This window comes from Mixophyes fleayi, chromosome 5 (assembly GCF_038048845.1).
Source record: "Mixophyes fleayi isolate aMixFle1 chromosome 5, aMixFle1.hap1, whole genome shotgun sequence".
Classification (NCBI taxonomy): domain Eukaryota; kingdom Metazoa; phylum Chordata; class Amphibia; order Anura; family Limnodynastidae; genus Mixophyes; species Mixophyes fleayi.
Genome location: NC_134406.1, coordinates 141034040 through 141098217, shown reverse-complemented (window position 1 = coordinate 141098217; position 64178 = coordinate 141034040). Strand labels below are relative to the sequence as shown.

Genomic DNA, 64178 nt, shown 5'->3' with positions numbered 1-64178 from the left:
GGAGTTGGGCTTCTTCAATGGGGCTCCAAGAGCAGCCCCAGCATGGTAAATAGCAGTGATACTGCATTATGTATTGCTGCAAATCGCAGCAATACATAATGAATGGTATCGCTGATTAATAATAAAACAGAACTAACTTTTATCTCCCACCTGGTGCTGTTGATACAGGAATAATACTCCTGTTCATTTATTTCTCCTCTAATATATCACACCTAGAATTATGATGTAACCCCTAACTAAGTAAAGGGGGAGGAAGTGTGTTTTACTATTGCACTAATCTTTTGGTCATTATCAGAGTTACGAGGCACAAATCCTGAAATGTGTATACTCGCTGTAATCATGCTGCACAGCCTACCCAGATGCCAGACAAAGACTGAAGATAAATGGTGGCACTGGCGGTTTCTTGAGGGCTGTTTTGTTTATAGATGTGACTTGAACAGAGGTTGCACACTTTAATCTTCAAAAAAGTATTTTGGTTTAGTAATGTTTTACTTTGATTTGAGCCTATGTTTATATAGACAGGTGTGTGCAACAGTTCATATAGAGGTCTATTGTTAAACCAGAAGGTGCATGTTTTTGTGTTTATGGTGTTAAGTAAGTTAGGAGGTATAAGGTTCCCTTTGTCCCTGCTCTGTTAGTTGTTTTTAAGCGTTCCATTCCCTTTGCAAATATTCAAACAAGAACTTTGAAGGCCAAAGTGGAGAAGGGTTCCATGTGAACAGCAGTTGAACATGGGTCAGTCTGTCCTAAGGTTTCTACAATCTGTTTTCAATGTCCCTATAATGATATTTAACAGCACACATTGGCTTTTAAAGTTTACTAGAATTTTCATAAATATTCATGGTAATTTTTTGCAAGATAAAGATTACTAAAGCAGTGTAACTGCTTAATCTGCAAGATAGTATACAGAAGCACAGAACATAAAAATATGAATGTCTATGAGAAAGAAAAGTTGTTATCATTACCAGTGGAAACATCTTGTACTTTGTGGGTAAGGCTTTTTGGCTTGGTCCCTCAATAGAACAATGGATAAAATACAAAGATAAAACCATACCCTCTTTCATACAGCATCTGGTACAGTAAAACATTTATCAATTGTGTTCTTACTGCTATTGAAATGCATTGAATGAAAGCGTTAATAATTCCAATACTTTAGTCATCTACTATGAATGGTGACTAGTCAGGAACAAATACGAGATACATACGTGAATCTAATTAGACTAATACTGTCTCCTTGAGGGCAGAGGACATGCAGTTTCACCTTAGCAGTGAATGTGTTAATATGTTAACCCTTAAATGACGTCACATTATAAATCCTGGAATGGTCCCGGTTGTGCCAGGCTCAGTCATACGAATACTTTTATTCTACATACAGACAGAGCACATATAAATATAATATACAGTATATATAGAGAATATATGGTACAAGATACATACTACAGACAGATGTACTGACACAAGTGACTCTCTCCATTTTAAATCTTCCTGGTTACTGGGGCCCTTCGCTATACCCACCCCGTGCATTCCTGCATAGGTTCCCCACTAAAACACCAGGTGACCTTGACCCTTTTTCTGGTTGCACTGCTACGTTCAGTGTTGTTGCCGTGGTAACGCCCTGGAGGCATGTTCACCTAGAGTAGCGCGTTTATTGCAAGTTGCAGGCAGCTGTAAACTTGAGCTGAGTGCTCCTGCTAACATACTTACAAACAGCTGAGGGCATGCCCTCTTAAAAAGAGACCAACAGTGTCTAAAACTAAAGCGTTCTTGTACACAAGGCAATATTTTTTCTTTTTAAAAAGTGTTTTGATAGCGATGAACCTGAACTTGACAGACGTTTTTGCAAAGCCCACAACCCGCAACCAGCGGAAAAAACCCCGAAATTTAAAAAGAAAAACGAGCCCAATTACGCTTGTTATAAGCGGAATTGGCAACTATGACTGCAAGTCCCGCCCCGTGCAGAAGAGAACAGGGAGTGTCACCAGACATGGGTGGATGTAGAGCCAGACTCCTGGAAGTGCTGTCTGGGCGAGAAGAAGTCAGGTCCCAATACACTGCTCTCTCTTCCTCACTCAACAGCAAGGAGCAGTGCTGCAGAGCGTCCCCGGGGGTCGCAAATAAAAGTAAGTAACATGTTATATGGAATGAAAGCTATAGGTCGGTGGCTGTAATAGAGCTATGTGGACGGGAATGTAATGACCGCTTTAGGGAGAGTTCTGTAATAAAAGCTACAGGGAGTGGTCTGTAATGAGTTATATTGAGGGGGCTGTAAAAACTGTGGGGCTGTAATGGGAGAGGTATGGACATTGCTAGAATGGAGGGGCAGTAATTGAGATATGGACAGGGCAATGATAGAGCTATGAGATTAACGGTCTCTTCTTTTTCATCACTTTTGTAGACTACAATGCCCCCCCCAAAGCCTTAATCCAGCTCTGGGTGGATACTTACATTCAAAGGGAGCAGAGGACTATTAAGCTCATGCAGTGCTGGAAATAAAAACAGTTGTTGTAAGCAGAAAAATTTTAACTAAGAAAGTAAAATGGTTTATGCTTTTTGCTTTTATAATCACCTAGTCCACTACATTCAAGTCAGTGACCTTCGTCTCTCCTCATCACCACCCTACACGTCTACCTTCAGAACATTGGCTGTTCTGCTCCCCACCTTTGGAATTTCCTGCCCACACAATCTGACTTGCCTCGAATTTTTCAAACACTCCCTAAAAACTCACATTTTCACACTTACCTACCTGACCTCATCCTAAGACCAAACCTGCCCCTTTCACTCCACCTCTATTGTCTTAGTTTACTACCCTAATCCTCTTAATGTTAACGCTCACAAGGATGGCTCTCTACCTCCTCATACTCTTTGTTCTAGTTGTGTCTTCTAATGTAGCTGATTTTCTATAGTATCTTGTATTGATGTCTACTGATTCTATTGACACGTTTATTTTTTTTTTGTTGACTGCGGCTCTGAAGAGTTTGTAACTCAAATACGAACCTCAATGGGTTGTGCTTACCTTGACTTGCATGTGAACACCACTGATCCGCCTCTCAAAGGGCTAGAGTCCAAGATATCTTTAACTCTAAATAGAGGCAATTTTGCACCAACATGCATCTTTACTTTGAGTAAATGCACTTACATGAATCACTAAGGTATATAAAAGAAAAAAAAAACCCCATAGAGTCCATTTTGCTAACACACTTGCTTGAACACCTTTTTCTCAAATTATGCCTCGATTGGTGATTTCTAGATATCCATTGCTTTATGGTCAGATACTAACCCTGTATTTACAGTACTTAATGCTCTTCATCTTTGCTTTCACACTAATCACTTCACTAGTTTTGGCACATTCACTATAACAGAAGTCAACTTAAACACTTTGGAAAAAGACTAATCTCCATACTTTAGGTGGTTCACATAAGTGGACTGCTTTTAACCAATTTGTTAAAACCTTGCCATTAACAGATCCTAATGTCATCGGGAAACAATCGGAGTACATTAGCGTGGTGAGACAATGAACGCATGCAGTTACGGTCCAAATACAGTTGTCCATTTTGAAACCTGATGAGAAGCTAGAGATGGCTGGTCTTTTGTGTCCACTTACTTGATGTTAGCTGGAATCAGGCACATATACAGGGGCATGCTCAAACTCTTTGTGCTTTTAAGCATTTTGCTTTACACTTTAATAAAAACATTTGAAGAGCACAATGCATTTTGTTTTAAATTGTTTGAATGCAAGACTTGCCATCAGGTTCTCTATGGCAATTACTGGATATATTTTTCAGTTAGATTATTTATTTTGTTATCCATTTATTTGGTATAATACATAATCTGACATATTTAGGTCTTCCACAATGTGATTCATATATAAAAAAAAAAGCACTGTAGTAAGAAATGTAAACTCATTTTTATAAGACTTTAACAGCAAGAAAATATAGACAATGAAATAGTTTAAAAAGTTGAATAAAAATGCAAAGAAACTAGATCTTTGGGGTTTAATGAATATGGCTGTTCAAAGGGACAAACACTCAATATGACATGAATGTAAAATGAAAATAAAATTCCTAATCACACAGTTAGAAGCTAAAGTTCATAAATAATGGTCCTTTTCCATTAGGAGGTAGGTTCTGAGGACTGCAGAGTTTGTTACAAATTCAGTGATTTGTCACATAGGGAAGATGTCCGTGTCAGCAAAGTTTCTTCATACTGCTTCTGGGAAAGAAGACCCTCTGTCACAGTTTTGCTCTCTTCAAATTTTGGAAGCACAACTGCAATGTAACCTTCTGTGGATGGCTGGCATATTAAGCAAAAAAAGAAAAAGAAAAACACATCCTTTACTGATACAACAGTCATTGGTAATGCATTATATCCAACTCCATCATACAAATCCTGCATTGCTTTTATATTGAATCAAAAACTAGTTCCTGTTTTAGGCTTTTCATCATGAGTGCAGAGCTGTTGGGGGCAAAAATCATGCAAGCAGACAGCACCACAACAAAGGAAGAAGGGAGTGCTACACTCAGGAGGACTCCACACCTGCCACTACTAGGCTGCTGCAGGACATATACACCAAGCCAGTGTCCTTATAGGGCAGTGAAGCATAATTGTGGGGTGGGAGGGAATTTGGCACACAGTGACTACATAACTGCAGAGTTGTGTGTCTGTGTAAGCAGCACTTGTGTTAGACAGAGATTTGATGTTTGTTTAAACTGTTCTCAGTTGTTAACAGGAGTAAAAGTTGTTACAGTTGTCTCAAACTGCTCAGGTTCTACATTTCTGTTAGCATGGGGGAGGGAGATGAAAGGTAAAACTTACAGTTTAGGTAAAGTTAGTCTTTAATATTACTCTGAATGCATTTTGCAATTTAAGTGACAGTTTGGGCTAAAGAGACTGTGGCCGGCAATTTATAATTATTAGAAAAACAATATACCGAGAGCAGCATTACATATTGAAAAACAAAGGGCAATTGGCACTGGAACTTTGTGGTTCACTGTATTAAACAATTCCAGCAAGTAAAACGACTACACATTGTGGATTACAAACAATTTAAGAAGCAAACAAACACACACTCGTTTCAGTTTTTATAGCAAGAGCCTCTGCAATGGGGCTGGGTGGAGTCCCTCCGAAACAGTGCACTCTCTTTCCTCTCCATGCAATAAATCACTCTCAGAGACTTTTGATCGTAAACCTGGTTAGTGCTGGTTTGGCTTTTGCACTGTTTTTTAGACTTCTCAAGATGAAAGGACTTACACAAAGCACCACATTAATTGCATCTGGTAAAGTGGTGTGCCAAAATAAATACAACATTTACACATTGTGGACCCTTAGTTTTTCCTGTAGAAAGTTTTTCATAAAATGTCAACTTCATGTAAAAGGCATCCAGTACTTCTCTCTGCCTCATCTGTGCAAATACATCCAATATATTAAATGTATAGCGTTGTATAACACTTGCCTAATACTACAGCAGTAAATGTCGTGGTGTAAAATCAGGGAAATTGGGCCATTGATAAGGGCATAATAAAGGAAGAAAGTCTGATTAATTTAATAAACTTCACTTCTGACCAAACATATTCAGTGTAAAATTGATCTGATCTGGGCAGCATGGTGGCGTAGTGGTTAGCACTTCTGCCTTACAGCACTGGGGTCATGAGTTCAATTCCCGACCATGGGCCTGATTTATTAAGGATCTTAACTTAAGAAACTTTTTATTTAAGTCTCCTGGACAAAACCATGTTACAATGCATAGGGTGCAAATTAGTATTCTGTTTTGCACATAAGTTAAATACTAACTGTTTTTTCATGTAGCACACATACTTGATAGCTTATTTGTACACTGAAATATAAAGTTGATATTTGTAACATGGTTTTGTCCAGGAGACTTAAATAAAAAGTTTCTTAAGTTAAGATCCATAATGAATGAGGGCCCCATGTCCTTATCTGTGAGGAGTTTGTATGTTCTCTCCATGTTTGCGTGGGTTTCCTCCGGGTGCTCTGGTTTCCTCCCACACTCCAAAAACATATTAGTAGGTTAATTGGCTGCTATCACATTGACCCTAGTCTCTGTCTGTCTGTCTGTGTGTGTGTGTGTGTTAGGAAATTTAATAAACTTCACTTCAATGGGACAGGGACTGATGTGAGTTCTCTGTACAGCGCTGCGGAATTAGTGGCGCTATATAAATAAATGGTGATGATGATGATCTGATAAAACCTAACAGAGCTGTTTCCATTAGAAAAAATAGTGCTGGCAGACAGCAGACCCAATATCTGTATTCCCTGCATTGCCCGCTGCTTGGGGATACTATAGTGAACGCACAGGACTCCATTCAGATGTACCAGTGTTTAGAGGTCATACAGGGCAGTAGGAGTAAACATACTTTTGCATCAACTTCACACGTATATTAAATATAAAAAAAATATTTTAACCGGAGAACAAAAAACCCAAATTCATTTTTTATGTTTAGTAAGTGCAGCCTCACAAATACAGTATAATAAAAGAATTATAAATATAGGTATAGAAAATGTGTTCTCTATTATGTGCTACATTATAAATCTCTAAAGTTTATTACATGTAAACTGTAATGTGTTTATTTATTTACCTTATTTCTCTCACATGTCCTTATGAGCATTAAATAAGCTCAGGTGTCAGTCACACAGCAGATTATGTTCGATCATGTTGACATAAGCATTAACAGACTGGTCACTATCGCAGGATATCTGGGCATAATTATTTTCACTCAACAGATTTTGACTGGGTCTAATTAGATCCAGTGGCTTTCACTAGTAAGACATGGTATCAGCAGCAGATTCGATGATAGTACCAAAAACTGTTATTCTTTATACCAACAATCTAAAAAGACATTAATCGCTTACATCCAATGGATAGGAACCAGGTGCTGTCACTGCAGGTTGTGATCAGAGTGAACAGGACAGACATACACAGAAGCTTATAACAACAAAGTGCAGAGAGGTCACCCAGTCAATAATTAGCTTTCATCTGTCCAGTACTGTAGGCAATGATTTCTGATTGGTTGCCATGACCTGCTGCACATGCGTCCACGTTAATATATCGCCTACATTGTACATATAAAGCTTTACAAGATACACCAACACAATTCATAAATAAAGCGAGTTGTGCTACAGTTGGTGGTCAGAATGGGAATACAGACAAAATACTTCCTGTTAAGGAATGTGAAACATGACATAATTCAGTGATCAGTGGTGCGAAATTACCTTTTCTTTCAACAGTTGAGGATTGTGGAGAATATTTTCATTCACTTCTAGCAGCCGACCTCGAATACAACTGGAGAAAAAAAAAACAAAAAAAAACACAAAGCAAAGTTTATGCCCAAGTTAATTATATAAAGACAAAGACAACTTAATGCTACAAAATGTCAGGTTAAACCATGTCTGAGCAAAAACTAATTCAACCTGCGCTAAAATATGGTCTGACAATTTTCTGGAACTTCATAAACTACTGGTTCTTGTATACATTTATTGATTTATTTATTTCATGTTGATAGCTGCAGCACAGCAATCTTTGCATGGTGATCTTAAGGCTGAATGTACTACTATATGAAACATTTAGATGTTCCTGTGCTTTTTTATTCTATTCATATTGATGTTCCTATGCTTGTGTCTACATGCTGATAATGCTGTGTACTGTGATTTATACCTCAATAAAAAAAAAAAAAAAAAAAAAAGAAGAGCTAAACTCTTAATACACATAATATATTGGCTCGGGAGAAACATTTTACAACTTCATTGCATTAACGATACTAGAAAAGTATGTACCTGTAAATTGTATACTCCTCACCATCACAGCAGGTTATTCTACATAAAGGTGCAAACTCTGTTAGGAATTGAGCTCCCTGAATTGGGGAAAAGAAAAAAAATTAAATGAATCAATTAGAAACATTTGATACTGAATCTGTAGCCAGTAAAATTCAATATCAAATTCCAGCTTGCAATGAGAAATACATTGAATTATTTTCTTTGTTACAGGTAGCTAAACATAAAATAAGAGACTGCTAGGGGAAATCGCTACTCCACCAAGAAGCAACAAAAAAAGATTAACAAAAAAACCAAAAAGAAATATTCATTTTCTAAGGTGGTATGTTGATGTATAAATCTATACACAAATAAAATAAATGTGTAGAACATGCAACAATTTGTATTGAAAAATAAAATTCCATATGATCTTACAATGTATACAGTCATGGCCAAAAGTTTTGAGAATGACACAAATATTATTTTTCACAAAGTCTGCTGGCTCAGTTTTTATGATAGCAAATTGCATATACTCCAGAATGTCATGAAGAGCGATCAGATGAATTGCAATTAATTTCAAAATCCCTCTTTGCCATGACAATGACCTTTATCCCAAAAACATTTCCACTGCATTTCAGCCCTGCCACAAAAGGACCAACTGACATTAGGTCAGTGATTCTCATTAACACAGATGAGTGTTGACAAGGACAAGGCTGGAGATTACTCTGTTATGCTGACTGAGTTAGAATAAAAGACTGGAAGCTTTAAAAGGAGGGTGGTAACTGAAATCATTGTTCTTCCTCTGCTAACCATGGTTACCTACAAGGAAACATGTGCAGTCATCATTGCTTTGCCCAAAAAGGGCTTCACTGGCAAGGATGTTGCTGCTAGTAAGATTGCACCTAAATCAACCATTTATCTGATCATCAAGAACTTCAAGGAGAAAGGTTCAATAGTTGTGATAAGGCTTCAGGGTGCCCAAGAACGTTCAGGATCGTCTCCTAAAGTTGTTTCAGCTGCAGGATTGGGGCACCACCAGTGCAAAGCTTGCTCAGGAATGGCAGCAGGCAGGTGTTAATGCATCTGCACACACAGTGAGGCGAAGAATTTTGAAGGATGGCATGGTGTCAAGAAAGCCAGCAAAGAAGCCACTTGTCTCCTGTAAAAACATCAGAGACAGACTGATATTCTGCAAAAGGTACACAAATTGGACTGCTGAGGACCTGGGTAAATTAATTTTCTCCGATTAATCCCCCATCAGATTTTTTGGGGCATCTGGAAGATGTTTGTCAGAAGAAGAAAAAGGTGAGTGCTACAATCAGTCCTATGTCATGCCAACAGTAAAGCATCCTGAGACAATTCATGTGTGGGGTTGCTTCTCAGCCAAGGGAGTGGGCTCACTCACAATTTTGCCTAAGAACACAGCCATGAATAAAGAATGGTACCAAAACATCCTCCAAGAGCAACTTCCCCCAACCATCCAAGAACAGTTTGGTGATGAACAATGCCTTTTCCAGCATGATGGAGCACCTTGCCATAAGGCAAAAGTGATAACTAAGTGGCTCGGGGATCAAAACATAAAAATTTTGGGTCCATGGCCAGGAAATTCCCCAGACCTTAATCCCATTGAGAATTTGTGGCCAATTCTCAAGAGGCGAGTGGATAAACAAAAATCCACAAATTCTGACAAACTCCAAGCATTGATTAGGCAAGAAAGGCCGGCCATTCGTATGTGGCCCAGATGTTGATTGACAGCATGCCAGGGCGAATTGCAGGGGTCTTCAAAAAGAAGGGTTAACACTGCAAATATTGACTCTTTGCATAAACTTAATGTAATTGTCAGTAAAAGCCTTTGAAACTTATGAAATGCTTCTAATTTTACTTCAGTATACCATAGCAACATCTGACAAAAAAAATCTAAAAACACTGAAGCTGCAGACTTTGTGATAACCAATACTTGTGTCATTCTCAAAATTTTTGGCCACGACTGTAGATTTCACTGTAAAGAAAAATATGCAATATAGAATTCTCTCTCAAAGCAAAAGTTTAGAGAAAGAGGATTTTATACGCATGTTAAATCCATTTTCCTGAGTCCATCTGGGGGACACTGCTTACCATGGCCGTTGTTTGAGGGAACATGGAGTAGGCACTCAAATTAGTTAAGTTCCTGCTGACAGGTTATATTCCCTCTGCAATCCCATGCAAACCTCGGTGTGCAATACAAAAGCCCGAAAGAAGGGAACTCAAACACCCAAAGAATAACAGCAGATGATAGGGAACGGGAATGCAGTATCCCCAGATAGACTCAGAGAAATGGATTTAACCTACACCTGGGGGACCCTGCTTACCATGGGGACATTCTAAAGCAGTCCCCTAAGGGAGGGACCACTGACAGTCCAGCCTGCAATACCGTGCGGCCAATCATCAGTGTGTGTGTGTGTGTGTGTGTGTGTGTGTGTGTGTGTGTGTGTGTGTGTGTGTGTGTGTGTGTGTGTGTGTGTCCAACTCCCAACCTCCTCCCTGTTTAAAAGAACACCTGGTAAGTAATGTAACTACTGCTATATGTAGTGTAGAGTGATGCAGATAGATGTTGGGTGTTCTTAACACAAACATACAGTTAAGTCTCCTCTTGAAGAAGAGCAAGAATTATTATGGTTGTTAAACGAGACATTTTATATTAAAAATAATAACGGGAGGGCCAATTTTTATATAGTTCTATTTCATAATTTATATACAACCACTAGAGGATTAGGACACTTCCACAGATTGAAATGTGCATCATCGCTAAAAGAGCATTGAGCTTAGGAAACAACCAGCATATGAAGTTATTTCATACAACTAAAACACATTTAGCATCTAGGTGTGACTTGGCACATATAAGGTATAAAGCGTTTGGATAACCTTTCATGATTTTATCATCTCTTTCCCTATACAAATGCATTTTAGCAGTTCACTTCTAAACTATTATAAGTATTTCTATTGCCCCCAGCTGGAAATGAGGCTAGATCATTATTACTTCTGTTTATCTGCCTCGATTCTCATTCTACTGACTTCTTCACTTCCCTGTGAATCGGCTACCATATCTTAGTTGTAGAGACAATAATGATCCTTGATTGATGCACAATTTTTATCACCCACAATAATTGGGCCATAAAGCATGGGTGGATTCCCTACATGAGGGATGGTAGGCCTGGAGATGCTTTTCTTAAAGTTTATTTTTCTCCTCTCCTGCTTACTCACTCGAATCATTTCTGGAGTTAAATGGGGAGGGAAAGGGATTATAAATTTGCATAATAGTACTCAATATCCCATGCTCACAAACGAGGGTACAAGCTGGTAGTGGGTTGTAAGAAGATAACAGTGAAACGCAAGCAGGGCGAGGGCAACTATACAATACTGATCTTGATTTGAGAGACCATGGCATCACAAAATGTCTCTCACATTATTGCAGTGTATATATTACTACAATTGGCCATAAAGAATTACTGCTAGCGATAGGCAACTTATTACTACTAGCAACCTTTCAAGACATCACTGCTATTGCTGTGGATCATCACTGTCATAGAGGAGTGTTACTACTACTTAGATTCTGCGCTCTATTGAAGAAATAAATACTATAAATTTACTAGATGATGCATCTACCTGTTCTATTAAAATGTGTACTTCTGATTCTTTTGTTTACCAAATCTGTTATTCAGTTTGCATGGAGAAGAAACGTGTAATCAAGCAAGTTCTACTTTATTTATACAATTCATTAATGGTTTATTAATTATGACACTGTCCACACTTGGGGAAGAGCTTAAAGGGCTTAAGTCTGTGCATAGTGGCTCAGTGGAGTTTAAAAAAGTTGAGTAAATCTGATTGTAATGAGGCATATAACCTTGTAGGGTAGAAAATATATAAATCACAATGCAGTTTAGAGGAGATGTAGATTTAAGATATTCGTAGAAAGAGGCAGAATATGAGTGGGTCTTCTGTGAGGGAACTAGTCTCTTGAGGATCAATGTGTTTTGCTTTAGGAAACTGTCCAGTCATGCATAAACACAAAATATTGTATGGATGCACGCTCCCCTGAGGAAATTCGCTCCGGCGAATGAAACGCGTTGGGGCACACCCCATTTATGTGACGTCATACCGGAAGGAAGTGTTGTGCGTTCCACTGTGGAACGCATACGGTTTGCCTGTCATTCTCCATATGGAACACTCGTGGTTTATTGCTCGGAGCGTTGTGAGTAGAGATGGTCACTGACCCCCGTGTTTTGGTTTTGGATTCGGTTTTGGATCTGGATTACCGTCGTGTTTTGGTTTTGGTTTTGCAAAACCGCCATTGCGTGTTTTGGTTTTGGTTTTGTTTGGTTTTGTTTTGCTTTGCTATTTTTTGGGAAAATCCATGTTTTTGGGCCTAAATTAACCCAATTTAGTGCTCCAACTGTTTTAGAGACAAGTAATCTAATTGTTGAGGTAATAAATCATCCAAAAAAACAGTTTAATTCTTCGTTGGTAGGCCTATTCTACACACAAAACAGATTGTCTTCCTCTCCATCTATGCATATTGGCAATGCAGCCATCGTCTTTGAATGTATATTACACCCTACACTTATAGTTAAATATGTAAAGAAATGGAAAAAGCCAGTTTGGTTTCTGTCTCTCAAGGCCCCCCTCCACTTGTATAAAATACCAAAAAATTCAGCCATTATAGACTGTACAATATTAATTGACATGGAGAAAGCCAGTTTGGTTTCTGTCTCTCAAGGTCCCCCTCCACTTGTATAAAATACCAAAAAATTCAGCCATTATAGACTGTACAATATTAATTGACATGGAGAAAGCCAGTTTGGTTTCTGTCTCTCAAGGCCCCCCTCCACTTGTATAAAATACCAAAAAATTCAGCCATTATAGACTGTACAATATTATGAAAAATGGACAAAGCCAGTTTAGGGTCACTCTGTCTAGGACACCCTACCCTTAAGGATAAATTGCCCTAACAGCAGCCTTTCAAGATGGTATGTGATATGGAAATGCCACAAGTCCCTTTCCTCTTTGGGGGTAGATTGCACCCTACACTTACATAGAAAGTTTTAAAAAGATGTTATCGGCATCATCTTCAGCTTAATCCTCACCCTCATCAGTGTGTACGTCATCATCACAGACTATCAATTCATCGCCGCTTGAATCCGCCATTAGAGAACAGTCAGTGCTTGGATGTCTTGGATGGTGAAGGCCTTCCTCGTGGAAGATGTAGTTCATTTTTATAAACATCATTTTCTCCACATTTTTGGGAAGTAACCTTCTACGGCGATCACTGACTAAGTTCCCTGCTGTGCTGAACACTCGTTCAGAGTACACACTGGAGGGTGGGCAGCTTAGGTATTGCAAAGCAAGTTTGTACATGGGTTTCCAAATGGCCTGCTTTTCTTCCCAGTAAGGAAAGGGACTGTCTGACATTTCCATATCAACTACCTCTTGAAAGTAATCCTCCACCATCCTTTGCATGTTTATACTCATATTGGATGGAGTTATGGGCAAAGTGACACATTTTTTTGAAAAATCCTTCAAACCAGCCCAGATGTTAAATTGTTCTCGTCTGCCCCCTGTGTCTTCCCTGCTTCTTTTTTGGAAATTTAATTTTTTACGAGCAACAGCTTGAGAAAGTGAAGGAGGACACGTCGTCAAGCCGAGGCCCAGTTCAGTCCAACTTGCTGAGCAATAGCTCCTTGCAAAAGTTCACATCTCGCTCATTTACAAGTAAAGACTCAATGTAGGTTTTAAACCTTGGATCAAGCACAGTGGCCAAAACGTACTGATCCGAGTTCAAGATCTTAATAACTCGAGGATCATTGTGAAGCGAATTAAGTACTTGATCGACAAGGCCAACATACTTTGCTGAATTGCTTGCTTTCAGCTCCTCCTTCATTTTCTCAAGCTGCTTTTCCAATAGTCTAATTAAAGGAATGACTTGGCTCAAACTAGCAGAGTCAGCACTGACCTCACATGTCACAACTTCAAATGGTTTCAGCACCTTGCACAGCACTGAAAGGATTCCCCACTGTGCAAGAGTGAAATACATCCCCCCTCCTTTCCCAATGTAATGACTTGTGCAATATGCTTGGATGGCTTTGCGCTGTTCCTCCATCCTCTGAAGCATGTACAGGGTAAAATTCCACCGAGTTACCACCTCTTGCTTAAGTTGGTGGCAGGGCAAGTTAAACTGCTCTTGGAGCTGCTGTAATCTCCTACATGCTGTGGCTGAATGCCTGAAATGGCCTGAAATTTTACGGGCCACCGAAAGCATCTCCTGCACCTCACGGTTATTTCGTAGGAAGCTCTGCACCACCAAGTTGATGGTGTGAGCAAAACAGGGAATATGTTGGAAATCACCCAGCTGTAATGCTCGCACTATATTGTTGGCGTTATCTGAAATGACATACCCTGGGGAGAGTCCGAGTGGTATAAGCCATGCATCAATCACATCTCTCAGTTTGCGTAACAAATTGTCAGCCGTATGCCTGTTAGTGAAGCCGGTGATACAAAGAGTGGCCTGCCTGTGACAAATGTTACGTAGTGGTGTACATGCTGCTGCTGTTCCTGCTGGTGAAGGTGAATGACCAACCCAGTGGGCTGTCACAGTCATATAGTCTTTGGTTTGGCCACTTCCACTTGTCCACATATCTGTGGTTAAGTGAACAGTGGGCAGAATGGCATTTTTCAGCGCAATCTCTACATTTTTACACACTTTTTGGTATAGTTGTGGAATAGCTTTACGGGAGAAATGGTGTCGCGATGGAATTCTGTAACGCGGACACAAAACCTCAATTAACTGTGAAAAACCAGCTGCGTTTATTGTGGAGATTGGACGCAGATCTAACACTAACATTGCAGCCATGGCGTCTGTGATTCGCTTGGCGACTGGGTGACTGCTGTCATATTTGCTTCCCCTCGCAAATGATTGTTTCACAGTTAATTGCTGAAATGTAGGACTGCTCATTTTATTCACCTGCCTCTGGGATGACGATTCACCCCCAGCAGCAGCAACAGCAGCAGCAGGACTAACGCTTTCTTCAGAGGAATCAATAATAGTGCCGGAGTCATCCAGCCTTAAGTGGGATGCCGGGCTAACTCCGAGCGCTACTGAGGATATTGATGAGGATGGTGTGGTGGGTGTATTTTGTAGCCGTCGGTATGTCGGTGAGCGGAGGGTCTTAGCTGATGAGGGAGTGCTTGTATTCTTTTGGGAAGAACTTTCAGCTTTTCCCAACACTTTGCCATGAACTCTCGTTAAATGGCGTAACATAGACGAGGTTCCAAGATGGTTAAGGTCCCTCCCTCGACTGACTGTGGCTTCACATACACTACAAATGGCTATACAATTGTTGTCTGGATTTGGGTAGAAATAATTCCACACATAAGAAGTGGATTTTTTTGTTTTATGCCCAGGCATGACAATGGCCTTTTTCTTGTCACGTGCCAGAACTGCTGCCACTGGTGCAGGACTTACACAAACAACCTCATCCTCATCAACATCCTCATTAGCGCCCTCGTCGCCTACACAAATCTTCCCCTCATCCTCTTCTAATTCCAAAGTGGCATCCTCAATTTGGGTATCACCGGCTACACTCGGGCTATTAAGGCACACATCAGCAGAATGCTCACGATTAGACATCCCACTGTTGGATGGACTCTCCACAGGGATTGTTGTCATTTGTGAATCAGAGCAAATATTCTCCTGTAATGCCTCACTGTTATCTTGCAGCTCGGCTTTGACGCGTAACAGTAGTTGTGCACCAATTGTAGGCTGGGTAACTTTTTGGGATCTGCCACTAATAGCCAAAGGTGAAGGCCTCATTCTCTCTTTGCCACTGCGTGTGTAGAATGGCATGCTTGCAATTTTTTTTTTTATCGTCACTTAACTTTTGCTCAGTTACACTTCTTTTTCGCTTCAATACAGTAAAATTTTTTTTGTTTTTTGTTTTTTGCACTAATTTGAAAACACTGTTGTTTGACATCGCCTTGGCCAGATGACGTACTGGGAACACTAACATCAGGACTGGTGACAGAACCTGGTTGCTCATTTAGATCATATGTGGACTGCTTTGAATCCATTCTGAGCGCAAACCACTGGGGAGTGCTAAAAATTATTTAGTAGAGTCTGCTGACAGTTATGACTTTTGACAGCCAGAAATATTAATGCACAATTAGGGAGGACACCCCAAAAGCACTGAGGAGTGCTAAAAATTATTTAGTAGATTCTGCTGACAGTTATGACTTTTGACAGCCAGAAATATTAATGCACAATTAGGGAGGACACCCCAAAAGCACTGAGGAGTGCTAAAAATTATTTAGTAGATACTGCTGACAGATATGACTTTTGACAGCCAGAAATATTAATGCACAATTAGGGAGGACACCCCAAAAACACTGAGGAGTGCTAAAAATTATTTAGTAGATACTGCTGACAGATATGACTTTTGACAGCCAGAAATATTAATGCACAATTAGGGAGGACACCCCAAAAACACTGAGGAGTGCTAAAAATTATTTAGTAGATACTGCTGACAGATATGACTTTTGACAGCCAGAAATATTAATGCACAATTAGGGAGGACACCCCAAAAACACTGAGTGCTAAAAATTATTTAGTAGATACTGCTGACAGATATGACTTTTGACAGCCAGAAATATTAATGCACAATTATGGGGGACACCCCAAAAGCGCTGGGGAGTGCCAAATATGAAGAAAAAATAATAAACCTCTATCCTCCTCTCTGCACTAGCGATTTTGGTTAGAGCAATTGCAAGAACAATATTGTATTCTCTGTCCCTGCTCTAATTAGCCTATGACTACACCCTGCTCTCTCCCTCTGTCAAATGGCGATGGATTGCTGTGGAGGCGTGTATTTATAAAGTTGAAGTATCGCGAGAACCGAGTCCCGAGATCCGACAACGTCACAATGATGTTCGGCCTCGATTTGGATTCGGAATGGGCGGGAGAGTACCGAGCTGCTCAGCTCGGTACTCGGATACCCAAAGTTCGGGTGGGTTCGGTTCTCGGAGAACCGGACCCGCCCATCTCTAGTTGTGAGCGCATTACTGCTTGACGGACATCTGGCACATCTTTTTTCACCAAACACTTACCGAACAATACCCTTGTGGCTGTACATACTTCATCAGTTCAAAACATCAAGGTTGGTTACAAAAGACTTTCAAGATATTGGATCGATGGATTTACTTTTTGTTTACCACAGAGTTTTTTCTCTCTTGGACATTTTATAGATTGTTTCTATTTTTAGCATCATGTGGACTTGGTTGTTTAAATTTAATTGATTATATAGTCAATTATTGTTTAGTAATACAATTGTCCTATTTTTTTATTGTGTCTATTTGCAGCTGCAAAGATTGTAATGTAATCCTTGATGTTTTTTTAGATATTAAAACGTGACATTTTAATTGTTATTATACCATCACTCACTATTGGGTCCTAAATCAGTCCCATTGCTTTGCAAGCATATTACCATCATTACTCTATCTTTGATAGTACTAAATATTTGCATTATACCAGAGCATTACACTACATCTAGGTTATTCTAATTCAATAGTGGCAATTGCGTGCTTACTATACGATTTTACTGTATGGATGTACAGACTGCATGATCACTCGAATGTGCCAGATATGTCTCTGCTTGTCACTTTGTTGACTTCGATTCAAAACAATCTTTATAGCTGTGTCCAGTCTCATTCAAGTAGAAGTAGAGTATTGTTTGTCTTTTTCTGTTCCAACAATTTTATGCTGTAGGACTAGAAACCTAAGTATCTCATCATTGAAAGGTACTAACATTTGCTATTTAAGTGGATAAACCAATGTTAAGAGTCCTGGGAGAGAGAAAATGTGACTTTCAAACAGGCTCAACCTTGAATCAGTGAGGGGAAAACTTGGCACAACCCACCTACTCACATGGGAACCCTTTATAAGGAATATGCAACTACAATACATCACTTCAGTTGTCAGTGACCCCCTGGATGAGATCTATTTTAATGTTCTCTATAATTGTTAATGTGAAAGCCCTCATCCCTTCCTCCACAATAAGCCACTGTTGATTCTACACAAGTTTCAGTATATTCAATATTCTCTAAGAAAAAAATCCAATATATGTCATTTTAAATCCACCTTCAGTTTCATAAGCACCTAACATTTATAAACACATTTAATACATATATACAGTAGACAAGAAAAAAAAAATCATATCCAATACACTCACCCGTTTAGACTTGCCTGACACTTTGTTCTGAAGTCTGCTGCAATTGTTACTTATTTGGTAACTAATACTAGAAATATTTTTTCCATGTTCAAGAACTGGGTGACACTCCGCCAGTGTAATAACACAGATTCTAAAAAGATTAAAAATCAACTAGCATCAAGCAAGTGACAATACATGATAAATCACACACAAAGATATTTTAATGCACACACTTATCTCTCCTACCCATTTCTGTTCTAAATTAATGATAGTATAATTTATCTTAATCCTCCATTCCAGATTAAATTCCAGTCTGCCATATATTATTCATATTTATATAACTATTATATGAATATTTTTATATGTCATTCTTATATAAAAGGTTTCATATAATCCCTATAGCATTATATAATTTATACAAGATGTATATTTTATATAAAACAACCAAATATTCTGCAGATCTCTCGGCTCAGATAAGATCAAAGGTCACAATTTCACCATCAGAAAGACACTGGGCAAAAATGAGTAGCAAACTGAACACCGCTGTTCACTAAACCGTTTAGGTATTTGTCCAGTCAGGTCCCTTTTATATAGTATAATATTTGGTTAAACATCTGATAAAATTCATTGTGAAAAATATGCAGAAAGGCAGTTAAACAGGGATCTCAATGTAGGCGAAGATATTTTCACATGGACTTTTCCCTCTGAATATTGAACACAAATTGTATACTAGCCCTTACCGGTTTGAATGCTGCAATATACAGAAGTCTTCATGCAACTTTCCCTTTACATCTGAAAGACAAACAATGCACTAATACAAAACAATCCTGCTTGTGGTACTGTAATTTAATGATCAAAGAAAATAAAGGAAAATTATTTCTCTCTGCTTTTCGACCACTCTTTCTGTAGTAGTTTTAAACACAGATTTACAAAACAATTAAATAATGATGCCCATGTAGAACATGAAAGTAATTTTGTTTTCCACATTGCGAGAGTGTACAAATTATACAATGCCTATAAATGTGTGCTTGTGTTGAAATTCACACCAAACTGCAAATATCCAAACTTAATTGGGCAACAGAGATCTATATATTCTGCCCCACTCCCTTCCTAATGTACCCAAAATAATTAAACATAAACAACAAAGAAAACCTCTTATTTGGAAAAGGCACTTCTACATTTATTTGAGGAAGGGCAAAATTAAGAGTTCGGTCATGGATGACTCTTAATTCTAGCAATAATTACATTTCTAAGTATTTACATTTTGCCTCCAGACAACAGTGCACACATAAGAATACAAGGATAATTGTGAGTCTCTATTAATGCCATAAGCACCTTAGGTCCAAATACCAAACTGCATGAGCATTCAATCTAGCATTTAGTGAACGTATGGATGAAAGACTAATGTTATATTTTTGTAACTAAGGCATAGATTTCCTTGACCTTGAAGTTTACAGCAGTTGCTAAATTAATTAGATTTTGCTAAGCAACCACCACAACCAATAGTTGCCATATGAGGTCGCACTCCAGATTCTTACGCCTGATCTTATCCTGATGTGGCGGAATCGCTTTTGAAAAGGATAGTTTAGTTTTACTGAGTCTTCATGCAGACAGAATGTGGAAGGAAGGCGCGGGGGAGCGTAGCCCAAGTACAGTAAAGGTGTCCCCTGTGCCTTATGTAGGAGGCTTATCTGTTTCTACTGCTTCCCCTCTGATGCAAGATACCGTATATACTCGAGTATAAGTCGACCCGAATATAAGCCGAGGCACCTAATTTTACCTCAAAAAACTGGGAAAACTTATTGACTCGAGTATAAGCCTAGGGTGGGAAATGCAGCAGCTACTGGTAATTTTTGTAGATTTATTCATTATTATGTTTTTTATTTACATCTGTATATGCATTTTTATTTTACACATTTTTATATCATGTGCAGAAAGCAGGCATTAAAACAACCAGCTTCGGGAGCATATCTAGAAAAAGCAAGACTGATTTTGAACGTGGTCTTGTAGGTGTGACACCCAGCATCAATTTTAAAATAAAATACACAGTTTGTTTGCCATTTTTTCACAACTGCTCCATAAATATGGCTTTATGGTCCTGATATAAGCTTGCCATTTTAGTGAAGCCCTGACACATTTCAAAATGGGGTGCAGGGGGACACTGTCAATAAATATCTTTATATATGTGTGCATTAATATTTCCACACCCCCTGATTTGTTACTCTACTTTATTGATTTAATTTGAAAAAACTGTTTTATAAATGAATCATGTAAATTAGAACCATCAATGTACGGTATCCTGAATAATAATGTATTATGAGACCCAGCAAATGCCATATCTGAAATTCACCCCCAATTTCACCCCCAAAGAATAGGGAAATCACGTTATGTTAATATTGGAGGGAGAGAGAGGGAGGGAGCGAGTGAGGGAGAGAGAACAAACTTACCTGGTCTCCGTTTCCTCAGCTCTTCAGTTCCGCAGTGGAACGCATGTGCGTTCCAATGACAGGAAGTTCGGCATTTGTGCCGAACTTCCTGTCGGTGGAACGCACATGCGTTCCACTGCGGAACTGAAGAGCTGAGGAAACGGAGACCAGGTAAGTTCACCCGTGTATAAGCCGAGGGGGGCTTTTTCAGCATAAAAAAATGTGCTGAAAAACTCGGCTTATACACGAGTATATACGGTATATGCGGATGATGATTTATTGCGTCCAACATCATCAGGCTTAGTGTGGCAACTCAAATAATAGAATACTGTGGCACAATCCCTACATAGATTAACTCAGATCAGCTGATTTTACTCATCCTCTCAGTTAACTTTTCTTTGCTATTGAAAAAATAACACGCTGTACAAGGGAACAAAAACAACAAAAAAAACCAAAAACTTAGATTGCTGTCAAATGAAAAAACAAAGGTTATATGTTATGAACTTACCCCGTTAGGCTACCTGAGAGATGTCCCTCAGAGTGTCAGAAACATATTAGTATGCTGAAAACTGTAATTGTTGCACAAAATGATTCACAGACAAATATATACAAACTCAGAAGATGACACTGGTAAATTTAAATTTGCATTATCCTATTATGGTTAGTCTTCATTGCCAATTTAAACAAAAAGGACAAGTTAGTTTTATTACATAAGTGATTTAATCTGTTATATCCTCAAACAAACTTTCATGTGAATTTTGTTCAAGTATAATACAACCCGAAACGACAAGTATAGTTGTGAGTGGAGTTCTATGAGATATATAAAAAAAAACTAATTCCTAATTATCTTCCATGCTCCATTTGCTGGATCTACTAGGTTACGCAGTGAGTATAATGGTACCATCCCACTCTCCACTGTCCCCTTCCCACAACCCTCATATGAATGGAAAAGTTTACAGGATAAGGTCATTAACACTCGCTTAAGTTGTGTCATATAGGGCAAGGAGGTGGGGAGGAGTGAGTACAACATGTGACCTTTACTTCGCATTTTGGCCTTTTGACTAAATCAGGTGTAGGTACCCATGTATACAGTAGGGCTTAAAGGTGTCCCTGTAGGCAATGGGCTGTCACCTGGTGCTTATGATCATTAGGCCAGTTGTTAGAAGCCTGTGGTGCAGCGTGCCTCTGGATGGGATCACCTTTGCAATAGTAAGGTGCTGTGCAAAGTGCCTTTCTTTGCAACAACCTCATTTCTTTATCTTGACTTTATGGCTGGGCAAGAAAAAAATATATACATTCTGACTGCAAGGCTAAGGCTTTGTGGCACCTTTTTATTGATTTAAATTTACTGACAATAGCATTTCTTTTGCACTATTTTGTCTATGTTTATGTATGTGTGTCACGTCTTTTCTGATGCTCTCCCCAAGTTTTCAGAGACTCCCCCCTTATGAAAGATGAAAATTTAGTTCCCCTGGGTAAAACATCAGCCTACCTAGGGGAGAAAGGGGCCTGTCTGAGCTTTGTTGTGGAGGTGGGCCTGAAGACCCTTGCCTCCTAAGAGCCCTTTTTGGCTACGGAGGTTGGGGATGTCAAGGGGCCCTCCCTAACTTTGGAGTAGGGAGGCCTGAAGACCCTTGTCCCACTCTAGGGCCTTTTGGCTTCTGGAGGATGTGGAGAAATGGGTCCCTTTCCCACTAGGAAAGGGTCTTAAGTCCCAAGCACTGGTTGATTTGGAGCACACACCTCTGGTTTCAATGAAAATTGGAACCATTACCCCCAAAGCTAGGAAGGAGGAAGGTAAGAAAGCCATTGTTTTTTTATTTGAGCTCATCAAACTCCGCCCAAAACAAAATTTTGTTTTCGGTGGCGTTATACTATAAATATAAATCTGTTAAAGACTTCACACAACAATGCTCCAGTATTATCAGGAATACCAAAATATCCAGGAAAAAAAAATTTGAAAAACACTAAAAATTCTGTAACAGTCCATATTTTCTAATGCTACCTCTTTAACCAGTAAAGATTTGTCCCACATTACCTGCTTTGTACCATCGTGTAAAATAACGTTCAACAACAGACGGAAACTCTCTAGATCCTTCAGCCATGTAAAGATAAATGACCACACAGATTCAATTCCACTCTGTGCCTAAAATAAAGAACAATACACTCTATGCATATGTATACACCATGACAAGTGTTTGAAACAAATCATAACATGTAAGAGTGCATACATCAAAGCAAATAAACAGACCATCTCAAAGGCAAGCCTTATAGTAATCAATATATAGCAAAATAAAGAGGCGCATAAAGAGACATTTGTCACAAAGTATGTTTCAGATCAGAACAGGGTCAGACTGGCCCGCCTGGGAGCCGATGCCTGATGGCTCTCCTCTTCGTTGGTGGGGAGAGCGGGAACTTTAAAAAATCCTTACGTGATCGCGGCACCAGCGCCCTTCCTCCCTCCTCCGTTCGCACTGACTGTCGGGCGTGAGGAGCGACGCAGAGAGGAACAAGCAAGAAAGACGACAAGAATAAAAGAGAAGAAAGGAGCCAATAAGAAGGTATGAAAAGTAACAGAGGCATGGGGAGGAAAGCAAGATGGCACAGAGTGATGAAGGGGGCGAGCAAGACAGCACATAGTTATGAAAGGGGGGGGGGGGGGAGAAGCAGCATGGCACAGAGTGAAGCGGGTGCAGGATGGTACAGGGCGATGAAGGGGGTGGGCCAGGAGAAGGGGGGAGCAAGAGCAACATGGCATAGGGTGATGAGGGGGGGGGGGGGGCCAGGAGACGGTGGAAGCAAAAGCAGCATGGCACATTCCAGGATCCAGACAAGCCGCAACTAAAGAAACCAGCAGCGACAGGTGGTGAAAGTGACAAGAACAGGTAGGAGAGAGCAAGATAGTCTGTCAAATGGTCTGATTCTAGTGGGACAATCCCGATATTTGGTGACTGTTCTGCCCAATCTAAGGGGCAGGTCAAGACTGTGTATTCTTTATATACTACACTATGGTGCTAGCTGTCCTTCGTGGGCTTACCACACCCCGGTTTGGTTACGCCTCTCTAGTGACTGGCCACACCCCTTTGGTGGGTCCCTACCATTGTATTCCCCTTGTGGGCCCTTCATGCACCAATCTGACACTGGATCCGTACAGCATGGGCCCACAAACCAGAAACATATTGTGTAAATGATGATAATAAGCTTTTACTAAAAAAGCCTGTGCCTCTTTATTTTTATCTATAATGAAGCTATACGCTAGCATTAACGAGCACACCATCACCCCTCTGCCAAAAGAGAGGTTTTCAAACAAACCACTTATTTTTACATTAACACAAACCAGGTAGGCAACATATAGTCCCACAACAGCTGGAAAGTCATAATTCCAAGCATGCGCTGCCAGACTCTGGGATTTGTAGTTCCATAACAGCTGGAGAGCCAAGGCAAAATTTTGTAAGGGCCCTCATCCAATGGTGAAAAACTCATTTATACACATGGGGCTTTGACGGGGAAGGCAGACTCCCATAGCAGCTGCACCCTCTACACCTATGGTAGTTACAACCTTGCAGCTGCTGTTGTAGAAGTCCTTCCAACTACTGAGTGATCACAGCTCAAATTGTACAGCATTGTCTCCAATTGCAAAAAATAACTAAGTGTAACCACACGGTCACCAATTATCTCCAGTACCCAACTCATTCTCCCCATCTCATGGCCAGTAAGAACAAAATGCACTGCTCCAAACTCACTCTACCGCTGCTGGTCAGTGACTTACATGTGGTGAAAGATGCATGCATGGAAAGGGGCAATAAATGTGAGGAATGAAAATGACAAGCACTTAGTAATTGCAGGCAGGGGTGAGACAGTAGCAAATGAGCAATCATCACTCAAGAAATCTTATATGCATGCACATGACTCATTTGCTCAATAATAGTTGACACTACAATGTTTACAATATACCGGTTCTCAAGATCCTTGCTTTTCAGTAAAGTTTTTCTTGTTTTTAAGGTGTACAACACATCTCTAGGAATGCAAAAGTGTAATGTAGGGTGTGACAGGATGGGCCGCCTATGCCACTCTGTCTGTTCTTGCTGGGAACCGCCTGGGCTTCCTTTTTCACCGGTCACTTTCGTTATCTTGCCGCAGTAAAAGGGGGCTTACAAAGGCTGCCACCAGTGAGCTCCTATACCGGCATCTAGAACCAGGTTTCTTGTGGGTAACTGATGCTGCTAGCATATCTCGTTGCTGGTGACCTGGGGTGGTACTCCTGACTTCTTACTATGGATCAGGGAAGCTATGGACGGATCCCCCTTTGCCTATCACACTGACCAGGGCTGCATGGGTAGCAGGCAGATCGGTGGTACCGGAAAGCTTGGGTAAAAACCTCAGACAGCCGGAGAATGGATTAGATTTAGGGTCTAATCTGCAGGTCACAGGAATACAACAATACTGAAAATGTTTTCAAGCAGGTCTTTGAAGCAAGTGATATTTATTTGCTCTCACACTGGTTGGAGGTACCAGTGATCAGGTAAGATGAAAATCAGAAGAACAAGTTTCCAATACAAGCTAGTGCCTTTTATACAGTTAGACACAGGCTAGTTTTAGCATCATATATAACCTGTTTACACAAACATGGATTTACACGCATTGCAAATCCAATATTTACACTTAACTATGAAATTCTTAAAAACCTTGCTGTGATATCCTGCATCTTATTTCAGAAGCAGGATACATACTAGCAATTCAAAAGGTCTAGTCGACATGAATACCTTCTTCAGACAGTCGCCCCACAGAACAACACAAATAAGCAAATTCCCCGCATCACAATTCACCAAAGGCTTTGTAAAGAAAGGCTCATTGTATCAGATATATACATCAGACATAATGCATTTCCTCTAGAAAGGTTAAACAGAAAAAACTAATTTTCTACCCTGGTCTCAAAAATAACGATTTCCTATCTCAACATATACACAATATCAAACATAAGTGCTTGTGCAATTATATAAATAAGCGCCCTGCGCTATTTCCTTTAAATAAATGTATACCAGAAGTTATTTACAAGTGATCCAGTCACATAGGGTACCCATTAAAACAAGTACTATAGCTAATGATCAAAACATTTATTGTTATTCTGGGGCACAAGGTTATTAGTTAAGCCCTTTAAACAATGCAAATGTTACAAACTACTAAAATAAACCACTAAGTAACTTGATTAGCACCAGCAATGCAAAATACAGTTACTTTTTTATTAAATGCACATACCCCATTTCAAAGCACAGTAGATATTTTGGGACACAAAGTTGTAAATAACTACAAAGCGCCACTTTTACGCACCTTAAAAAACCCTTATTAGAGTCATTACAGAAGATTTATCCAGGAGCATCTCAAATTATGCGTAAGAGAACACATACTGGTGTGTGAGCACTTTTCTTTAGGTTCCACACAGAATGAACACATCTTAAGCACAGCAATGAAGTGTATTTGAAGGGCAGAACACACTTTAAACTAACTGCTAAAAAGTCAGTGTGCACATAGATAGATTTGTGTGTGCAAAGTAACCTTTTCATGTAAAATGTTTTTTTTTCTCTACAAACTGTGCAAATAAGCAGTAATCTAAACTTGTACCCAGTACCCAATGTGTATCTATTATTGTACCGCTCCTTTACGTCATATAAATCTGTTTACAAATCCAGTTCTTTGCATACTTAAACTAAATAAAATGAATTATGTAGTAGCAAAATGTTGGAGAGTAAGTATAAAAAAAAAAAAAGAAAAACTTTACCGAAAAGCAAGGGTCTTGAGAATAGGTATATTGTAAACTTTTACATGAGAATGATTAAATCAACCAAGTTTGACAATTAGTGGATCTCCTTACATTATTCGTAAACTCCAGACAAATAATTGCTAATTAGCCTCGTGTCATGTTTGCAACACACACAGAAATTACAAGTAAAGCAAAACTGCATTCCATATCAAGTTCTCCTGAAGAAACGTTTTATCAGCAATATTTGACAAACGGTTTTCGCATTAGGCTACAAAGCAACGTTTGATCTCCAGTTGTTATTAAACTACAAGTCCCAGTATACCTTCCTAGACATTCATGGCAAGGTGTTTCTTAACCTTGTAGTTCCACCAGCTAGTGCGCAACATTATGCGTCTGACAAAGAAGACACAAACCTAACAGGATGTACAGGCGACGTCTCGTACAGTAAGGCACACGCTGGTCCTTCCGTACACACCACGTGCTCAGCACTGTGACTGCTTCTCCTATGGTAGAGGCAAACCGTTTCCGGAATGTAGTTTCGTCACAGACAATAACTGCCTCCCTAGCTGCATGTTGGTGCTTGCTGATTTAACACAGGTTAAGACATGCTTTCCACAGATCGCCAGTGATGCTCTGAATATACTATCTGTTATAAAGTCAACTGAATGAAATCTGTCATACATATTCAATTAGTTTATTCGGACACTATATTTTTTTATTATATATTTTTATAGATTTCTGCAGAATGTAGTTGATCTTGTATGTGTTAAAATTATCTATATAATGTATATATAATCAAGTGTAGGATTGTAGTGAAAAAAAGGTACAATATTCTGTTCAGAGGCACTCTGGATCCAACTATTGTTAATTATAGCATTATTTTATTTATTAAAACATTCATATATGTAGCGGCCTAAAGATGCATATAGAGTCAATTAAAACATTTTGTTTATTAAACGATCTCCGGAGCCAAAAAGCAAATTATTAAAAACCTTTTGTGAATTGTGCAATGTGATGACAAGTAAAGATAAACTTTTAGAACTTAAAAGCAAGTATAAGTGGGTCTAATGGGAAATGGTTGATTCTAATATCCCATCAGCATCTTTGACTAAAAAATAAGAATATGCTGAAGGTGTGCACATTTCAGGTAATATATCATTTACAAAGACAGGTTATTGTTCTTAGAATCACTATTCGGTCTAATTTTATACTTAAGACTATAACCTTATCTGATCTACATAGTTGCCTACTCTCCCGGAGTGTCTGGGAAACTCACAAATTTCTGGGAGTCCCGGACTCACGGGAGAGTAGTGCAACCTCCCGGTTCCTGGCCCGTTCAGTTAGTTGACTGGTGGGGATGGGTCTTAGCAGTGGCGGATCCAGGGGGGGGGCGATCAGGGCAATCGTTCCCCCTAGCAGGGACCTGTTGCCGACGGTTGCACAGTATGTTCAGGTCCGTTCGGCAGTGACAGTGTGCTACCAGGCTGCTCTGATTGTGTTTTAAACACAATCAGAGCAGCTGGGCAGCACACTGTCACTGCCGAGCGGACCTGCACATAGTGTGCAGCCGCCAGCAGCTTTTGATGGCAGAAAGGGGGCGGGACCTAAATCGCCCCGGGTATAGCAATTTTCTAGATCTGCCCTTGGGTCTTAGTGATGCGGTTAACATGTCATTACAGCCCCGCCCCCTGCTCTAATAGGCCAAACTGACTGGAGATCTCAAAAGTTGTCATGTATGATTTAGATTGTATCTAGTAATTAAAGGAGATTTGTTCCCCAGGAATCTTTTATTTATTAGGTTTGTTTACAAATAACTATGTTATTTCTAATTGAGGAAGAAAACAAAACCGAAGTAGTAAATAAATACACTAGCGTTATCTTTATACTTGATCCCAAATTGCTTTAACTTTGTAAGAAGGTAAGCCACTATTTCTCAAGTATAGGAAGTGCTATCACTTTACACTTGTAGTTACAGATTCTATAGGGCAAATACGATTTCTTCCATTATAGTATAAGACGCAGTGCATTACAGATATATATTAAAAAATACATTTTTTATTCATTAAAAAAATGTACTTTACGCTCATTACTGTGCAGAAACATTCCCTAAGAACAGCTAAATAAAATCAGATATAGAAAAGATGTGCTCAAGGAAAATAGTGTATTAAAATTTGATTGTTCCTGTATCTTTACAACTGTTTCTTACAATTTTAAATCTATTCAGTAGTGATTAATTTCAATATCCATCCTGTTTCTCCTGTCATATTGATCAGTTTCTGATTTCCTTAACACTCCTTTCACCCTATGGGATCATCACCTTATTAGCTACTAGCTCACCCCAAGTTCTTTAACCTCCTTGCTGTCAACATCTTCCAAGCCTCCTCATACCTGCAGGAATATTAACTCTATTGATTTTCAACAGTGTTTCACCTCTCTTCAACACCTTCTCTCCCCAATTTTTACATTCTCCTCCCCTGATAGGGCAGTACCTCATTTTCACCATACCCTAGCAACTACCCTTGATAATGTACCTTCAGCAACTCTTCATATTCCGAGTCGACTTTGTTGTCAACTGTGGCACACTAAAGTGACACGAAATCTACAAAAACTTTCTCGTAATGCAGAACATCACTGGCATAAATCTTGTACCTCTAATGATTTCATCACATATACTTCTATCTACCACATCTATCGAAATGCTCTGGACACTGCAAAACAAACATATTCCAATCTCTCATCTATGCTCAGGCTTCTAACCGCAAATGCCTTTCTAACACATTTAAATCTCTTCTAAACCCTCCCACCCCAAAACCACCGACTACCATTAGTGCCCAGGATCTTGCTTCCTATTTCAAGGACAAGATTGATAAGATCCGAATTGAAATGATATCACTTCCCTCAACAAGCAGTCAGCTCAATTCCTTTGTAACACCCTTTGACACCCTCTCTTCGTTTGATACCACAAATGAACAGGAAGTTTCTACTCTCTTCTTATCTTTCTACTTTACCTCCTGTCCTCTTGATCCCATATCCTCCCAGATTGGTAGTTCCTAGTCTCCTGTGCTCATTCCACCTCTAACTAAAATCTGTAATCTCTCTTTAGCTACTTGTATCTTTCCATCACTATTCATGCACGCAGTCATTACTCTTATTCTGAAAAAATAAAATTATGACCCAAACTCTCTCTCAAATTACTGTCCTATCTCTCAGCTCTCGTGCCCCTCCAAGCTTCTCGAGAGAGATTTGCCACACACTTTCTTACAGCAAACAAACAACTGGATTCTCTTCACTCAGGCTTTCACTCTCAACACTCCAGAGACTGCACTGACCAAGGTTGTCAATGATTCGATCACAGTAAAGACTAAAGGCCATTACTCTCTTCTAATTCTCCTGGATCTCTCTGCTGCATTTGACACTGTTGACCACTGTCTCCTCATACAAATGCTACAATCCCAAGTCTTGAAGGCACTGTCTTATACTGGTTCTCATCCTACCTATCTAATAGCTCTTTCAGTGTTAATTTATCTGGATCCACCTCTGTTGCCGCTTCCTTTATCAGTTGGAGTACCAAAACTATCCTTTGTTGCTCACATCAACTCTATATCTAAATCATGTTACATACATCTAAAAAACATTTCCAGAATACGCACATATCTCACGCAAGACACTGCAAAAATCTTAATTAATGCACTCATCATCTCCCACATTGACTATTGCAATTCTCTCCTTATTGATCTTCCCAAAATCAGACTCAAACCCCTACAAACTATTTTGCACGCAGCGGCTAGATTGATTTTCCTTGCAAACTGTTCTTTCTCTGCTGAGCCACTCTGTCAGTCTCTAAATTGGTTGCCTGTTTTTCAACAAATCCAATATAAAATTCTTCTACTAACATACAAGGCACTCAACAAAATTGCACCGACATACATCTCCTCACTTTTCTCAAAATATCTCCCATCTCGACACCTCCGTTCTGCACAAGATCTGCGTCTTTCCTCCACTCTCATCACATCCTTCCATTCCCGGTTGCAAGACTTTTTTCAGGCTGCATTCTCTTTGTGGAATTCCCTCCCTCTAACAGATTTTCCTCTAGTCATCAAACTTTCAAGCGTTCTCTGAAAAACCACCTCTTCAGACAAGTTTATAATATTCCTCAACTACCATCTTAATCTACCTAGGTTACTCTGTTACCAGTCTTTGCACACCTAACACAAGACAATAACCCTCTGACCAATATAGTTGTGTGACTGATCATACAGCCCACTTAATACTTTTTACCTTTGCATTCTAGCTGAACCAATATGCGACATGATGTAGCACTTACCCTTGTGTATCAAACTCCTATTGTCCCATAGATTGTAAGCTTGCAACCAGGGCCCTCTTACCTCTCTGTTTGTCTGTATTACCCAGTATTGTTTTATTACTGTTTGTTCCCAATTGTAAAGTGCTACGGAGTTGCTGGCGCTATATAAATAAATGTTGATGATGATGATATTTACATGTTTTTGAATATTTCCCAAAGATTGAATTCAAATTTTGTTATATAATATACACCTCTTCATATAGCCACCTATTGGGAAACTTACCAGGGAAACAATAAGGACCAGGGGCTAAATCTACTAAACGGTTTTCTGAAACTGCCAGTTTTCAACAGTTTTTCTGTCTGTATTAAATTCACCAGATTTACTAAGTGCCAAACTGCTAGTTAAAGGGCTGAAAACCACAGTTCTACAACCCACCACTTTACAAATCGCCATACCGATTTTTAACATAATCAAAATACAAACATCCAGATTAACTAAACTGTTGTTTGATACACTGCCGTGAAAAAACACCACAAAAACAGCCAGAAAATAGAGGTGGCTGTGAGAGTCGAGATTGCTCACCTTCATGTTATTTGAGCTATCTTGCCATCCAGAACATAAGAGGAAGCACCATTGACATATAAATTATGGGGGCAATTACTATTTATTAATTAACTTATGAGGGCAAATTTTATTTTTCATTATATTAAGGGGACACTATTATTGTATTATATTATGAAGAAAATATGAATATATAATTATATATACTGGGCAATACCATCTGATTGCTGATGGGGGCAATCATTATTTATGAGGCATACATGTGGCTCTACATAGTGCCCCCATTATATAATCAAACCCTTATATTGTCCACTTAATATAATGAAAAATATTATATAACCATTTAACAAAAGGCATCCATATTTGACCACATACATATACACTGGTTACAACATGTATTATCTATTATTGTCCTATAAGTATGTCTGCAATATATATGACTGCTACATTATTATTTTTTTACATTATATATACATATACATTTTATATATGTGTGTATATATATATATATATATATATATATATATATATATATACATATATATATATATATATATATATATATATATATATATATATATATATATATATATGCTGCATAGCCATCCATGAATGATATAGTGAGATGCTTAAGAAATTTCTACACTCTGTTCAAATAGCGAAGACTCTATAAATGCACATATTTCAACTATATGATTTAACTATGATTGAATGCTATATATGATTTGACTATGTTTGAAATATATTAAGAATTTGACAAAAGATATCATTTTGAAAATAAATGTGTGTTTGCGTGTGAGGTTCAGCACGCAGCTGTACACCCCAAACAACTCTTTATATTGTAATCTATTCTATTTATCAATACTTGTCAATTTTGAAAGGATCCTTCAGTGAAATCTAGATTAAAAAAGGGTGTTTGTGTGTGAGGGTCAACATGCAGCTGCACACCCCAAAAAACACTATCTATATATAAATAGCATAAGTATGACTTTTGAGTGACTTATACCCCATTCATACTGCACCAAAATCCCGGGGTTTTGCCAGGGCGAGCTCAAACTACCCGGGTCTTGGTGCAGTATGAATGGTACAAGTCCAAAATCCCGGGTCTAAAAACCCGGGTCTTCAACCCGGGATTTATCGAGGGGTAATTCCCGAGTCGGACCTGGGTTGCCTGCACTATGAATGGTGCAACCCGGGTTTTTCACCCCGGGTTGCACAGAAAACATGCTGATTGGCTGTCTGCCTGTCTCTGGAGGATGATGTCATCGTTGGAAGCCCGTGGAAGATTGTAGAAGCTTTTTAGGAGAGATGGTGGATGGTGTACTCAACATCAAGCTGAAGCAGAAAAATTTTTTTAGGGAGAAAATTGCTTTTATTAGTTCACAAAAACAGTGTTTATTTACAGCAATAATGACACACTGGATGGAGGAAGAGGTGCGTGAGCTGCTGAATGTCAGAGGGGAAGAAGAAATTAGAAGGCAAGTGACTGGGACTGTGAAGGATGCCACAGTGTACTACAACATCGCCAAAATACTCACACAACGTGGCATAAAGAGGACACAGCAACAAGTCCTGAACAAATTGAAGTCCCTGAAGAAGCAGTACACTAAAGTCCATGACCACAACAGGCGCAAAAGTGGCGCTGAAAGAATGGACTGGCCCTTTCATGACCAGTGCAATATGGTCTTTGGAAATTCTCCTCTGACAAATCCAATTGCACTGTCATCTTCTAGCAATGTGGATGCGGCTATACCAACACCACCAGAGAGCACACAGACAAGTGAGACCGCAACGATAATAATAGAAGATTCTATTAAAGACACCCCAGAACTGGAGTGCTCTGCCACAACAGATGACACCAACATGTCTTGGGAGGAATTGAATGAATCACAGCCATTCCCTGCTGCGCAAGTCGTTACAGATACTTCGCAAGAAACGCAGCCAGAACCAGTGCCGGTGTCAAAGTCTACGCCAGGTCCCAGTTTACGCTCCAACAGTAAGTATCTTTAATAATCTCACATAATAACCAACTATATACACATACTTATATATCTACATAATTGAAAGAAAAAAAAGAACTGTATAAACAAAAGTGCCAAAAACAGAGAACTATATCAACCGAAATGCAAGCCAAATACCAATAAATATATCTACATAACTTTAAAAAAAAATAAAAATGTTTGAACATAACTGGCAAAAAAAGAGAAGTATATCAACCGAAATGCAAACCAAATACCAATATATCTACATAACTTTAAAAAGAGAACTATGTCAACAAAAAGCCCAAAAGTCCAATATAATACACTCCAAAGTATTAAAACATTAACACGCATATGTTGCAGTGCAATACTACTGGGCAAGAGTGAGGAGGCCTCAAGCACATATCAGCTTACAACACTGCTTTTTTGTTCTGCCACATTATATATTCTAATGTATGTTTTACTGTGTTTTTTCTACGTACAGTTTACAATATTCCTAAAAAACGCAAAAGGCCCAACAAAATGGAGCAAGCAACTAAAACAATGACAACTGTCATGATGGATCAACCAGAGCCGGATTTAGACCTCATAGGGCCCTAGGCAGGATACTGTTTTTGGGCCCCCTCCCTGAAACAATCCATAGCACTATATTTTTGCAGCCTACCATATACCCCTATAGTTACGTAGATATGAAAGCATGTGCCGCCGCGCGGCGGCGGCACGCCGCCAAAGGAGGTGAGGGCGTGGCTTGCATCTTTGGGGGCGTACCTAACATGTGAAAAGAGCAAGGCCACCCTGCTGCAGAAAAAGGCACCCCTAAATAATTACCAAGCAGTCCCGTTTTTTTAAGTAGTTGGGTCAAAACAACATAATAAATATTGAAGTCAGGGCAGAAATACTTACTTAAGTTGTTTGCAAAAATAATACGCATAAATCCAAGTATGTGCTCTTGTCACTTTTGTCCCTCTATCATCACACTGTGCCCCTTCATTGTCACTTTTGCCCCTTCACAATATCACATGTGCCCTTTCCCCCTCACCTCTGTGCCCATCACCATCCCCAGCTCTGTGCCAATCACCATCACCACCTCTGTGCCAATCACCATCACCACCTCTGTGCCCATTACCACCTCTGTGCCCTTCACCATCACCACTTCTGTGCCAATCACCATCACCACTTCTGTGCCAATCACCATCACCACTTATGTGCCAATCACCATCTCTGTGCCCTTCACCATCACCACTTCTGTGCCAATCACCATCACAACCTCTGTGCCCATCACCACCTCTGTGCCTCTTCACCATCACCACCTCTGTGCCCATCACCACTTCTGTGCCAATCACCATCTCTGTGCCCTTCACCATCACCACTTCTGTGCCAATCACCATCACCACTTCTGTGCCCCTTCACTACCTCTGTGCCCCTTCACCATCACCACTTCTGTGCCCCTTCACCATCACCACTTCTGTGTTTTACTAACCTTTCTATTGCGCGCTGCTCCTCCTCCGTCAGTCCAGATGTAAAGAAAAAAAAAAAAAGAAAGAAAGAGTCACGTGATCGCTCGTCGGGTCCCGGCAGCCTCTCCTCCTCTCTCTATCACTGAGACACTGAGAGGAGAAGAGGCTGCCGGGACCCGATTCGCGGCACCCCCCCCCCCCCCGACTTGCGGCACCCGCCCGTGACTCGGGGGAGGGGCCGAATTTTTGTTTTTTTTTTCATTTTTTTAAAAATTACTCCTGTCCCCCCCAGCTGTGCCCCCCGAGAGCCGCTAGGCCCTAGGCAGGTGCCTAGGTTGCCTAGCGGTAAATCCGGCCCTGGGATCAACTGCGGGAGATGGACAGCACCATGAGGGAACATGAGAATACACAACTGCAGCGTTTCATGGACAATGAGCGGAAACTCCAGGACTCTTTCCTCATGCAAATCACGAACATGCAGGAACGCGTGTTACGCGAAAATCGTGAGTGTATTATGGGATTCATGGACAGACTCCTCTCACGGGTGCAGGCACCTCCTCCAAGTCCTTACTATTATGACGGACATTATCCTATGTACCAGCGGGGGCAACCCATGTTAGCCAACAATAACCCTCCAAACCCGGTACAGAATACACAACATGCTCAACCTATGGGTAACCCCAACATAGAATACCCACCGGGTAACCAAACCACTCCACAACCAGAAATGCCACAATATAGGCAATTGTAATAATCATGTTTTATGGTCAAATGTTTCACAGTTAATTGTTATCATGTATGTTACGTGTGATCTGGAATCACACCGTTAGCTTCACATATAACGTGAAAAGCAAATTTGCACTTACTGTTTGGGCACATTTGTGTCTTCTGTTTACTAGTGTATATATTTTATTTTTTTCTACATGCAAGTAAGCACTTTTATATTGTGTCATTTTATATTTTTTTGTGAAGAGATATATGAGGAAATATGTACAAAAGAAAATACAATATGTGAAATAAACATGTTTTTTTTAATTTTACATTTGTGTGGTACATTCAAACAAGTGAGGTCAAATTGGCAGTGAGGGTGGTCCTAATAAGTTCAGCAGAGGTATTGGTGCGTTCTCCTTCAAAAGTACTGGAGTCCACTGACAGCACTGGCATTTCAGATTCCTGCACATTCCACTCAGGTAGAAATTGCTCTTTTTGTATTTCGCAAATGTTATGTAAAATACAGCAAGCAGCAACCACGTGGGGCACAAGCTTGGTGTCAATGTCAATGCGCTTCAATAGACAGCGCCAACGTCCTTTCAAGCACCCAAAAGCATTTTCCACGACCATCCGAGCCGAGCTGAGGGTATGTGTAAACCGGATCTGTTCCTGAGACAAGTGATGTTGCTGAGTGAACCCCTTCATCAGCCAGCGCCTCAAAGGGTAAGCAGCATCCCCAATGATGTGTACCGGTATCTCCACACCATCAACAAACGTAGATTTCTATAAATAAAAACATGCAGTTTCACGTCACCATGTTAAAAATATTGGTCACATAACGCAGTACACTTGGTACTATATGGTGAAAATGCATTTTGCAAGTGTTACATCTATATTTAAAAAGGGGCAGTAAATACATACAATATTGATAACAAACAATAGTATATAAGCTTCAATTACAAAAACATCATACAACATTTCACCTATATTTACCTCTCTAGGGAACAGCCAGCCATCTTGTCTTTCCTCAGCAATTTGGTAAAGGTCTGAATTTGCTAGAACTCTGGCGTCATGTGAACGTCCAGGCCAGCCGATGAAAACATCTGTGAAACTGACATAAAAAAATACATATAGCAATGTTTTACAATACGCATTACACATGGCACAGTCACATAAAAAAACCCATAAAAAATGCTTACCAATAGTTGTGGTCAACCACAGCCTGCAGAATGATGGAATGCCAGCCTTTGCGGTTGTAGTAATCTGCATGGTTGTCTGTGGGGGCAATGATGGGGATGTGTGTCCCGTCTATGGCTTCAGCACATTGTGGAAACCCACGCTTCAGGAATCCTGCAATTGTATCATCCATGCGCTGACCTTGCGGTAAGGAGATGAAGCGATGATACAAGGCTTCCAGCAATGCCGTGGTGACTTCATGCACTAGAGTGCACACCGTGGATATCCCCACTCCAAACAAGGAGGAGATTGTCCGGTATTCTCCAGGGGTAGCATACCACCACAACACAATAGAAAGGCGCCTACATGGTGGAATAGGTTTCCCAAAGTTAGTGGCCTTCCTGGAAAGTGCTGGGGTAATAAGGTCCAGCACATAGTTAAATGTCCCACGTGACATTCTGAAGTGTTGCATCCACTGCTGTTCCTCAAACGCTTCCACAGTAGACCAGAAAGCTTCTCCGTGGCTACGCTCTCTGGCACGCATGGTTCGGTTACTGGCAGCACTGAATCTCAAAATTGAGGCAATGCTGGCCCTGAGAAAAGCTATCCTCCTGCGCATATACAGACACCGAGTTTTCTTCTGTTGTGCCATAAACTTCGCCTTCCTCCTCCTGAACTGGGACTGTGCAAGAGTGCACAGTGTCAGCAGCTGCAGCAAACTCTCATTTGCTGCATAAAACAGCAAAAACACACTAGTAAACATGAACTCTGGGCTACACAAAAGTGAGTCGTCGGCCATGATGAAAAGTAATGTGGTAAACAATCACCACCCACTTTTGCATCATCTTTATGCGTCAAAAAAACAGTCACCTTTCAATGACATCACCATTTTTCACCCAATGAAAACTGCTCTGGTGATGACTCCCACAAAATGCCAGGGCACAGACTTGTGCAGTATGAATGGGGTCAACCCGGGAAATTCCCGGGTCCGAGGTGCAGTATGAATGGTGTTTCTGAGCTGGGACGCTCCGAGACCCTGCAAAAACCCGGCTTGATAAACCCGGGATATTGCAGGGGCGGCAGTATGAAAGTGGTATTATTTCTATGATGTCATTGTCTGAGCAGGGGAATTAAATGTCTTGGTCTGTAGAATTGCAGAAAAATATTGCCGCTGTAATTGCTTGCATAATTTCTGAATTATTTTGCAAAACGTCCGCCCACCATTTACAACAATGCATTACCATTGTCCTCTGGAAAAGGTGGTGGTTGGCAATACACCTGTGCAGCTGCCGGTTCCTCTGGAAACTGTGACAGTTAGTGAACTCTCCCTGTGCACCTGCAGGGTGACCTGGAACATGTGACCTGCTGGGTGGTCTGGAATGCAGGTACATACTATATATCAGCGAATCTTGTTGGGACCTCAATCACAGATTGCTGTGTTATTTCATTATTCAGTTATCCTCACTTTTTCTACACCAAACATCCCAAGAGGCCGCTCTCGAGGACGTCGATATGGTGGAACCCTTACAGGTCGCCCAGAGCGTGCAGTTCAAAGATATTACAGTCAAGAACGTATGACTGATATAGGAGAGATATGGGGTATAACATTTTGATCTTGAATTGGGATATATGATTATTCCTACCATTCCGTTGAGAACATATCCTGTTTAATTAGATCAAAAGTGTAAAGGAAGATTACTAATGGAATAGGAATTATAATTACCCCCATTTCTTTCCAACATTCCGGCCCTTACTACGGGTTAATTCTTTTAGATTGACACTATGAATATTTTTCTGTGATTTCTCACTTTACATATCTTCCTATTTACTTTCTATAAAATGTTTTTTAATATTTCACCGTGAAGTACCCTGGTATAGTTCTTTTAAATGATGAATTAAAAGTGGCATTTCAATAATTTGTAATTATGAATTAGTGGACTGGAGTGCCCTTCTAATTTGTGTTTCCAACTCTGGGCTTTGTGAAATAAAAGTTTAGATTTGTTGGAAAAGCACCTCCTCAATGTGACTGATGGGATTATATCCTGATATGTAGCAAAGAGGTTATTTTTTTTCCTGGTGTGAAATTAAAACCTCTTCTCCCTTATCAGTCAAGAATATCATCGTCACAATCAACGTATAACAAAAACAACTGATTCGCCGCTTGCATTGGACATGACATATTCACCACAATACTACTCTTTGGGTCCTATGGATGTGCAATGTGTGAACTGTGGTGCCATACACTTTTTGATAGAGTAGATTAACGGCCATTTTTCAGACTACGGTCCCAAAGGAAAGGTTTTGTTGCCCAATGTGGTTGTTCCACCATATTTATCAGAACTGTTTATGACAAATACTCTCCAATTACGTACTCATTAATTTCCATAATGTCCTCAGTTACAACTCTGCATTTGCCTTCGCATCTTTTAAAGCTAATATTGCTGAGTTATCTGGTCACAGACCATACACCTTTAAAATACATGGTGCTGTACATCACTTAATAGGAAACTTGCAAACAGATACTGCAGTTACTCCACGTTATGCCCAACTTTATATCCTTGATATTCAACTCAAACAAAACTTCTATGCACACAATACATTGCCAGAGCATTCCCTGGTAGCCAGGAGCAGTGCATTCCTTAACTTGCCGCTATATAAATAAATGATGAGAGACGAAGATGGCCTGCATCCATAATAGAAAGTTTCAAATACTACGCACACAATACATTTTTTTATGGACAGAGCATTAATCGGTAGCTAAGAGCAGGGCTTTCCTAACCTTTTCTACTTATATGTTCTGTGCTGTAATGCTGCCCTTCTGAATCAAACCAGGGGAGTTGGTTATATTTATGGGGAGGGAGTGCTGAAAAGTCATTCCCCTGGGGGAAGCTTCGTCCAACCCCAGGGTAAAGGAGACAACTGGATAATTGCAGCAGAGGTGGTCCCATGTATATAAATGTAGAATATATATATATAAATAATATTTATATGTTCTATTAGTGATTCGTAAGAAATATGTAACATAGTAACATAGTTGATGAGGTTGAAAAAAGACAACAGTCCATCAAGTTCAACCTATTTTGGATCTCCTGCAATCCTGCACTTATATTTTAAATTAATCCAGAGTAAGCAACCGCCAATCTGTTTCAATTGTGAAAATCCCCCCAGACTTAATATTGCAGTCCTATTTTTACCCTATATCCACTACTATCCTTCATTTTAAATTAACGGTCGTATCCCTGGATACACCTTTCCGCTAAAAATTTGTCTAACCCTTTCTTAAACATATCTATTGAATCTGCCATCACAACCTTCCCTGGCAATGAATTCCATATCTTGACTGCCCTTACTGTAAAGAACCCCTTCCTTTGCTGGTTGTGAAATTTCCTCTCCTCTAACCTTAGTAGATGACCACGTGTCCTGTGTATGGTCCTTGGGGTAAAAAGTTCCCATGAAAGCTCTCTCTATTGACCCCTAATGTATTTGTACATAGTAATCATATCTCCCCTTAGACGCCTCTTTTCTAAAGTAAACATGCCTAAACTGGCTAACCTTTCCTCATAACTTAATGACTCCATACCCTTTATCAATTTTGTCGCCCTTCTCTGAACCCTTTCTAGTTCCAAATTATCTTTTTTATAGAGTGGTGCCCAGAACTGTACTGCATATTCAAGATGAGGTCTTACCAACGATTTATACAGTAGCAAAATTACACTGTCTTCCCTTGCATCTATGCCCCTTTTTATGCATGGCAATACTTTGTTTGCCCTTGCAGCTGCTGCTTGACATTGAGCACTATTGCTAAGTCTACTGTCTACGAGCACTCACAAATCCTTTTCCATTATAGATTCTCCTAAATTAATTCCATTTAATTTATAGATTGCGTTCTTGTTTTTGATCCCTGAATGCATAACCTTACATTTATCTGTGTTAAACCTCATATTCCATTTGGCCGACCAATCCTCCAGTTTATTTAAGTTCCTCTGTAGAGAAGCTACATCTTGCTGTGATTTTATTACCTTACAGAGTTTAGTGTCATCTGCAAAAATAGAAACTTTACTCTCTAAACCATCACCAAGGTCATTAATAAATATATTAAAAAGGAGTGGTCCCAGCACGGAACCTTGAATAGTAACATAACAGACAGTCCAGATAGGACAATAGTTGCCTTTCCCACACATGTAAGTATGTATAATACTCATACTGATGCAGATTTGGTTGCCCAAAACATGTCTTGACAATGCAATTGAAAGTCCACGTTCTGAGAAATTAAGAGGACAGTTTTTGGCACTGGCAAAGAATACATGTAGAAATGGAGATATGATGGCTGATGATTTACGCTATGTGATGGAGTTAGAGACCCATATAGAGAATCATTTCCCTGGGGGAAGCTTCGCCCAACCTCAGGATAAAGGGGACTGCCCATGTCTTGCAGCAGAGGGATTCCCCAAAAAGGGAATCCAGTGAAACTACTGTAACAGGCAAAGGTCATTGGATGGGCAGTGGTATGAATGAAGAGTTTGACATTTATTAAAGTAAATAGATGAAGCTGACCTGCACCCATACTAAACAACTTAAAAGACTACGCATAATGCACACAATACATTGCCAACGCATTCATCATTAGCCAAAAGCAGGGCTTTCCTAACCTTTTTTACTTATAAGCTCTATGCCGTAATGCTGCTCTTCTGAATCAAACAAGGCGACTCAAATATATTTATGGGGACGCAGGGCTGGAAAATCATTCCCCCGGGGGAGGCTTCGTCAAACACTGGGTTAAAGAGGACTGGCCGATACTTGCAGCAGAGGTGGTCCCCAAGAAGGTGTGTAGTCACTCTAACACCAGGGCAACCGGGACACCTCTCACACTTGTCCGGCTAGTAACAGTCAGCTGGGTCACGTGACTATAATTAAATTATTGCTGCCTCTGAGTGGATGTGGGGGGCGTGCTCTTGAACCCATTTCTCCTATCTACATGTGTTAAAGAAACAATTGAATTTCTTCAGCAAAAGAAAGTTTAAGAATAAAAAACTGATATCATTGTTAATTTACAAAATAAAAACTTGCGCTGTGATAATATTATCAGTCCAAATTTCAATCTCTGAAATTCTGCATGTCCATAGACCAGACAGTTATTTTATCAGTAACAAAAGTAGGTTGTATTACAATTCACAAATGTCATATTACAATTGGCTGAGATGACATATAGGTGTTTCATGGTCTTTTAGGCTCTCCGGCATACAATGGAGATTTTGGAGCAAAAGTCTTTGTTCACCAACTCTGATTAGAAACATCTGTTCTTCGAATTAACTCTTTCCAGTGCAACTACATCTGTCCTTAGCTCACACGAACAGATCAAAAAATAACACATTAAATAAAACAAGACAAAAGAAATCTATATATATTTCTTATTAATATATTGGCTTCATCCAAAATTAACTTTGACACATGCTACCAGTTCTTGCTTATAAGCATTTATTTATTTGAGTTAAGTCCTGGGGGCATCTGAGTACCTGTGAGTGCATCCAACTCTACAGGAAAGGTGGCTGATATAGCTGAAGACCTCTCTGCTAGTTCTAAAAGCTTATGACGGTTACTAGGAAGCCATCGTGAAGGATTGGGTGCAATGAAAGGGAGATATGCCTTATGCATTTGAAAATTTTCAGAAGTAATTTAGATCTGTTAGACTTTAATGTGTACTTAACTGTGAGGGGTTAAGGGTATTATCATAGGGTGTAATAATTAAGGATGAGCGGGCCCCGAACAGTGCAGATCCGAGCCCGATCCGAGCACTGTTTGGGTATTCCCGGCGATTAGCAAAACTCAAAACGAGGCTATGACTCATAATCCCGCCGTCGGATCTCTCGATACTCGGATTCTTTAAATTCCCCGCTTGCCACCGCCATCTTCACTCGGGCATTGATCAGGGAAGCGGGAGGTTGTGTTTTGTTAGTGGTGTCCTCTGTCCTGGTCATTCCTGTGCTCTGTCCTGGTTAGTGCAGTGGTGCTGTGTCCTGTGCTCTGTCCTGCTGAGTCCAGTGGTGCTTTGTCCTGCTGAGTCCAGTGGTGCTTTGTCCTGTGCTCTGTCCTGCTGAGTCCAGTGGTGCTGTGTCCTGTGCTCTGTCCTGCTGAGTCCAGTGGTGCTTTGTCCTGTGCTCTGTCCTGCTGAGTCCAGTGGTGCTGTGTCCTGTGCTCTGTCCTGCTGAGTCCAGTGGTGCTTTGTCCTGTGCTCTGTCCTGCTGAGTCCAGTGGTGCTGTGTCCTGTGCTCTGTCCTGCTGAGTCCAGTGGTGCTTTGTCCTGTGCTCTGTCCTGCTGAGTCCAGTGGTGCTGTGTCCTGTGCTCTGTCCTGCTGAGTCCAGTGGTGCTGTGTCCTGTGCTCTGTCCTGCTAAGTCCATTGGTACTGCTATATATCAACGTTCACTGTTCCTGCAGTCTAAAAAAATTGATACTGCAATCTAACTACGTTCACTGTTCCTGCAGTATAAAAAAATTAGTACTGCAATATATAACTACGTTCACTGTTCCTGCAGTATAAACGAATTTGTACTGCAATATATAACTACGTTCACTGTTCCTGCAGTATAAAAGAATTAGTACTGCAATATATAACTACGTTCACTGTTCCTGCAGTATAAAGGAATTAGTACTGCAATATATAACTACGTTCACTGTTCCTGCAGTATACTATAAAGGAATTTGTACTGCAATATATAACTAGGTTCACTGTCCCTGCAGTATAAAAGAATTAGTACTGCAATATATAACTACGTTCACTGTTCCTGCAGTATAAAGGAATTTGTACTGCAATATATAACTACGTTCACTGTTCCTGCAGTATAAAAGAATTAGTACTGCAATATAAAACTACGTTCACTGTTCCTGCAGTATAAAGGAATTTGTACTGCAATATATAACTAGGTTCACTGTTCCTGCAGTATAAAAGAATTAGTACTGCAATATATAACTACGTTCACTGTTCCTGCAGTATAAAGAAATTAGTACTGCAATATATAACTACGTTCACTGTTCCTGCAGTATACTATAAAGGATTTTGTACTGCAATATATATCTACGTTCACTGTTCCTGCAGTATAAAAGAATTAGTACTGCAATATATAACTACGTTCACTGTTCCTGCAGTATAAAGGAATTAGTACTGCAATATATAACTACGTTCACTGTTCCTGCAGTATAAAAGAATTAGCACTGCAATATATAACTACGTTCACTGTTCCGCATATAATTTTAAAAGCCTTTGCCGGGTGTGTGTGGTTTAGGGGTACGCTCTCTTGGGCTGCATATAATGGAGTACAAAAATTTGGAGGATAAAGTAGGGAAAGATCAAGAACCACTTCCTCCTAATGCTGAAGCTGCTGCCACTAGTCATGACATAGACAATGAAATGCCATCAACGTCGTCTGCCAAGGCCGATGCCCAATCTACTAGTAGAGGGCATGTAAAATCCAAAAAGCCAAAGTTCACTAAAATTAGCAAAAAAAGAAAATTAAAATCATCTGAGGAGAAACGTAAACTTGCCAATATGCCATTTACGACACGGAGTGGCAAGGAACGGCTTAGGCCCTGGCCTGTGTTCATGACTAGTGGTTCAGATTCACCCAAGGATCTAAGCCCTCCTCCTCCCCCCCTCTAAAAAAATTAAGAGAGTTAAGCTGTCATCAACAACACAGCAAACAACTCTGCCTTCTAAAGAGATGGCATCACAAATCCCCAAGGCGAGTCCAAGGGTGTTGGTGGTTGCGAAGCCTGACCTTCCCATCACTGTACGGGAAGAGGTGGCTCCTTCCACCATTTGCAGCGCGCCCTCTGCATATGCTGGAAGGATCACCCACAGTGCAGTTACAGATTTGGCTAATGAAGGTGTGAATGTTGTACACCGGGAGGAGGATATTGATGTAGCTGGTGCTGAGGAGGAACTTGACAAGGAGGATGCTGATGTGGTTATCTAAAATGAGGCACCAGGCGGGGAAACAGTTGTTGCCCATGGGATGAAAAAGCACATCGTCATGCCTGGCCAGAAGACCAAGAAATCCACCTCTTCGGTCTGGAATTATTTCTATCCCAATCCGGACAACAAATGTATTGCCATATGTACCTTATGTAAAGCTCAAATAAGCAGGGGTAAGGATCTTGGCCACCTAGGGACATCCTCCATTATACGTCACCTGAAGAACCTTCATAATTCAGTGTTTAGTTCAGGAACTGTGGCTAGGACCGTCAGCAGTCCAGGGACACCAAAATCCCTTGGTCCTGTTGTATCCACACCAGCAACACCCTCCTCATCAATTTCCTCCTCGATCTCAATTGGAGATAGTCCTGCAGGCCATGTCACCGGCATGACTGAGTCCTCTTCAATCCGGGATTCTTCCGGAGGATCCTGCAGCGCTACGCCTACTACTGCCGGTCATCTTCCCAGAGGGGAAGTCGTAAGACCGCTACGTCTTTCACTAAACAATTGACCGTACAACAGTCGTTTGCCATGAGCACGAAGTACGACAGTAGTCATCCTATGGCAAAGCGGATAACTGCGTCCTTAACAGCTATGTTGGTGTTAGATGTGCGTCCGGTGTCCGATATCAGTGGAATGGGATTTAGACGGTTGATGGAGGTATTGTGTCCCCGGTACCAAATCCTGTCGAGATTCCACTTCACTAGGCAGGCGATACCCGGGATGTACAGAGAAGTACGAAAAAGTGTCCTCAGTGCTCTGAAAAATGCGGTTGTACCCACTGTCCACTTAACCACTGACATGTGGACAAGTGGTTCAGGGCAAACTAAGGACTATATGACTGTGACAGCCCACTGGGTAGATGCATTGCCTTCTGCAGCAACAGCAGCAGCATCAGTAGCAGCATCTCCAAAACGCCTGCTCGTTCCAAGGCAGGCAACGTTGTGTATCACCGGTTTTAGTAAGAGGCACAACGCTGACAACCGCTTAGAGAAACTGAGGAAAATAATCTCGCAGTGGCTTACCCCACTTACACTCTCCTGGGGATTTGTGGTGTCGGACAACGCCAGTAACATTGTGCGGGCATTACATATGGGCAATTTCCAGCACGTGCCATGTTTTGCCCACACAATAAATTTGGTGGTGCAGCATTACCTGAAAGTGACAGGGGTGTGCAGGATATACTTGCGGTGGCCCGCAAAATTGCTGGACACTTTCAACATTCTGCCACTACCTACCGCAGACTTGAGCAACATCAGAAAAGCCTGAACCTGCCCTGCCATCACCTCAAACTATAGGTTGTGACGCGTTGGAACTCCACCCTCTATATGCTGCAGAGGATGGAGGAGCAGCAAAAGGCCATTCAAGCCTACACAGCCACCTACGACATAAGCAAAGGAGTGGGGATGCGCCTGAGTCAAGCACAGTACACACTGAAGGGGGCGAGGAATCAGAGGATAAGGATGAGGATGACATCTTGCATCAGTAGAGCCAGTTTACTACTTTGTACAGGGAGAGATGAATAGCTTTTTTTGTGTGGGGGCCCAAACAAACCAATCATTTCAGCCACAGTAGTTTGGTAGGCCCTGTCGCTGAAAAAATTGGTTTGTTAAAGTGTGCATGTCCTTTTCCCGCAACATAAGGGTGGGTGGGAGGGCCCAAGGACAATTCCATCTTGCACCTCTTTTTTTGGCATTATGTGCTCTTTGGGGCCTAGTTTTTTAAACTGCCATCCTGTCTGCCACTGCAGTGCCACTCTTAGATGGGCCACGTGTTTGTGCCGCCCACTTGTGTCGCTTAGCTTAGTAATCCAGCTACCTCGGTGCAACCTTTTGGCCTAAAAACAATATTGTGAGGTGGTCAGAATAGACTGGAAATTAGTGGAAATGAATGTTATTGAGGTTAATAATAGCGTAGGAGTGAAAAAAATTCAAAAATCTGGATTTTTGCACTTTTTATGCTTTTTTAAAAAAAAATCAGAACCCAATACCCAAAATCAGAACCAAAACCTTGAGTGGGGTGTTTTGGCAAAACCCATTCGCACCCAAAACCTCAAGGTAATCAGAACCCAAAACCCAAAACACGAAAAGTGGCCGGTGCACACCCCTAGTAATAATCCCTAAAACACCAGCTTTTTGTCAGTGATTAAAAGATGCTTTGATTGCAGGTAATGCTTTAATGTAAATTAATCATATTCTCACAATGCCTACACTTTGAGGAGAGAGTACTGCAGCCATATTAGCTGTATGTGTGCAAAGCACATGAGGTTATTCTGAGTGAACACTCTAAGCCCCACTCACCCAACCAGCTCTGACATTAAATAGATAAATTTTAAGTTTAGTAAATAAGCTTATTTCTCCTTAACCAGGTCTGACATTAAATTAATATCATTCACATTCAATAAATAGACCTATTCCCCTCCAACTATTCACACATTAAATAGTATTCACATTAAATAAACAGCCCTCCTCCCCTCAGTCAATTAATAGCTTCCAAACAACAACAGCATTAAAGCCCACTTTAAATTAATAGACAATACAAAGGTGCCGCTTATTGTAATGTAGCTTATCCTGGGGGAGAGGCCATCCACCAGGAAGCAACCCCTTGCCCAGCCCAGGAATGCGGTGGTCGAGGAGGTTTCAAGGCAAATTGTATTATACCCTTCTGTTAGTAAGCCTGGCTATAACTGCTACTTTCCACAATAAACATACCACCACATCATATTATTTAATTAAACTTCCATCCATGACAGCATAACAAAATTAAGTACACAGTATGCCATAGTCTTTGCCAGCATGCTCAAATTTATGCCAGTATGCAAAAAAACAGAAAACCCTAAATGGCTTTAAAAACATAATTAAAAAAGCAGTTTCAGTGTCATTTATGTCACTCCTCTGCACAAAGCAAAAATACACAATGCTAAAATAAGATTAAAAAAAACAACTGTTTAAATAAATATGCAGTATGCTGCATATAAAATCAATAATTTAATAAATCAATACATTCAATTAATATATAATAAATCAAAGAAGCCTGACTTCACGTTTCACATAACCAATGTTACTATAATCAAAATCAAAATATCAACCTCTGCTAGCTCACCTTCAAAAGTCAATTACAGAAATCTCGGGAACATGTATTGCTAATGCTTGCCACATATTTCCCAACATGTCAGTTCCCGGTAGAGAAACAGGGTGCATGGTCACACTGTAATAGGGCGTGGCCATGCCACCAGAGGACTGCCTAGCTCTGTAAAGCACTAGGTTGCTCTTTAGATATCCCTCACCCCCCCCTACATTCCCATTCTTGGTACAAATATGTTCCCAGAGGGTACAGCAGGACAAAGCCCTAAGTTCAAGACTGTCCCGCTGACATTGGGACACTTAGGAGGTATGTTACCAAAGCTTAAAGTAGGCGCTCACACATATGACAAAAGTATTTGGCCACACCTGTTAATTATTGCATTGAGGTGTTTCAATCAGAACCTTTGACAGAGGTGTATAAAATCAAGCACCTAGCCATGCAGTCTCCATTTGCAAACATTTGTGATACAATATGTGAAGAGCTCAGTGACTTCAAGCTTGATAAGATGCCACCTTTGGCTTATGACGGGTCATGAAATTTCATCCCTGCTGAATATTCCACGGTCAACTGTATGTGATATTATTAGAAAATGAAAGCGTTTAGGAAAAACAGCAACTCGGCCACGAAGCGGAAGACCATTTAAAATGACAGAGCAGGGTCAACGACTGCTAATCTCTAAGTCGCTAACGCTCTGCTGATTCCTTAGCTGAAAAGTTCCCAACTTCCACTGGCATTAATGTAAGCACAAAAACTGTGCGGCAGGAGCTTAATGGAATGGTTTTCCATGGCCGAGCAGCTGCAGGTAACCCTCACATCACTAGACCAATGCCAAGTGTTGGATCGAGTGGTGTAAAGCAGACTAGCACTGGACTGTGGAGCAGTGGAAATGTGTTCTGTGTAGTGACAAATCACGCTTCTCTATTTGGCAGTCAGATGGGCAAGTCTGGGTTTGGTGGATGCCGGCAGAACGTTACCTGCCTGACTGCATTATGCCAACTTTGGTGTAGGAGGGATAATGGTATGGGGCTGTTTTTCAAGGTTTGGGCTAAGCCCCTTATCTCCAGTGAAGGGCATTCTTAATGCTTCAGCATATCAAGTCATTTTGTGGCAACGGTTTGGGGAAGGCCCTTTTCTATTCCAACATGACTGTGCCCCAGTGCACAAATCAAGGACTACAAAGACATGGTTTGATAAGTTTGGTGTGGAAGAACTTGACTGGCCCGCACAGAGCCCTGCCCTCAACCCCATCGAACACCTTTGGGATGAACTGAAACGGAAATTGCGAGCCAGACCTGCTCGTCCAACATCAGTGCCTGACCTCATAAACGCTTTACAGAATGAATAAGCACAAATTCCAACAGAACCACTCAACATCTTGTGGGAAAACCTTCCAAGAAGAGTGGAAGCTGATTTTGCTGCAAAAGGGGGACCAACTCCATATTAAAGTATATGTATTTGAATATAATGTCATTACAGTCCCTGTAGGTGTGATGGTCAAGTGTTCAAATACTTTTGTCAATATAGTGTATGTACCTGCCACTGGTTAGGGTCCAGATAACGTCCAGCGAGGTACCGTGTACTTTACTGCTCCACTCTATGTGACAGGGATCTCAGCCATCAGTGAGCTGTGGACAGTCTGTGCAAACTCAATGAGTTAGTCAGCAAGCTGGGAAAGGGTCTGTGTAAAAGCTGGGAGCCAGTCAGGGAGTTAGGGATTATTCGTGCATAGTTAGGGAACCAATCAGAGAGCTGGGAGTCGGTTATGTAATGTAGACTATGGTGGCTGATCCAGACTCCAGACTAGCCACTAAGTAGTCTCCATAATCCAGTAGTGGCCCCATAAACTATGTCAAGCACTTTTTAATAATAAAAAAATCCTGATTCCCACGTTTAAGCCTTCTACCTAGCCCTAGTTATGGCTCTGACTTTCCGTCACCACCTCCCAATATAATGTACTCAAACAAAATAAAACAAGACCTATCCCTGACTAAGAGTCATGAAAGGAACTTATCTTAGCTAGCACTCCTCCTTGCGTGAGGCTAGATAACATGAGTAGAGTCAAAAGTATTTAGAACACGTTTTGAATTCGCACTTTTTGCTGTAAAATATTTGTTGGTATTAAGTGGCCAATAGGGCACTTGTCCATGTATTTCAGCTGAAATGCACAATTCCACCCTTGTGGGGGATCATGTTCAAAATCAGGAATGGGGGTAGTGGGATATTTAATAGAGGGTGGAAGGGGGCTACCAAAATGTGTATGAATATTGTCACAAGTTCAGAGTTAGGTGGTACCTTGAGGTCTGCTTGTCTAGGCACTACCCACAAAGAGGCGCGGAGTCTAACGGAGAGAAAGGTTTTTGCCAGGGAATCCCACAAGGGAATATGGACTTCACAACTCCCTGACCACAGGTCGCGGCCTACTAGTGGGTGACAAGGTAGACCAGGTGGAGAACTCTGGAGCCAAGGCCAGAGAAAGGTAGAGTCGGTAGCCATGATATGGAGCAGGATAGAGGAGCAATGACGACCAGGTAAGTAGTATATAACATCTGGGATGCAAGGAGATGTGGTGGTCCGCAGAGTAGCATTGCACTGTGGTCCTGAAGAGCTGAGAAGCCTGGGAGCAGGATCGAAGAGTGGTGCCACAGTCTGCAGGCATATACTGGCATCCAGGTAAGTCGTAGTGGTGTACACAGGAGTGCTGGGTTCTGCAAAGCGATGTAGCGCTGAGGTTGTAATGAGTTGAGAAGCTCTGAGCGGGATCTAGTAGTAGATACAACAGTCTGCAAGACAATACAGGAGTCCAGGTAACAAGGGAGAGGATTCTGGGATACACAGGTGTAGCAAGATCTGCAGAGCGGAGTAGCGCTGAAGTTCTGAAGAGCTGAAAGCCCTGGATCAGGATCTTGAAGTAGGCGCAACAGTCTGCAGGGCGATACTGGAATCCGGGTAACAGGTGCGAGGAGTACACGGGAGTGTTATGGTCTGCAGAGATTTGTAGTGCTGAGGTCCTGAAGAGACATTAGACATATGTCTATATTAAACATACATATGGGACAGGAGTCAGCTGTTTATTATTACAGCACATAGCATTTATTTAATAAGGCGGAAGAAATTATTACAAGTGTGGATAGGTTTCTGAAATATTTATCTAGTAACAATTATTGGCAACAATTATTGGTTACTTTAATAAGCATTAAGCTGATATATAATGTCTGTTATTAAACAAAGGTAACTGAAGGGAGCCAAATATTTGTTATTGCAGCTTACAGCAAGTATGTGATAATGCTGAATGAAATCTCTTCTCTTTTTATCTTAAACAAACCCTATGATGGTGTTACAAGCCGTGGCGGTGCCCAGCCGCCGCGACTCCCCTACCTCCGTCCTGGCCGTCGCTATGGCGACCGGGACGTCACTTCCGGGTGCTCGGCCCGGCCGTTGCCTAGGTCGGGAAGCTGTGTGTGAGAGCGCTGCGTCCCAGCAAGGGGAACTGCTGGGCCCGTGCGCACATAGATAGCCTGTGGGCTAATTAAATATGGGCAGTATTCTGGCAGAGCTAGGCTCTGATTGGTTGGAGTTAGTATTTAAGGCAATGAGGTCTGCTACCTCATTGCCGGTTATAGCTTCTGTGCTCCAGTCTGCTGACCTGCTTGTTCCTGTTCCTGTATTCTGATACCGCTACTGATTTCCCGTGTATGACCCTTGGCTTTGAATTGCACTTCGCTTGTGTATCCTGTGACCCTGACCTCTGGCCTGTTTACCGTTTCTGCTATCTGCCTGTGACCCCTGACCTTAGCTTGTTTACCGATACTGTTGTCTGCTGCCGGCCCTTGACCTCTGCGTGGACCTCACTCCGCTTGCCTGGGTTCTCCCCAGCCGGTACACACTTCACGACCCTCTGTCAGTCTGCGGCCCAGTCTGTCCCCACCATCAGGGGCTCCAGTGAACACCTGATTGGCAGAGTAGATTCCGGGTTGTGTTGTGCCGGCTGGAGGGGTTCCTAATATTATAACCAGCCCACACACTGAGACGAGGTTGCGATGGATGAAAGCGGATCCACACCGTCTCCGGCACAAGCCTTAGCAGCCCATGTTGAGTCCTTGTATCAGATGATCCAGGGATTGGCTGAGCGTCTGTCTGTTCAAGAAGAAGCCGCAAAAACTTCTCAACCCACTCCAAGTTCCACCTGTGAACCTAAGATGAATTTGCCGGATCGCTTCTCTGGAAATAGATCTCTGTTCCGAAATTTCAGGGAGAGCTGCAAGCTCTATTTCCGGTTGAGACCCTGCTCCTCCGGGTCAGAGCATCAAAGAGATAGAATTATCATTTCCCTCCTACAAGGTGACCCCCAGTCCTGGGCCTTTTCTTTGCCACAGACCAGTCCTGCCATGCTGTCCGTAGACGCTTTCTTTGAGGCATTGGGTCTACTATATAATGACCCGGATCGAGTGGCCTCCGCGGAAGCTCGTCTACGGGCCTAGAAACAAGGCAGGCAGTCGGCAGAAGAATACTGCGCTGAATTCCGTAGATGGTCACCTGATAGTGGATGGAACGACCCCGCCTTACGTAGTCAGTTCCGTCTCGGCCTATCGGAACAGATCAAAGATTCTTTGGTGCAATACCCATCTCCTACCTCTCTGGAGGATCTGATGCACCTCTCCATTAAAATTGACAGGAGGTTTAAAGAGCGGAAAACCGAAAAGGAGACATCATCACCTCCATCCGCCTTCGTTCCTGTTTCCACAGATGGTGAGGAACCGATGCAATTAGGAGCATATCGTCTTTCCCCTGAGGAAAGAGACAGGAGACGATCACAAGGCCTATGTCTTTATTGTGGCACAAGAGGCCATTTCTCCCGTTCCTGCCCAAATAAACCGGGAAAAGAGCAGGCCTAGGGAATGAGGGGAAAGTTCACCTAGGTCTGCAGATTGTCTCCCCGAAAAATGCCGTATTGATCCCTGCGCAGCTCACGTTCAATACCCGTTCCATGGACCTGACAGCCTTCATTGACAGTGGAGCTGCGGGCAACTTCCTTGACATCGGGTTCGCCTGCGCTGCTGAAATTCCAATGGTAAGACTCAAGTCTGCTGTTACTGTCTGTGGCTTAGATGGAGGTCCGTTACCTGGTGGCAAGATTTCCTGGGAGACCCCGCCACTACAGTTGAATATCGGAGCCCTCCATTCAGAATCAATAACCTTCCTCCTTAATCATTGCTCATCGGTGCCCTTGATCCTGGGCCACCCATGGCTTTCCCGGCATAACCCTGTAGTGGACTGGGTAAAAGGAGAAATTGTCCACTGGAGTTCTTATTGTGAACAGTCCTGCTTGTCACTACCGCTGCGGGTGATCCAGTCTATTCCGGAGCAACTTCCCTCACAATACCACGACTTCTGGGACGTGTTTTCCAAGAGAGCGGCGGATACCCTACCACCTCACCGTGACTTTGACTGCACTATCGAGCTCATACCTGGTTCCAAGTTGCCTAAGGGACGCCTGTATTCCCTCTCAGCTCCCGAGACCAAGTCCATGCAGGAGTATATTGAGGAGAATTTGGAAAAGGGCTTCATCAGGCAATCCAAATCTCCAGTAGGTGCTGGTTGTTTTTTTGTGTCTAAAAAAGACGGAGGGCTAAGACCCTGTATTGACTACAGAGGATTGAACCTCATCACAGTCAAAAACACCTATCCACTTCCTCTCATCTCTGTATTGTTCGATCAACTAAGAGGTGCAACAGTCTTCACCAAAATTGATCTCCGGGGTGCATATAACCTCATACGTATTAGAGCAGGTGATGAGTGGAAGACGGCATTCAATACGCTCTCTGGCCACTATGAATATTTGGTCATGCCGTTTGGTCTTAGTAACGCCCCTGCAGTATTTCAGGATCTAATTAATGAAGTGCTATGTGAGTTTCTGGGACATTTCGTTGTGGTTTACTTGGACGACATCCTCATATATTCGGACTCGTTGTCAGTACACCAGGGTCATGTCAGACAAGTTTTACAAAAATTGAGAAAACATCATCTCTATGCTAAACTCGAAAAATGTGAGTTTGAGGTTCAGAAGGTATCCTTTCTTGGTTATATAATCTCCTCGGAAGGATTCTCTATGGACCCAACCAAGATCCAAGCAATTCTAGACTGGGTACAACCGAATAACCTCAAGGCGGTCCAGAGATTCCTGGGATTCGCCAATTATTACAGGAGGTTTATTGGCGGCTTTGCGGATATTGTGGCTCTTATTGCCACCTTGACTCGCAAGGGAAGCGACCCAGCTAACTGGACATCTCAGGCAATAACTGCGTTTGAAACCCTGAAGAACACCTTTGTGCCTGCTCAGGTCCTCAGACACCCGGATCCTAAGTTACCGTTTGTCCTTGAGGTTGATGCCTCTGACGTCGGTGCGGGTGCCATCTTGTCTCAAAAAGATTCCCAGACTCACCGCTTACATCCATGTGCCTATTTCTCTCGCCAGTTCTCTTCAGCGGAGGCCAACTATGATGTGGGAAACCGAGAGCTGTTGGCAATCAAATGGGCCTTTGAGGAATGGCGACATTGGTTGGAAGGCGCTACACACCAGATCTCCGTTATAACGGATCATAAAAATCTGCAGTATATACAGCCGGCCAAACGACTGAACCCTCGGCAGGCTCATTGGTCGCTGTTCTTCACTCGTTTTAACTTTGTAATTACATATCGTCCAGGATCTAAGAATGTCCGGGCAGACGCCCTGTCCAGAAGCTTTCTGGCACACCATGCTCCGGTTACTAATCCAGAACCTATTATTCCCTTGTCTATGATTCATGCTGGGTTAACCCAAGACCTGAGCTGTACTTTACAAAGGTTTCAGAGATTAGCTCCTGATAATACTCCAGCAGGATGTTTGTTTGTCCCAGTTCATCTGAGGAGGGCAGTTCTTGTTGAAGCACACGATAGTCAAACTGCTGGACATCCGGGAGTCTTTAAGACGTTAGAAATCCTTTCCCGTACTGTATGGTGGCCATCTTTGTCTGCTGACGTCAAGAGTCACGTCCTGTCATGTGAGGTTTGTGCCAGAAACAAAGTCCCCATGACCCGTCCAGTAGGTCAGTTAGTTCCTTTGGCCATTCCTGCAAAACCATGGACGCACTTGTCCATGGACTTTATAGTTGATCTACCACCTTCTGCAGGACACACTACCATTTGGGTCGTGGTAGACCGGTTCAGCAAAATGTCACATTTCATTCCACTAACCAAACTGCCTACTGCTTGGGATTTGGCCGTCTTATTCATTCAACATATTTTCCGGCTCCATGGACTTCCTACTGACATCGTCTCCGATCGGGGTTCTCAGTTCATAGCCCAATTCTGGAAATCCTTCTGTACTCTCCTTGGAATCAAGATCAGTTTATCATCCGCATATCACCCTCAGTCAAATGGGCAAACTGAAAGGGTTAACCAGTCACTGGAACAGTTCCTCCGATGTTATACTTCAGAATTCCATGACAACTGGTCCTCTTTGCTGCCCTGGGCAGAGTTTGCCTACAATAACTCATCTCACTCATCTACTCAAACTTCCCCGTTCTACTGTAACTTCGGTTTCCATCCCAGGTCTAATTCGCTATATTCTCTCAAATCTGCTGGTATCCCGGAGATTCGTTCCACAGCTGCTGATCTGAAAGTAATTTGGAGGAAAGTTCAGTCCTCCTTGAGAAAATCTTCATTGTCTGCTAAAAAAAAATCGGACCGCCATCGTACCACTTGCTCATTCAAAGTGGGCCAGAAAGTGAGGATTTCAACTCGGAATGTTAGGCTCAGACAGCCTTGTAAAAAACTGGGGCCTAAATTTATTGGTCTGTTCATGATCACCAAGCAGATTAATCCGGTAGCTTTTAGATTGAAGATCCCTGGCTCTCTGAAAATCCCCAACACGTTTCATTGTTCGTTACTTAAGCCAGTATTATACTCGAATCAATCCCAGCCTACAGGGCCTTCTGTGGGAATTAGAAACTTACCACAAAAATTTGTGGTCCAGAAAATCCTCGACTCTAAAAGAGTGCAGGGGCAGGTGCACTTCCTAGTACAGTGGAAGAATCGTGGATTAGAAGAATGGTCTTGGGTTCCGCGGAGACAACTTCATGCCCCTAAACAGTTGAAGGAGTTCTTCAGGAAGTATCCAAGAAAACCTGGATGTCGGGGTCCCTCGACCCCTCCTCAAGGGGGGGTACTGTTACAAGCCGCGGCGGTGCCCAGCCGCCGCGACTCCCCTACCTCCGTACTGGCCGTCGCTATGGCGACCGGGACGTCACCTCCGGGGGCTCGGCCCGGCCGTTGCCTAGGCAACGGTCGGGAAGCTGTGTGTGAGAGCGCCGCGTCCCAGCAAGGGGAACTGCTGGGCACATGCGCACATAGATAGCCTGTGGGCTAATTAAATATGGGCAGTATTCTGGCAGAGCTAGGCTCTGATTGGTTGGGGTTAGTATTTAAGGCAATGAGGTCTGCTACCTCATTGCCGGTTATAGCTTCTGTGCTCCAGTCTGCTGACCTGCTTGTTCCTGTTCCTGTATTCTGATACCGCTACTGATTTCCTGTGTATGACCCTTGGCTTTGAATTGGACTTCGCTTGTGTAACCTGTGACCCTGACCTCTGGCCTGTTTATCGTTTCTGCTATCTGCCTGTGACCCCTGACCTCAGCTTGTTTACCGATACTGTTGTCTGCTGCCGGCCCTTGACCTCTGTGTGGACCTCACTCCGCTTCCCTGGGTTCTCCCCAGCCGGTACACACTTCACGACCCTCTGTCAGTCTGCGGCCCAGTCTGTCCCCACCATCAGGGGCTCCAGTGAACACCTGATTGGCAGAGTAGATTCCGGGTTGTGTTGTGCCGGCTGGAGGGGTTCCTAACAGATGGGCTGATATTTGGAGCGAATTTTTGATGAGAACAATAAATGAGACTAAAAACATTTTAGATAACGACCATATCACATACTTAGACGAATCATAGTGCTAAATAGCAACTACATCAGAGCAGTTAACATTAGTGTCATGAACATAGAGAACTTACAGTTATTTATAAGGGTTAACCATCACATAACTGTGGGGAATAAGTGCAATGTAAATATGGTATATCTGTTAGGAACAGCTTTTTGGCTGCTGTTTTCAGCCTGAGTGTGATCACCTGAACTCCTCTCACCTGCAGCTCTATCTAACACCTGCCCCGATTGGCTACTACTAGTTTAAATACCTGTCAGCTTCACTCTGCCTTTGCCGGTTATAGCGTTCACACGCTTGCTTCTCCGTGCTCCTGGTTCTGTGATTTGTTTGCCAGTTTCCTGATTGATACCCGTTGTGTCCTCTGCCTGGATACCGACCTTGCTTGTTTGCTCGTGACCTTGACCTCTGCCTGAATACTGACCTTGCTTGTTTGCTCGTGGCCCTGACTTCTACTTGGATTTGGACTCTGCCTTTTCATCTGAAAAATCTCCTCCCATCAGCAGGATTGTGGTGCCAGCTATCCGCTCCATCTGACTTACCTGTGTCTGCAGTGTTTCACAGTACAGATTTACTGCTCCATCTTGCTCTGGCATTTTCCCTGACACTGTGCTGCTCTCTAGCTCCATCTCACTCAGGCCACAGCTGGTACTACACCATTCTCTACTCCACACTGCCAATCTGTAATGCTGGTGGAGGTTGGTACTGCATCCTGTTACTACTCAGTGTTCCTGCTTAATCTGGTCCAGGAGTATCTCTGCTCAGCAACCCACTGTCAAGTCTTCTGTGGTGCCTACCTACCGGAGTTGAGTTATCACTACTCGAGAATAAGTCCTGGGGACAACCGTGTACCGGCGAACATATCTGGTTCTATGGGAAAAGGGGTTGCTATAGGTGAAGCTCTCAGCAACAACAGGTTCTGATAACTCAACTCATAGGGTGATTTGTGACATTATAACCGGCCCTACTTCCTTTGAACAAGTGCTGGCTAATCAACTGCAGACTCAATATCAGATTGTTCAAGACATTTCTACCAGGTTGTCTGTTCATGAACAAGCCTCCAGGATTACCTTTTCTCAGGAAGTTGAAGTTCAAGAACCCAAGCTTAATCTTCTAGACAGATTTTCTGGCAACCAAAGGGATTTCCACAACTTTAGGGAAAGTTGCAAATTATATTTCAAGCTATGTCCTCGGTCTTCTGTTGTGGAACAGCAGCGAGTGTGTATTGTATTATCACTGTTGGAAGGAGAGTCACAAAGCTGGGCATTTGGATTGTGCCCTGACTGTCCGGAACTGTTATCTGTAGATTCCTTTTTTCAAGCCTTGGGTCTCCTGTATGACGATCCTGACAAAGTCGCTACTGCGGAATCTAAACTTAGATCTTTAAAACAGGGACGTCGTTCTGCTGAAGAATATTGCACTGAGTTTCGCAGGTGGGCCTCAAATTGTGAATGGAATAATCCAGCCCTCTGCACTCAGTTTCATTTGGGCCTTTCAGAACTAATAAAGGACATATGGACAGCGGAGCAGCTGGAAATTGTCTAGATATATCTCTGGCACAACGGTTTGCTGTTCCTACCCAACCATTAAAAGTTCCAGTATGTGATTGTTGTTTGGATGGGCACCTAATTAAGGGTGGAGGTTTGCTAGAAAGTACCAGTTCTCTTACCCTGACAGTGGGAGCACTCCATAAGGAAATTATGTCGTCCTATCTCATCCATTCGCCCACATACTCTATGGTTTTGGGGTACCCATGGCTTATCAAGCACAATCCAGTCCTTGATTGGTCCACAGGACAACTGGTGGCATGGGGGAAAGACTGCCAGGGGACATGCCTAACAAAACCTGTTAAGGTTGCTACTGCTTCGGTCAAACCAGATCTCACACTCGAGCTGCAATATCAAGATTTTGCTGATGTTTTCTCCAAGCAAGCTGCAGATATGTTACCACCACATCGCCCGTATGGCTGCACTATTGATATTCAGCCAGGGAGTAAATTTCCTAAGACTCGTTTATATTCTCTTTCCATGGAAGAGACCAAAGCCATGGAGAACTATATTTCCGAGGACCTGAAAAAGGGATTCATTAGACCTTCTCGTTCACCCCTTGGTGTCGGATTTTTCTTTGTCAAAAAGATGGAGATTTACGACCTTGCATTGATTACAGATCGCCATTAAAAACAAATATCCTCTACCACTGATTTCTCAGTTGTTCAACCAGTTAAGAGGTGCTTCTGTATTTTCTAAGATTGATTTACGTGGAGCATATAATTTGATATGCATGCGGAAGGGCGATGAATGGAAGACTGCTTTCAACACTCATTCTGGACATTCTGGAGTATTGTTTTATGCCCTTTGGTCTTTCTAATGCACCAGCCATGTTCCAGGATTTGATAAATAATGTACTACATGATTATCTGAGTAAATTTGTCATTGTGTATCTGAATGACATCTTGATCTATTCCACATCTTTGCCCCAACACCGTGAATAAGTTTGTTTGGTACTACAGAAACCTAGAGAGAACCATCTATTTTCCAAATTGGAGAAATGTGCGTTTGAAGTCCCCACTGTGGCATTCTTGGGGTATTTCATTTCTGCCAACAGATTTACGATAGATCCAGCCAAAGGCCGAGCCGTCACTGATTGGAGCCTTCCCAGTAACCTAAAAGCCATCCAAAGGTTCCTCAGGTTTGCCAATTACTACAGGAGATTCATTCACAATTTTTCAGTAATTGTGACACCTATCACCCAATTAACTAAGAAAGGAGCTGATCCAGTGGTATGGTCGCCAGAAGCTGTTAAAGCATTTGAGACTCTTTAAAATGCCTTTGTTTCTGCTCCTTTCCTTAAACATCCTGATACAGAACTGCCTTTCATTGTTGAGGTGGATGCTTCTGAGTTTGGGGTGGGGGCAGTTCTGTCACAAGTGTCCAGTTTTGATGGGAGGTTACACCCATGTGCATTCTTCTCTAAGAAATTCTCAGCAGCAGAGATAAATTATGATGTGGGAATCGTGATTTGCTGGCCATTAAATAGGCATTCGAAGAATGGAGACATTGGTTGGAGGGCACTAAGCATACCATCACGGTGTACACGGATCACAAAAATCTCCAATACATCGAGACTGCCAAGAGGTTGAATCCCAGACAGGCGCGCTGGGCTCTTTTCTTCTCTTGCTTTTGGTTTGTGTTTACATATCGCCCTGGTTCTAAGAATTTGAAGGCGGATGCCTTATCCAGAAGTTTTCTACAGAAACAGGAGGATCCCCTTTATAACACTTCTATCACACCTTCTCAAACCATTGTTTTAGGGCTAACTCAGGATTTGGCAACCCAGTTACAGACAGGTCGGGATCAGGCACCAGCCTCCATGCCTCCCAATTTGTTGTTTGTGCCAGCTGGTCTGATACAGTCTGTCTTGTCTAAGGTCCATGACAGCAAAATATCTGGACATCCAGGTATCACCAAGACTATTAAATTACTCTCTCGTCTGGTGGCATTCTATGAATAAAGATGTTAGAGACTTTGTACAGTCCTGCGAAATTTGTTCCAGGGTGAAAACACCTAGAGATTTACCCATGGGACAGATGATGCCTCTACCCGTGTTCTATGGATCCACATTTCCATGGATTTTATCACAGATTTGCCTTTGTCTAAAGGGTGTAATTGCATTTGGGTGATAGTCGATCGGTTTAGTAAGATGGCTCATTTTGTTCCTTTAACAAAGCTACCATCTGTTAAGTCTTTGGCTCCTCTGTTTTTTCAAAATGTTTTCAGATTACATGGAATACCCAGTAATATTGTATCAGATAGAGGAACTCAATTTGTGGCCCAGTTCTGGAATTCATTTTGTGCCTTGCTTGACATTCAACTAAGTTTCACATCAGCCTATCACCCACAAACTAATGGACAGACAGAAAGGGTAAACCAGTCTTGGGAATAATATTTAAGATGCTACATCTCTGAATTACATGACACCTGGGTAGAATACCTGCCATGGGCGGAATTTGCCTGCAATAATTCACCACACTCTTCCTCTGGTTATGCCCAATTTTTCTGCATTAATGGGAGACACCCCAAGTCTGTTTCATTTTCTGACATTATACCATCCACCCACCATGATATCGGACGCATTGCTCGTTCTCTGAAGAGAATATGGAAAAAGATAAACTTCTCATGGAAGCAAGTTGCTTCTCGAGCCAAGTTATTTAAGGATCGCTTCAGATGTCCTTGTAAGTTCAAGGAAGGGGACAGAGTATGGCTCTCCACTAAGTGCATCAAGCTCCGCCAGCCTTCCTTTAAGTTTGGACCAAGATACATTGGTCCATTTAAGATCATCAGGAAGATTAATCCTGTTGCTTTTCAGTTGAAATTGCCAAACTCTTTGAGGATACCCCATACATTCCATGCATCCTTATTGAAGCCAGCTCTTACATCCCAGAGGTTTCCCAGGAAACAACCAAGCAAACCTGCCCCAGTGATAGTGGATGGTCACACGGAATATGTGATCGAAAAGATTCTTGATTCCAAATGGGTACAACGCCAACTCCACTATTTGGTTCACTGGAAGGAGTTTGGCCCTGAAAAAAGATCCTGGATACCTGCCAGGGTCTTGCATGCCAATGATTCAAAAAGAGCTTTTCATCAGAAGTTTTCAGATAAGCCTCTATCTGACACCAGCCCTGATTGGCTACTACTGGTTTAAATACCTGTCTGCTTCACACTGCCTTTGCCGGTTATAGCGTTCACATGCTTGCTTCTCCATGCTCCTGGTTCTGTGATTTGTCTATATACAGAACAAAAAGCAGAGAAAGTGTAGTAAGGCGCACTGAAGCTCTCATGGGAAACTTATATAGAATAGTGTGGAGCCAAATTAAAATATAACTTTTTTTTTTTTTGCACCAAAATTTTTTATTCAACTTCTTCAAAGATATATGGGGTACAGAAAAAAAAGAAAGGGGGAAAGAAATTACAAACAAAGGGAGACACATAGGGAATCCCCTCGCAGGGGGAAAGGAATCACTCAATTAAAATTTGAAATTAAAATAAGGCACACAATAACAACAATGCGCATTTATAAATAAGAGGAGAGAACAAAACAATCCAATCAAAAAAATCAAAACAAAACAAGCAGACAATCCCAAAGAAATACAGCAAGGCATATCAGCCTTCATTTTAATCATATACCAAACAAGGAAGAACGCAAAGCATAAAGCATAGTAAAATTACAATTTAATCTCAAGTAAAATACGGATAAGACATATAAACATATTAGAATCAGTATTGAAATAGACGCTGACCGCTAATATAGTAAGCAAGTCAACCATCAATCAAATGAAATGGCCAGAAAAATGATTAATATGGTACCATATATAGAAAATTGCCGTTAACAATGTCCATTCACAGCAGGAGAATTAAATATTGATGGAAGTATTGTGATCCTCTTAGGCCAATGTAATAATGGATAATTAAAGAACCTGTATCAGTGTCCCAATATTAAATGCACCGATCAGTGCAATCAGCACTTGTAGATATTATCAGGTACTTAGCTTATCTTCATAAGCCCATGGATTCCAAGCTGCCATAAGAGGTCCTACTCCACGGTCTCCAGTGAGGTTTAAAATAACGGCTTAAAGTGCGCTGTTCAATCCAAAACAACCCCGGGGTTATAAACTGGCCACCACCTGGTTATACTCTGTGAGTAACAATCCTGACGCGTTTCTCGGCGTGCCGCCGCTTCATCAGAGGTAGATATAATTAGAAAGTCCAGCGGCGCTGGTTTAAATACACCAAACTGGTCACATGGGGCTGGTCACGTGATCGTCAGCTGACCGTCCGAAGATATCCGATAGTTTGACATTCATCGCGGAAAAATCCGATTTCTTATGTTGTCAGATTCATGGTCACATGATCGTCAGCTGACCGTCCGGGATAGTCCAATAGTGTAACATTTATAGCGGAAATATCCTGCAGCATAACGCTCAATTAAGAAACATTATATTATGATCACACAATCGTCAACTAACTGACCTGGACTGTCCAATAATCAAATCTTCATTATGAGGATATCTGGCAATATAACTCCATGAGAGATGTTATGTCTCTCATAACCGGATCCCCTGACCAGAAAGAACACAAAATATAGGTAATGCTTATCCACACAAATCAAACCATGGATAAAAGATCTTCTTGCAAAATCACAACCTATATCTAAAAATTATTACATTTTATTAAATAATGCATATAACCAATGCATATGTACAACCTAACATGATCCACAGAACCAATTAAACTACATAAGCAAAGCCTATATACATCAATATACAGTACCTACTTATATATAGTATTACAAATATATACATATATAAGAACAAAATGACCAATATTCTAAATTGTAGTCTAAAAACCTGTAAAGACTCAAAGATCATTAATGGTTGATATTAATAACCATTACAGTACAAAGGCTAAAATTGAAAATTAAAGGCCATACATAAGTTGTAGAAATATGTTTTAAACTTTATATATTATTCAGTTCAATACTGTCATTGAGACCAAACGGTAACAAAGTTTTTAATCTAAAAATCCAGAAAGCCTCACGTTTACAAAGAACATTGAAACGATCTCCCCCCCTAGGTGTTGGATTAATCTGTTCTATTGCTCGAACCTTTAAGCTCTCTAATTTCCCTTTTTGACATGCATTAATATGAGACGATAGGCTGTGTGACTTATTGTCTTTAAGAATGTTGCGGCGATGTTCTAAAAACCGCACGTTGAGTGTACGAATCGTACGACCCACATACTGCATCCCACACTTGCAGTTAATGAGGTATACCACATAAGAAGAACAACAGTTCATAGTTTTCTCGATCTCAAAACTTGCTCCTGTTGAAAAGGAGATAAAATCTGTACATTTATGATCAACGAACAGACAAGTGATACATCTGCTTTTGCCACATTTATAGAAACCAGTGGGTTTAGTTGTTAACCAGCAACCTGTAAGAGGATTCATTGAAGGGGATTTATCACCCGAATTTTCCCTAAAGAAACTTGGTGATAGTTTATTTTTAAGATTCTTCGATTTCCTAAAAATTGTATTATTACCCTTATTAACATATTGACCTATACAGTCATCCAATTCTAATAAAACAGAATTTTTGGTAATAATACGTCTGATTTCATTCGCATGACTATTATACTGAGTGATGAATACCACTGATTTATCAGAATCAATCTTTTTATGTCGTGTAGTTAGAAGACAATCCCTATCTGTACCGAGAGCTTCAATGTAAGCTTTTTGTACAAGCTCTTCAGGATAATCCTGTTCTATAAATGCTTCACGCAATTTCTCAGATTGCTTATTGAAATCCTTTAAATCTGAACAGTTTCTTCACATGCGGAAGAACTGACTTTTCGGTATACTATTTTTCCAAGAATTCAAATGACTACTTTTATAGTGCACATACCTATGTGAGTCAACTTGTTTTGAAAAACTTTCCGTGACAATAGAGGATTCTTCTATACGTAAAGTGACATCCAGATAATTAATTTCTGCTGGATGGTGAGTACTAGTGAACCTTAAACCAAAATCATTTGTGTTGAGATGTGATAAAAATGCAGTTATGGATTGGGAATCCCCATCCCAAATAAAAAATAAATCATCAATATAGCGGCCGAATAGGACCAGGTTCGCCCCAAAGTTAGAACCCCATATGTACCGTTCTTCGAACAGACCCATATAAAGGTTCGCAAAACTCGGGGCGAACCTGGTCCCCATCGCCGTCCCTTTCACCTGT

The 64178-nt window shown here is 41.3% G+C and overlaps 1 protein-coding gene across 4 annotated transcripts; it reads right to left on the bottom strand.

The window, feature by feature from the left end:
• Nucleotides 1-3974: 3974 nt before the first annotated feature.
• ABITRAM (actin binding transcription modulator) lies at nucleotides 3975-26701 on the bottom strand. 4 transcript variants are annotated; one of them, XM_075212889.1, is made up of 7 exons: nucleotides 26594-26701; nucleotides 22461-22568; nucleotides 18737-18788; nucleotides 18018-18147; nucleotides 7789-7865; nucleotides 7228-7297; nucleotides 3975-4290 (listed from the first exon to the last, which is right to left on the bottom strand). In XM_075212889.1, the coding sequence occupies exons 2-7, from the start codon at nucleotides 22525-22527 to the stop codon at nucleotides 4144-4146; spliced, it is 543 nt and encodes a 180-aa protein (XP_075068990.1). In that variant the 5' UTR covers nucleotides 22528-22568; nucleotides 26594-26701; the 3' UTR covers nucleotides 3975-4143. The 4 variants fall into 4 exon arrangements, with proteins under 4 accessions (XP_075068990.1, XP_075068993.1, XP_075068991.1 ...); XM_075212892.1 differs by lacking the exon at nucleotides 26594-26701 and adding an exon at nucleotides 26537-26556; XM_075212890.1 differs by lacking the exon at nucleotides 26594-26701 and adding an exon at nucleotides 26503-26521.
• Between the last annotated feature and the right edge of the window lie 37477 nt (nucleotides 26702-64178).

Coding starts and splice junctions, on each gene's coding strand:
- ABITRAM (XM_075212889.1), bottom strand. CDS start 22,527: ATGGCTGAAGGATCTAGAGAGTTTCCGTCTGTTGTTGAACGTTATTTT. Junction 18,148..18,736: donor ATATTGCAGCATTCAAACCG/GTAAGGGCTAGT, acceptor TAATCTTTTTAG/AATCTGTGTTATTACACTGG. Junction 7,866..18,017: donor TGTCAGGCAAGTCTAAACGG/GTGAGTGTATTG, acceptor TCCCCAATTCAG/GGAGCTCAATTCCTAACAGA.